General features: G+C 41.8%; 4 protein-coding genes across 4 annotated transcripts; 1 reads left to right on the top strand and 3 right to left on the bottom strand.

Moving 5' to 3' along the window:
• The first annotated feature begins 17609 nt into the window (after positions 1–17609).
• On the top strand, positions 17610–48804 carry LOC129108804 (potassium voltage-gated channel subfamily D member 2-like). The gene is made up of 6 exons (XM_054620724.1): positions 17610–18721; positions 43646–43808; positions 44268–44366; positions 45318–45416; positions 46428–46648; positions 48627–48804. Exons 1-6 carry the CDS (start codon positions 17610–17612, stop codon positions 48802–48804), a joined length of 1872 nt encoding a protein of 623 aa, XP_054476699.1.
• Positions 48805–50704: 1900 nt separating this feature from the next.
• Positions 50705–52422, bottom strand: LOC129107975 (octopamine receptor 2-like). The gene is made up of 2 exons (XM_054619591.1): positions 50984–52422; positions 50705–50837 (listed from the first exon to the last, which is right to left on the bottom strand). The coding sequence occupies exons 1-2, from the start codon at positions 52420–52422 to the stop codon at positions 50705–50707; spliced, it is 1572 nt and encodes a 523-aa protein (XP_054475566.1).
• Positions 52423–54911: 2489 nt separating this feature from the next.
• On the bottom strand, positions 54912–58749 carry parietopsin. Its single transcript, XM_054620497.1, has 4 exons — positions 56905–58749; positions 56140–56468; positions 55737–55982; positions 54912–55610 (listed from the first exon to the last, which is right to left on the bottom strand). The coding sequence occupies exons 1-4, from the start codon at positions 57254–57256 to the stop codon at positions 55455–55457; spliced, it is 1083 nt and encodes a 360-aa protein (XP_054476472.1). The 5' UTR covers positions 57257–58749; the 3' UTR covers positions 54912–55454.
• A 39-nt stretch (positions 58750–58788) lies between these two features.
• Positions 58789–66898, bottom strand: nt5dc3 (5'-nucleotidase domain containing 3). Its single transcript, XM_054620220.1, has 14 exons — positions 66548–66898; positions 65159–65343; positions 64795–64869; positions 64612–64667; positions 64301–64391; positions 63356–63493; positions 62466–62526; positions 62176–62278; positions 61118–61219; positions 60895–60976; positions 60717–60803; positions 59357–59497; positions 59199–59263; positions 58789–59092 (listed from the first exon to the last, which is right to left on the bottom strand). Exons 1-14 carry the CDS (start codon positions 66831–66833, stop codon positions 58828–58830), a joined length of 1737 nt encoding a protein of 578 aa, XP_054476195.1. The 5' UTR covers positions 66834–66898; the 3' UTR covers positions 58789–58827.
• Positions 66899–68420: the final 1522 nt, after the last annotated feature.

Raw genomic sequence — 68420 nt, 5'->3', positions numbered from 1 at the left:
CACACATTCTCAGAAATCGGGATTATGTTAAGAGTAAAATTGTGTAAAGGCATGCCCCCAAAAGCTTTTGAAGTTGGTGCTCTTGGGGCAAAAATCTCATTCTCTGGCTTGCCCCCTATCATGCTGACTCCTGCTCTCCACTCTCTTTCCATCTACTCTGATCCAGCCCCTCCCTTCTCTTCCTCCCATCCTTCAATTTAATTTTTCCTCCCTCTCTCTAAATTCCAATCAATCCAAGCCTCTGCAGATCCAGTGGTTTATTTCTCATCTCTCTTCTTCTGTCACCACGAGCCGCGTTCCCCGGACTGCTTCTTCTACCTTTGACCTTTATTTATAAATGCAGCCAGTCTCTTTAAATTAGATAGAAATCCCTGTGGAAAACTTCCTTGGCTGAGCGCAGAGACAAACAAACAACTGAACGAATGTTTGCACAAACATGCGGCTGGATAAATTAATGGACATGTAGAAAGAGTGGAGGGAGGACTCGTTGTAGGAATTCATCCATTCCTTCTCTATCCGAGCCCCAGGGCCCTGGTATGTAATTGCTTCATGCATAGTTGATACACTGCATAATCAACCAAATACATTATATTCTTTCTGTGTTTATGTAGAAGGCTACACTTTCAGGCCATTGATGAAGTTTATATTCAATGGAAGGTGTCTTGGAAAAGCTCATATCTGGTGCTCTGCTCTCCCCTTAAGAATAGACAGATACACAGGGGACCAGTGCAAGGTATGCTGCCCCGTGATTGAATCAGGAACATGTTGTGTTTTATTCATGTAAAACAAAGATGAAATATTCATACCAGAGTGGCGTTGCTATGCTTTCATCTGTGTCTCTTACCTCTCATCTACACAAATCCTGATTAAGAATCAAATGGACTATGACCGCAAATTGGTTTATTTTGCGTAGGAGCGTAAAAACAATACAAATGGATGGAGGGAGGTCCCACTGCGCGCCAGAAGATTGTGTTCATGCAGCATGCAAATGTATGAAGCATGAAGCTAGTTCAACCTCAATCTCAACACAGTCCAGGCATGCTGAACATGCTGCACTATATAGAGGGATGGATTTCTGTTGATGGAAGCCTCAGACGAGAGATGCATGCCAAAGACCACCACTAGATAGCATTTTCACCCTCGTGCCAAAGAGCAAGCACACATACACAAGACCACACACATTTTACAGACATATACACACTCTTAAGCTTGACCAGCCGTTCATACTTACCGGCAACCACACTCCAGCAGCACCACACACAAGAAAACAGCATGATGCAAAATGTTTTGGCTTCACGTTGTGAATGAACAGCAACAGCCTGAGGCAGGGGACATGACAGGGAAGTAAAACCTTTCTCTGTATGAGAAAGGTGTGCCCACACTTCTTTTGTGGAGCAGCAGGAACGTGTCAGGGCCAAAGTCCCCATGTCTCCATCTCTAATTGGAGCGTATCCCTCTGCCCTGTCCCTATCACAGTATGGTGGAAGCAGGATGCTGTGCTAATGGATACCCCCCCTGTGGAGTGCTTGTCCTTGATGTGCTGGGTTCACGGTGGCCCACACTGAGGGTGGACTGCAGATTAGAGGCAAATCAGAAGATTTGTTTGTCCTCTCCAAGCTGGGCGGGACATTCAAGGAGAGAGACCAGCCGTGGCTGTGATGGAGTGGGTGGACCGGCGCGACAGATGTGTGTTAGTGTGACTGATGTGTTCTGGGTGAGCAGGCTGCTCTGGGTCACCGACCCCTGGAGAGCGAACACAAGCCCGTCCGAGTAATGCACGGGCATACTGATGCTGTGTGTTTGCTTCGATCAGTGTCCAAAAGGCAAACAGCTGAGGCAAAGGTAGCTTTTCGGGATAACACCTCTGGTAAAGATTTAGGAGAAGATAGCGATGTTGTAATTACCTGAGCGAAATTGGAACTGTGGATGCTCAATGAGCTATAAACAAGGTTACTCTCGTCCCCTTGGGGTAATTGTTTCAAAAGCCTGCAACAGTCTGGTCCAGTGGTGGCGAAATTGGAAAGGGTGGTATCCTGTAATTTCTCAGATCGCTGAAGCATGTCCTGTGTGTGTGTGTTGAAACTCAGGCTGATTTGAAATGGAAGCATACGTTTTTGTTCCCTCTTACTGTAAGAGTCAAAGTCATCGGTCTCAATCAGCTTTTAACCTCGAGACAGCAAGGCCCTGTGGGTCACTGGGTGCCAAATGCACTTCTTTTTACATTTCAGTGAATATGCCAATTCCTATTACAGAGTATTTCTCCAGTCATGGCCACAGTGCTTCTATTAAAAACGTGTTGTATTAACATTTGCATACAGGTGGTTAAATCTGTGTTCCAGCAGATAGAAATAGCTCCGTTGAACAGAAATACATCCTATTTGATGCTCCTTGCAGATGGGCTGTGTGTTTTATTTGCATAATGTAATTCAGGGCACACTCACAAATTTACCAATTCATCACAGCATCGGGCCAAGCTAAACAATGCTGTGGCCCTTGAGCTTTGAAAGGGCAACGTGTTTCCAAATATTAGAGCAGATTGACTGTTTACAGCATAAACAAAGTGCTGGAGCTAATTGATGAATCTTAATACGAGCCGGCAGCGTTGCATGGTGGGATGTCGTGTCCGTCCTGCTGGCTTGACCGTTGGAAAGCTGCGAACGGACGGGTTATCCCTCTGATCTTGGTAGCTTACTTCACAGCCACGGCCTGAAGCTGTGATCTCCCTCTGATTACACTCCTTCTCTGCATTTTGTCCTTTGTATCTCACTGACTAGCAGTGCTTGCTGTAAAGCATGCATCTGTTGGAGAGCCACTGCTATTGTTATCAAAGTTTGATACAGTCACCCCCTTTTGAATGTACCCTGAGCTGTCTGTAAGATAGAAAGATGAGAGGAATAACAATATATGTGCTGCAGTAAATTGATCCCGGGAATGTCTTTTTTGACTGCTGTATGAGAAAATGTAATGTAATGCATCATTGGCGTCGAGTGTACATGGATTAAAACGCCCACACAGATGGACACACACGCACATACACGGACAGGCGCACAAGTTGTTTCATCAGCATTGCTTAAAGATGCATGCGTTGCAGGTACTCTGTCTTCTAGACGTGCTCTTAGCTAGTGATTAATAATGTGTTGCTTATATTATTTAGATTCTTTAAACAAGATGCCTCTTTATTAACATGCATATTACTTTATCATGTAGGCTCAGGCCACATTAATGACATGTAAACCCATCTCGGCCCCCATGAATTTGATTAAGCATGTTGTCTCCAGTGTGTGTGGGTTTGCTGCAGGCTACTCATGGAGGATATGATGTCCAGGAATATCATTAACATTTTATGTACATAAGACATCCCATATTGCTATCAGAAACATACAGTAGCCTTGGCATTACTCAAGCGTAGAAAGACGAAGGTGGAAGGATGTTAGGTTTGACTTATTGGAAAGATTGGAGGACAAACGTGGTGACAGAAATGATCATGACTCATTATAGCGGGAAATCAATCCACGACCATCTAATGAAGCATCTCTGCTCCTATAGAGGATCCTATAGTTAATGCATCAATACACGTGTCACATGGAGACATTTACTTACGGTTATGAGACAACACTGTGCCTGGAAGAATTATTAAAGTCCCAGTCTGTAATTTTTTTATCCATATAAAAAAGGAATTCAAGATTTTAACCAAATAAGAAAAATAATATATATAAAACTTATGTAGAGACCATGTGATGGGATCATACCGGCTGGACTCCAAATCAGACCAGGGGTGTAAAGTGTTCTTCCTAAACCTTTCTTTCCTAAACCACATCTTTGAACTCAGTCTTCATTTTTGATCTCGACTGCACACCTGCAAAGTTTTGTGACTGCATCTTGCACGGTTGCAATCAAAGCTACAAAACGTGTCCACAGATGGCTGTCTCCCAGACCACATTTTTTCCATGATGACACACAAACTGACTCACAAGGTGAAAACATTACCAGACACATACTGTAGCGGATGATAATTAGTTTCATGGAGCGCTTAGTGTCCTTTGGCTTCTTGCTTTGGTTTTACGACTTTTCTGCTGCCACTTGATAACTGCTCAGCAACAAACAACCAACAGGCAAATTTAGCGACAAGCTGGTGAACATCGTGGAACGTTTAATAGCTAAAGGGCCGGGTATTTTTCTCAGGAGTTAGTGGTGACCAAAACAAAACCACCAAAACATTGGAATTTCAATCAGATGACCACAGAAACAACTTCAAATGCTGCTCTGCTGGAGGAATAAACAGACAACTGTTTGCTTACACATTTGCTATATTGACTTTATAGTTAGTGAAAATATGTGAGTTGTGCGACAACAGATTGTTCTGCTGCCCCCAAGTGACAAAACACACATCAATCAATTCCCCTTCATGAATAAGTATTAATGCCAGAATAGTCAGAATAGAGAGATCAGGTGTTTTCTGTCTCTATTTTGTCTTACAGATGCCAACTACTCCTCTTTATCCCGTCTCTGCAGCCAACTTTATAAGGCATAATGACACGGATCAAGGTGGTAATGTGATGTGGATCTACCTTGAATTTCATTTACGACATCAGAAGCCTCATTGCCATGTGCATACATTGGCTCTGTACCCAATAACCAACATTTAGAGGAGGAGGGGGTTAGGGAGAGCTTACAATTATGCTATTATTCCCAGTGTGTCCTGTTAGGCTAAATACTTCAAATCCAGCAGAAAAGACATGAATTAATCTGGCTCATTTGAATGGGATAATAAACTGTGTGTAATAAGCATTATATATATATATATATATATATATATATATATATATATATATATATATATATATAAGTGAGTGGCAGCTTGTCTAGCGTCCTCTAGATGTGTGTTAGAAAGAAAAAAAGAAAAGGAGCCAGAGAGGGAACATATGTGCTTGTGTGCTGATGTGAATGCCCGTGTGTGCATTTGTTGTCTGTTTATGTGTTTATGGATTTGTTACTCCAAAGGGGGATGCAGGGAGGGGAAAGGGGGGGGGGGGGGGGGTGGATACAATTTTGTCTGTTGTGATCCAGTCCCAGCTGTGTCTCATTAACTGCTGTCATTTTAATCCTCTTAGTCAAATCCCATAATTTTGTCCATCAACAAAAACATAAGCAACAGGGCAACGATTAAGCTACCCAGTTTCAGCCATTCAAAATGGAGGGAGTCTGGAGAGAGTCAACAGTAGTTCAGCTACATCCACCACCCTGGTGTTACATAAAACAATCTGGAGGCCTTGCCTTTAAATTTTCATAGACTGCTTGGTGCAAAGCTACTGCTAATCTGGTTTGGACTCTGCAGAATTCTGGGAGCTGAAAGGATTTGTTGTTTCTAGCTTTATTCTGCTCATCTGCAGATTCGCCAGGGAGGACGAGTAGTTCGGTAACGTTACGTATACCATGCAGTCAAAATTCTAGTTCACCCATGTGAATTTATTGCGAAATGTATGACTGATTCAGTCTCGGCCTCCCCCGTTGCCGACAGTCCTCTCCCCTCCCTGATGAAAGCTATTTTCCTCTCTTTCCCCACACTGACAGCTGGTATGTGCTCCTCACCAGCAACACTTCAGCTCAGACCAGCTCTATGTATAGATTGGCGTCATTGAAAAAGTCTATTTCCATAGCTCTTGCTGCTATGAATATATGTGCAACATTCTGCTGTGCTTTATCTCCAATGCAATTACCTCTTTCTCTCTAAATGAGTTCAATAATGCTGCAATGCGCAACCTCTTCAGGGTACATAAAATCCAACTTCTTTCATTATTAGAAGCTCAACATGATTGTCCAAATGTCAAGCTGTCCCCCGAGAGGCATTGTAATGTACACAGGGCTTTTGGTTGGTTTTAATTGTGACATTTATGAGATGTGGGGGAGCAACATTTGTGCTCCTTTTCTCCTGTGCCAAAGCTGCCCAGGGGAACCTTTTTTTTTTTGATGAGAGTGAATCGTCCATTAATTGAGGGTACAACTGGTAAATCGATCTGTCAGGTACTATTTTCCCAGGCTGCAAATTAGTTTCCCAGGGAAGCTGTTAGACTAGCTAAGAGAAGGTTGCAGTATGTCTGCCCAGTGTATGGTAATACCACAGTGTTGCCATAGCTTCCCATGATGCCTATAAAGTTCAGATCAACACATTGCAATTACCATCTATTCTTCGGTGTACGGCTGCCCGTAGTGACTGTCTCCACCAGGAGAGTTAGGACAAGCTTCACTGCTTTATTCTCCCGTATGTCATCCGGGGCTGGAAAACAAGATTAAATTGGTTCTGCTCAACTATTTGCTGTCAGCTAAAAGTAGATGGTTCAGCCTCAGAGAAAAAAAGGTATCCTGCAAATCTATGACCAAACACTCACTCAAACAGACAATAGAGGCGTGCGTGCACATATGCATAAAGATACACACGCACAAACTCGCACACAAACAAGCCGAGAAAATTCAAAGGCAGATTCGGAGAGAGCTCACGGAGAAAAGCTTCCGAGCGCTCATACACGGACATGAAAACACACAGTCAGTAAACACACGAGACCACGCATTAGCGGCGTGTCAGAAGTCTGTCATTTCTTGTTTAGGAGATGTGAAGGCGTAGGCCAGATTTGTGACCTTTGTTGTGACTGTGAGGTGTGTTTCCCCCTCTTTGGAGAAGATGATTAATTTCTGTTATTTACATTACTGCCCTGAAGGCTCCTCAATGGGCCTCACACATTTGTCATTTCCACTGCACTGTTTTTCAAATGGAAATGAAATAAAATGTACAGCCTCCTGGGTCCGCCTCACCAAGGCTCTTTTAAGCAGAGAAGGCGCAGGAAAAAAATGTATTTGCTCATAATAAAACAGCCGTGTCAACATGGTACTGCAGCAGTCATGCAGTGCAAAGTCTTTTGGCTCTAGTAAACAACAAAATAATCTTGAGGGCTTTTAGATACCATGCTTGCGTCATTCCCACACTGCTCTTGCTTAATTAGAGCTCTGATTGGATGAGCACAGTCCATAAACCAGCCATAACACTGGTTCGATCCAGCTGCGGATCTGCGCTGCTTTTTTAACTCTGGTTTATAGCCTGCAGGAGCCATGACATCCCCAGATGTCTGTCGGTGTATTCCCACACCCATGCAGAAAACACACACACACACACACACACACACACACACACACACACACACACACACACACACACACACACACACACACACACACACACACACACACACACACACACACACACACACACACACACACACATCTCAGTGAAACACCTAGTGAATTTATGTTCACCCTGTTCTCACTTCCTCCTCTTCCTCTCTTCCAACAGTTCAGGGCTTATTTATTTCACCTCCTGGGAGTGTGGCAACGGAGTAAAAGAAAAGTGAGAGGAGGAAACAGGGAGCTAAAAGGAAAGTGAGAAAGACTTGAAGGTGTCCTGAGAGCTCTTCTGCTTTATGGAAAACGCTGCGGCTAATCCTCAGAGTGTCACTGCACTCTCTGCATCCAAAATGAGAACCTTTTTTGTTCGGTAAGTACAGACACTTCCTGAGACGTGACTATCTCTGTCCCTCCTCTTGCCGTTGCTCAGTCTTGGAAAAAAAACCAAAAAACACTAACAATCAACTGCATGAGCTGTATTGTGACCATCATTAGCTTTCACCAACACAATTAGACTTTTTACGCAGAAGCACAAAGTGACTTTTGTCATCATTAGAGCCTGCTGAGGTTTGCTGGAATGGTCTGATTTGAAAACAGCAGCCGCTGATGAGCCATAAATGAGTTATGGTCATTTATGCTAATCACAGCCACAGTACACACTGCACACACCTCGCTCTATGCTGAACAAAAGCTTTATTTTCCCAATGAGAAGGGCTGGCATTTGTTCTCCAGGGTTGTATTACTACAGCTGGCCTACAGCTGAGATCATAACTTAACGTCTCCATAATGGACTTGGCCCTCTGAGCATGCTGACCTGTTAGGCCTGGGACTGCTTGACGGCGGTAATTACACATGTGAGCCATTTAAATGAGCATGATTAGCCAGTAACAAGCTGAAAGGCTGAAAGGAGGTGATTAGACAACAGCGTGCTGATTCATCCGCCAGTGGGAAAAAACAAACCGCTGCAGGTGAATGAATATTTGTGTTGCTTTATGCAGTAATAGTTTCTCTAATGATGTTTATACACATGGTGGTAAGCACAACCATAATGACAATCTTAAATTGTAATAAAATGTGATTTTACTACTATAATTTAGGCAGAAGGCACACCAAGGCACAATGAAATGGAGGTGCTTTTATGTAGCTGTGTGTGCTCGGAAAGTCAAAATCTGTTTAATATCAGCAGTTCAGTTTGGGTTGTTCACCTTGTGTTTATTTCAGTCTCTTGTTTAATTTAACCACAAGCCTGTGTTGTCAGCGTAGCCCCTGAGCTACGCTCAAAGCCCCAGCATTGCCCTCTGGATTTTTTTCCCTTTGCAGATAAATAAACCCCTGGCTTAGCATATCAAAATACTGCTCTTTAATGTGGCAGGTTTATTTATAGAATGAAGGATTTATAATTATTTTAGCATCAAAAGATATGCTGGATTGTGTCATTCTAAAGCTTGTATGTGCGACTCGCCATCATAATATCTGACAAGCAGCTCCAGGCTCTTGACTGTGTAATGTGAGCAAGAGCCCGATTCTGAAAGTGGTTTATTGCGAGATATCAATAACGTTCCCTCACTTTTTCCATTTAGATACTCATGAGTTTAAAAAAACACCTTTGCAATCACCAGCCACTGCAGTTGTTCCTAAGGGGTGCACAAACTTTTAATTACCCGTGAAACATTTAGTTTTACAGCCTTCATCTGATCATTTTAAAGGGAGTTGACTGCATCACAGCAGCAGAACCAAAAGAGAAAAAGAGCCAGAGAAAAACCAGCCAAATGACATTTTGAATTCTTTGGGTGACTGATCTTCACTCGAAAGATGGGACTCTAATGTTCTCTTGCAGGCCAACGAACACGATCAAATGTTGCGTTAAGTAGAACATGACATCAAATTAGAACAAGTGATTAGTGGCCTTAGTATAGGTCAGTAATAAAAGCAGGACACATCTTCAGTAAATGCTCGCAAATGCACATATCTATGCCCAAACATACATTCGATAATGATCCTTCACTCAACTTGAAAAACTTCTTCGGCAGCAGGCCAGTTCCAGCAGCCATCTCCATTAATAACATATTAACCATGTATGTCTGCTTTGAAATTATAATATTTTTGCAGGGGCTCAATTTGAAATCCATCACGGGTGTGGGGTGCTCATTACTAGTATGTAGCCGAGGAATTATCGGAACAAGGCCCTTTGCTGCCTGCCTGTCATTACAACACTGTCACATGTGCTTTGGCTAGGGGGCCTGTTAAAGGGAGCACAGGGACTTATCTGCTCAGCTGTAAAATGATTTTCTGTCTCCTCAAGAGATACCGGCAGTGTGTACGGGGGGGTATCAGTGATCTGAGAGTAATTAAGATATGGGCTCACATCACACAAGGGCTTTGCACGTGGGAGACGAGCAGATAAAATTGAACTTGAAATAGTTGAGTTTAAAGGGGGACTTTGATTAATTACAAAACTCTCAAAGGACGGTCCACCCCCTCTTAAATTGAACTGCCATCCAATAGCAGCTGCTCAGGAGCTGATGACCTCAACCCCTCCCCTTTATCTAATAGGCAGGTTATCTCTTTATTCATTGCGGCTCATCCGCTCATTGCTATATTGCTCGTTCTGCAAGACTGAAATACATCATTATCTTTGTATCAAGCTGTTCCATGTAAAGATTTTCTTTAAAGGGTAGGACAATTGTGTGCTCAATGGAATATCAATTGAGTTTTGACACATGTGGCACCGGTCTTCTCCCTTTCAATGCGCACTCTATGCTGATTACAGGGTTTCGTCTCTTACATATTACTCTGAGACTAGCTTCTGATGTAATTCTTCAAGATCAATACATTTAAAGGAATATTTTGACACTTTGGGAGATCCTTGAGAGAGTTAGATGAGAAGATTCATACAACTCTCATATCTGGTCATTAAATATTAAACTAAAGCAATCAACTGGTTAGCTTAGCTTAGCACAAAGACTTGAAATGGGGGGAAACAGCTAGCATGGCTCTGTGTGACGCTAACAAAATCACTCACCTCTAAAATTCACAAAATAACATATTATACCTGACAAAAAACAATTTCTTGGCTATGAGCAGTTGCCAGGCAACCGGCCGCGGCTACAGGAAGTTATTGCTCCCAGCCAAGGAATACTCGGCTACATCATCTTTGTTTTACACTGTCTTTGTTTATGATTCAACAAACAGAAATAGTGTGTTAATTAATACGTTTTTGGGATGCATATTTTAGACTGAAGACAGGCTAGCCGTTTCACTCTGTGTCCAGACTTCATGCTAAGCTAAGCTAAATGGCTGCTGGCTATAGCCTTATATTAAATGGACAGAAATGAGAGTGGTATCGATCTTCTCATATAATTCACTGCCAGAAAGCATACTTGGCAAAATGTCAAACTATTCCTTTAACTATCAGCTCACTATGTGAAGCCGCATTCACTTGGTCAAATTCGGGATTGCTTGGGCTCAGTTCCCCATTGAGAGTAATTGTTCGTTTATAGTCTGGGGAATTACAAAACAAAAGCAGTGGGAAGTCAATGTGAAAATAATGAAATATGCTAAGAGAAGCAGCTCTCACTGGGCTGCCTCATGGATTGATCACCATGTGCATTCCCTGTCACCACATCGATGTCCATATCCATTTCCTCTGACTCTGTGGTTTGTGTGCTTTCTAGTAAAGGAGAAGTGATGTTAAAAAAGCAGCTGCAAGAAGCTGTAGATTAAAGTGCTGATGCTTATCGCAGTTTACTGATATGATACATTTAAAGAAAGCCCTCCTTCATTTAGTCTTCCTCCAAGCTGCGATGCTCGTGATTGATAAAACTTTCAAAGGGAGTAAATTGATTTGCCTCCTCCCAGCAAGATTAATAGGCCACACTTATATTCACCTGCACAGTTTTCAGTTTGCTTTCCAGCCCTTGTCTCCCCGGGCCTCTGGACTACATCACAAGATATCTGGTGCAATGACAAAACTCAGTCCACTGGTTTGTTTCACTGAATGCTGTTAACAGAAGACTGACGATTCCTTCATTTGGGACTAAGGAACACAAGCAAAAGAAAGGAGGAGACATTAGACGGAGAGAAGAGGAGAAACACATTTTGCAGTCCAGATGAAGGGGGGAGGTGCAAGTGCTGTTTGCTGTGCCTTCATGATGATATTTCACCCTGAACAAACAAGCTGAGCCTCACAGAGAGAGGAAAGCATCGATCTACCGGGCTACAATCATAATACATCCACTTTTCCCCAAGTTTACTTTCTGGCATTCTATCAGGACTTTATAAATTATTTTGGGTGACAAATCGATCTGTTGCTTTGCCCCTCGCTCTGCTGAGTGAAGGGAAACTTGATTGTGAGCGGTGTGTGTGAGTGTGCTTATGTAAATGTGTGTGTGTGTGTGTGTGTGTGTGTGTGTGTGTGTGTGTGTGTGTGTGTGTGTGTGTGTGTGTGTGTGTGTGTGTGTGTGTGTGTGTGTGATCCGCTCGCATGAGTGTCGCATGAGTGTTTGTGTGTCGTCTGCTTTGGAGGCATCATCTGCCATCTGGCCTCAAAGTACAGGGGCCACATGGTGGGAAAGCAAATGTCACCGGCCAGGCCAACCAATGCCAAGTCCCGACAAATGACGTCAGGAGAAATCCACACTGACACTGCTCGAACAAACAACCCTGCCATCAAGTCCGATATCCTCCTGACCCTTTGCCTCACTGTCGGTTGCCTGTAATGATGGTGATGGTGATCTACTGTGGGAATTAAAGCTTACCCAAGCGTAGCAGTCAGTGACTGCCACTCTGAAAAAGAGCTGAAGGTCTTAAAACAAGTTTCTAGAAAACACTGACGGCCTGAACTGTGTATTCATGTGATGTCGCCCCACTCAGAAAACCTAGAACGACAGCCAAAAGCAGATCCTAAGCAATAGATTGAATATCTACATCTGAGCCAACTGTAATAAAAGAAAAGGCTAGTGACATTTAAGTATCAATCAGCTGAAATGGCAATGGAATTCAGAGCCAGTCCAATAAAACATTATCTCACATCTACCAAACAAAAATCTACCAAACAAGATTTCAATGCTGAAACAGATTAGATCCTATTTTCATATCTTGGATACAATCCCGTGTGTTCCAACACTCAAATCTGTTTGCACAAATGATGGGCAACGAACTCTGAATGTGCTGGAGCTGAACTTTTCAGCTAATTTATGTATTTCCTTAGCCATCACTTCAGGGCACAGAAGCAGCAGCAACATAAAGGTTTCAACACTTTATAAAGAGGCTTCCTTTCACTTTGGGGCTGCGGCTGCACTGACAGTGTGAACCTGTTAAAGGGTTTAGAAGGATCACATAGCATCTGCTCAACACCTCTGCAGTGGGGATTGTGTGCAACAGATGAGGCGGGTAAACAGTACTATGTCCTTGGAAAAAAGAATTACTATTTCAATGAGGGTTTTGCCAGTCGGGCGCCATTCTGTCTTTGATTTTTAATTAAACGCCATGAGATAACGCACATCTGTATTTTTCTGCTTTCCTGCAAGGCTGGAAAAAAAGAAATTCTACAAGGTTGAACTGACAAGGCAAGGTTAGGAAAGAGTATGGTATGGTTTAGTTTCATGGCCGCATTTTACGTTTTCCAGCCGATGTGCAGTGGCAGTTAAGGCACTCGCGGCTGATCGTGCAGTGATGTACTGTACTCGAGGAGTTCTCAAAGCCCCAGACACATGCTGCAGTGTATGTGCTTTAGCTATAGGCACAAGCACTCATAGTGACAGACACCCCCCTTTCTGTTCTAATCCCTTCTACACCTCTTCACCAGATGACAAGAGCTACTTTCCCTATAGACACAGTGAGAAAGAGCTTGGTGAAAAACAATTAAAAAGGCGCTAGTGGGTGGAAAACTTGTCCCCTATCTCATTGTTTCCCATCCAGGATGTATTGTATGGAAATGATAGAATGATTTAATGAGTAACACCACATTTAAACACGACTTTTGTGTTTTTTGCCAGCCTGTAATGGTGCTAGTAGCATTCGTATGCTTTAACATACTTGGTTACACATAATGAATATACTTTTACTGCTAAATCAAAAACAAAAACACAGGTAGCATTACAAGTGCTGTTAACCACATATACCCATATGTTCCATTTGCATCTTTTTGACAAGCAGCAGTTGTTAAATTACAAATTATCCCAGCAATCCTGACAGGGATAAAAACTAGTCATACTGTCCTCAAGCACAAACATCATCCTCCCACTTCTGGCGACACCCTTCCCTGCAGTACATAACACACATGCACACACACACGAGCACACATATAAATAGCTTCACACATGAATGCACTCTTGTGTGCACACACGCGTGGACACAGAGATGCAGGCACACAAAAGACACCAGCTGCCATATGCAATAAAGAACCGAGAGGACCTAGTCTATTTTACACATCCGCAGGGGGTCAATAACTCATTAGAGCCGAGGAAAGGTAGAGGCAGCTGAGGGAGATGACGCGGTGGGAGGTGGGAGGTGGGCTGCGTGGCTGTGGGCCGTTCACCTGAGGATATGAGCATGTCATTGTGCCCGGAGGTCACAAGGACGATTCATGACTTCATTAGCAGCATGTCATAAAACATGCCAGGGTGTTCCCAGGCCTGAAATAGAGTACTATTTGTAATTTGCCTGTTTTATTCATCTCTAACCTTTTTCTGCCTTTCCGGGATTTTTACTGCTCATCCCCTTGGCTTTTTTATTTATTACCCTTTTATGGCTTGTCATGAACTTTGCATCTCGTTGAAATGCTCCATAAAAAGGAAGTTTATTACGGGGTTAAACTAGACCTCTGTCCCACTACCAGCACACTGCAGAGCACTGGCCTATGTGATTGTCTTTCAAGGCGTTGTAGGCATTCAAGGCAAATGTGTATACTTGAGAAGAGTCATACTGCCCACTTGTTATTTCTGGCCTACACTCACAAGATTGTAAGTAGTTTCAAATATTTTGAGTTTCTTTATTGATGACCCTTATCAAATGGTGGCTGCCCCCTCACTTCTTCCTTAACAAGGCCTGGCACGTCTCCAGTGAAGGGGACTGATCTGTTTAATCATCTCAATCACTGAGACTGGACCCGACTAAACACAGAATACATAAAACATGGAGCAGTGTGGGCTGCACCAGTGTACTACAATGGACAGACTGTTACTATCAAAGGATCAAATGCAAAAAAATAAAATAAAATATGACTGTGTATGTGTGTGAGCCTACATGGAAGTCTGAGGGCTTATCAGATAGTCTGTGTGTTTGTTTTGGGTGAATGCCTTTGAGTTACGACACTGAGCACACTTAAGGACCTGTTTACGAAATGTATCCTGTTACACAACCTAATCCCAAAAGGCTTCAGCGTCACTTCAGTCGTACAAGTTCAAAATCTGGCTGGACAGTAAAAGAGTCTGATTATGTATTATTATCACTGGAAGCCACTGAAAATCAGGTCTGCATGTTGGTTGAGATAAATGCTTTTATCGTATGTATCAACATCAGCAGTTTCCATCTTTGAACTGATATCTGCAAAACAGCACAAAAAATGCGGGATGAGTTGTTCAACCTTGTTGAGGACACACACTAATTACTTGATCCAAAGAGTAAATCCATAAACACACAGACGAAGTAATTAAATCATCTGCACAGCTCTGTGTCAACACCAATCATCTGAAATGACCTTGCAACTTCCTGGAAAGGAGCGTGTCCATGAAGTATGTCTGCACCTTGGATGGTGTCACTCTGACCATCACACCACACCACAGACCCCCAGCATACAACATGACTAGTCCTTCATAATGATAATAAAAACAGGATATAACTGTGTTTTCACTTGTAGAAAGATGTAATGATAATTTAGAGACTTTACAAACCAAATGCAAATGGAAACACACCATGTTTTGTAGAAATTCTGAACGTTTTAGACAAATTGCTTGGCTTTGCTTAAATTACAGGATATGCCAATGCTAAATAACCACTTTGAGTACCTTTTTAAATTAAAACACTGGCTATCTGTGCTCTGACAAGCTTGCAGTATCCAGCTCAGCTGGGATGCCTGTGTTTGGTGCCATTTGGCAACCGCTGGAATATTTAAATGCCCTGATGAATACACAGCCCCTGGGCCTGACTGCTCAAACTAAACTGAACACTGAGTGTGCTCTGACATGCTCAGCATACACTAATGGGACTTCTGACAGTCCTGTGCATTCATCCTACAAAAAAATGACTATTGTGCCAGAGGGGACCGTGGCTGGGTGTGAAAGTAGTGCGCTGGCTGGAGATCTGGAGATCTGGCGAACAGAAGGCCACAGGTCCGACTAGTGCGTCCCTCAGCGGCCATTTATACTGTCAAACTGTCCTTGAGCCAAACACTGGGCCACTTCATTCTCCCTTGTTGCAAATTACAGTACTTTGAATAAATGCAACAGCTGTGGTATCTTTTTTAAGAGAATGAATCTACACCTCATTTACAGGTCAGGAGTCTGGGTCAAAGAGGCCATTTATTTTCCAGAAGCTCTGCAGCTGTGTGTACTTAACCGTCACTCTGATGCCCCGTGTGCTTAGCTGAAGCTGGAGAAGATCTACAGCTTAGTGACTACAGTGTTAAACAAAACCACCAAACTGAAACCTGCACGCTCAGGGGGCGCGAGAAAGTGACGGCTGCCACGGTGCTGAAAGCTGTGGAGCTGTCCGCGGTGCTGAAACACGAAGAAACGGTTCAAAACGGGACAGAAATCTGTTGCGCGCGCAGTGGGAACGTGCTCTGTATGTTCTAATACGTAGATCTGAAGCCAAATACGGACCCCCCCAACAACACATGCTCCACAGTGGACGCAGCTGTCTCGATCCCCCCCCCCCACACACACACACCCCGGAGATCTCACTGTTGTGTTATGGAACACGAGAGACATTTCATTGATTATGGTTATTTTGGAAAATGTCAGTAGAGCAGTGTAGCCCAATGATGTTGACCTTTAAAGCTGTGTTACTCCGTAGAGTAGCATCACAGAACGATGCAATTCAAGAAAAAAATATTGATCACGATTTGTTGCAGATCTAAGATTTATTTTCTGAAATAAAAAAATAAAAACTAAAAGCAATAAGCCCAGATATTGGAATCAATATGGCATGACATCCTGTGAGAGTTTTGGTAGTAAAACAAACAACCGTATCGCTCTTAACTCTCCAAACTGAGTGGTATCAGACTTGTTTTTCTTCTTTGCAATAGGGATTTTTCTAAAGAAAAAAAAAAAAAAAGGAGGAGGACTCTAAAGGACTTTGCGCATCAATGTGGCCAGAAAATCCCCCACGAGCTCCACAAGAACACAAGCCACCTTAGTAAATATATTTCACCTTTTCTATCAGAGAATGTAACTGGCTACATTTGGACTAACTCCAATTGTGAGGGTTTGCGGTATGCAGCGAAGGGGGGGAAACACACAAACACAAGCATTAACTTGGTTAGGTTTTTGGAGATGCCGCCTACTTGGACCACCATTACGCATTGATGTGTGTCCCCCCCTCCCCCTCCCCTCCCCTCCTCTCCCTCCCCTCCCCTCCCCTCCACAGTGAAGCAGCAGAGGAATTTCTGGGTGCAGATAGGACCACTCCTCTCTCTGCATACGATTGTCTCTCCTCTCTCCACAGTAGGGGGCTCGCTGGTGAGGAGGGGGAGGGTGGTCTTGCAGTCGACGAGAGACGAACAGGAGTTTATTGAGGAGTATAGCTGCAACGCGAGGGGGAAAAAAAAACGCATGCATCGGAGCTCCTCTGCCTTGCGGTTGGGAAAGAGGAAAGAGAAGAGGAAAAAAAGAGAGAAAAGCATCGCGCTTGGACGACTGACCACTCTGTGCCGAGGAACTGCTGCTCGCATTGTTTAACTTGTTGATGCACCGTTATTCTCCTGCTTTCCCCCCTCTATTGTCTGGCTGCGGTGACAGATAGATGGGAGGCGGAATCGCAAGATAGCTGCTTTTTTTTTTTTTAAAAACATTTTTATTTATCAAAACTCACCGTGGATGCATTTTAAAGCGCAGCCTTCCCCCTAAAGGTGGGTGGATTTATTTTACTTTCATTCCTGCTCACTGATTGGTGATTTTTTTTTTTTTTCGGAATCCAAATTCACATTCTGCCGCAAAGTAGGCTTCAATAACTGAACAGTTGGATTTTAAGGAGAGGGGGGGGAAGAGGAAAAAGAGGCTTGAGAGTGATACTCAACAGTGCTTATGCGCAGTGCCAAGTACAAGTAAATGGGGTTGTGTGTTTTCTTATCACATTCTGTTGAGCCCAGCAGGCGCCTCAGAAGCCTAACCACCAGTGTCTCTGTCTGCTGTTCTTCCTGCAGATGCAATTCATCTCTGAACCGTATAGCACTGTGATAACCGGAGCAGGGTTGTGTTAAAACACTACAGGCCAGCATGGCAGCAGGTGTAGCGGCGTGGCTCCCGTTCGCCCGAGCGGCGGCCATCGGATGGATGCCCGTGGCGAGCACCCCGATGCCCATCCCTCCGCAAGACAAGAAGAAAGGCAAGGACGGACTCATCATCCTCAACGTGAGCGGCACCAAGTTCCAGACCTGGAGGAACACTTTGGAGAGGTACCCGGACACTTTGCTGGGGAGCACGGAGAGGGACTTCTTTTTCCACGAGGAGACAAACGAGTACTTTTTCGACCGTGACCCTGACATCTTCAGGCACATCCTCAATTTCTACCGCACGGGGAAGCTGCACTACCCGCGCCAAGAGTGCATATCGGCGTACGACGAGGAGCTCGCTTTCTTCGGTATCATCCCGGAGATCATCGGGGACTGCTGTTACGAGGAGTACAAGGACCGGAGGAGGGAGAACGCGGAGAGGCTCCAAGACGACGAGGAGATGGACCAGAGCAATGACGTCACGCCGGTAAACCTGACGTCCCGGGAGTTCCTGTGGCGGGCTTTTGAAAACCCTCACACCAGCACCATGGCTCTGGTCTTCTACTATGTCACGGGCTTCTTCATTGCCATATCAGTGATGGCCAACGTGGTGGAGACGGTGCCGTGCGGGACCATGCCCAACAGGGCGAAGGAGATGTCCTGTGGAGACCGTTACGCACTGGCCTTCTTCTGTTTGGACACTGCGTGCGTAATGATATTCACGGTCGAGTATCTCCTCCGTTTGGTGGCAGCACCCAGCCGCTACAAGTTCATGAAAAGTGTGATGAGCGTCATCGACGTGGTCGCCATCATGCCTTACTACATCGGCCTGGTCATGACCGACAATGACCAGGTGAGCGGCGCGTTCGTGACGCTGAGAGTCTTCCGCGTCTTTCGGATTTTCAAGTTCTCCCGACACTCCGCGGGGCTGCGCATCCTGGGCTACACCTTGAAGAGCTGCGCCTCCGAGCTGGGCTTCCTACTGTTCTCCCTCACCATGGCCATCATTATCTTTGCTACGGTCATGTTTTATGCAGAAAAAGGCTCCACAGCCAGCAAGTTCACCAGTATCCCCGCAGCGTTTTGGTACACCATTGTCACCATGACAACACTGGGGTAGGTTGCTGCATATAAGTCCATAAAAAAAAAAAAAATCCCTTCATCAGTTGCAATGAAACATCAACCAACCTCTTATCCTGCCCACTGTATCCATGAAACAATGACATATGGTAAAAAAAACAACAAAGAAACCCCAAAAAATCATGTACTATAGTTCTATTACTCATGAACTTTCATTTGTATTCGAGAGGATGAGTTATATTAACATACAGAGCATTTCTAGCACACATTTTGGCCATTGTTTGAAGTAATTGTCGTGTGGCCACAGGTGGTCATTTAGTAGGCATATTAACGGCCTCCAGCTCTGCTCAGCCAATATGAGTGCATGAACGGTCTGCTTTCTAAAGGCTTCTGTGCGCCATTCACTGCCTATCAATGAGCCCGCACCTCACAAAAAGCCCTTATCCGAAGGTTAGGCCTCGTCCCTGCCTCTATTCAATGGCTTTTATTGGCGGCGCTCTTTTTTGAAAGGTTACCGCAGTGAGCACAAACACTGTGGCTTATAAACAGACAGTGGAGGTGTCGTTTTGTTTAATTCCACGTTGCAGGAGAGCTCTTTAATGATCACATACAAAAGAGGCTCCAACTGGCCAAGGTCCCGCATTACGCATTTATAGTGCAGTGATTGAATTAAAGGCAAAGTAGTTTACAAAATGCATAGATTACACACACACACTCACACACACACACACACACACACACACACACACACACACACACACACACACACACACACACACACACACACACACACACACTCACACCCTCCCCCTCCCTGCACCGCCCCATCACTGCCTCTCATTCTCTCTCTCTCTCATTCTCTCTCTCAGCTTCTCTCACTTCCTTTAACGAGGTACAGTAAACGTTTGAATGCTAATTTCATGCTCATGAACAACGTCAGCTGTACTATGTGCTGATGTGGCATAAAATAATTAAAAGCGGTTAAAACGATTACTACAAATTAATTTGTATTGATGTGCGCACTCAACCGCGCAGATGCTGTCGTGGGTTATTGTTATTATTATTATTATTATTATTATTTCCATTACTCATTCGAGCTCAGCTGCTGCGGCGGTACGCTCTCCAAGGTGCTGAAAAGTTGTTGTCAATGAGTCGACTGGCCGCCATTTGTTTTATTATCTGTTCGAATGACAGAGAGTGAATGTGGCGTTGGAGTGCCCGAAGCGCGATTATTAAGTTATGCATTGGGAAATAATAATCGGACCGTTTCTAATTGGTGTGTAAAAATATCCTGGTTTCTTCTTTACTCGCTGCTTCATGGACGAGGGTGAACAGACACTCAGCCAATGTTAGTCCTCAGGCGCTGCTTTCCACTGATGACACAGAAATGAGGTCCTGTTGAAATAATGTTGTCTTTTAATTTCAAAGTCATAACATCGCAGATCAAACATTGCAAAACAAATTGCCACCGGCTGTGTGTACTTGTGTGTGTGTATACGGCTATGTGTGCTTAAGAGTGTGCTTGAGATGTGTCAGGCGTGATTCTGTGAATACAAAGTTTAGATGTGCAGTTTTCTGATTACATTTTTGGTTTTAATCGGATACAGAAATGTTCACGCACCACGACAGCAAACTGCAATGTATGCTTGACTTTTTATGTGTTTGATACGGATCCTTCTTGATCCTCATATCTGCATTGATGCAGGCACTCGGCACCTGGTTACCCTTCAGCTCTGCAGGCAACATATCTTATTACCGCTATTGTTGTGATTATTTGTATTTATTGTCACTACGCCAACCTCTCTCTATCTTCCCTCATGCAGCGGGTGACACTGAATTAGTGGATTTCTTGTCTTCTTAATGGCATACAAAGCTTCCCACTGCACTCACTCAATACCAGTCGAACTACCACTCACCCTCGAAATGACCAATGAGTGCATAATTAGCTATATGCACGATCCGGTGATTGAAGCTGCCAGCTGAAACGCAATGCTGCATTCGCCATGCGTTCCATTCAGACTCAAAGCGCAGGTGAGAGATGAGTTGTGTAAGAGGGTTCATTATTTATCTTTGGGGAGCAACAAATATGTTGCTGCATTCAGCTCGAAATCCCCTTTGTGTTGCTTAAGATGGATTTGAAAAAGATGTTCTGCTGTGTGAGGAACAAAAATGAAATGTCCTTGGTAATGGGGACGTTTCTGTCACTCCTTTGTGAACCATGACAGCCTGGCTGACAGATTTGCAACCTCAACTGAAGCCTTGCAGTGGTGCAAAATGCTGCATAGTGGACCACCGGTGGAGAGGCTGAATACCCATCACTGAAAGACAAAGTCGGCTCCTTCTCATGATCCATCATTGTCTTGAGGTGTGCTTTTAAAAAATAAAATAAAACACTTACAGCCGTACAGTAGAGCTGAATTGTGCTTGTTATTGTCTGCTGAACACACTGACGTGTGGATACTATCTGTTGTTGTCCTCTTCTCTAGTAACCTTCAAATTATTATCTGATCAGGGGAAATGAGGTATCTCAGGATGCAGAAAAATTGAGCCACGCCTAACAAATAGTTATTTAAGTCAGATACAAATGGGGTAGTCTTTTCATTCGGTTGCAAATAAGCTCTTTAAAGACTGGCGGGGGCTCTACTGACTGTAACCTCCATTTGAGGCATTTGATTTCATGCTGATAGTCAAAGATGCTCTATGCCTGCATGGTATCATGATGCCTTTCCACTACATATATTTTCAATTTCCCTGACTCTCACCCTGTGGAAGTAAAGACAGTGGCATGCGTTCTCTCCCCCGCTGATGGCCCATTGATTGTGCTTAAGCAGACGTGCAGACATTGGGAGAGCAGGGGCTCCTGTTCAGAGGCACTTGGCAGGCAGCCTGAATGAAAAGGAAGGGTGCCTGGAGACTAGCAGAGAATCAATAGCACTGTGCAGCTGCGTGTCACGCCTCTGTGTGTCTACTGCTCTGTGCCACCAAACACAGGACAAGACCCACTTATCCCTCCTTATTTATTGAGCCTAATCTCTGTGGCTGCTTTCGGAAACCTAACAAAGAGGAATCTGCCTCTGTCAGAAAGCTCCTGCCAAGATCTTCAAGAATTGGGCGACTGTGTGTTTGAGATATGAGATTCTCATCTGCCGTGTTGTGTTTTGCGATATCTTTGGACACTGCAGTGCAAGGGTTATTTAGTGACTTGATTTAATATTGTCCATTTAAGGCAGCGATAAATTCCAATATAGAGATAGCATTCCACTTTATTAGTCTAGAATCAGACGTTGCAGTGTTTTCTTGCTCTTGCTTTCTCTAGATGATCCACACAGTCAGGGTGAATTAGCTGCAGAGGGACTTTTTGGTGCTTCAGATCTTTTAAGTGATTTAAGGTGTAATGGAGTGCACTGCTGAGAGCAGCTGTGAAAACGGTGGAAGTCAAGCGCAACCCACAAGGGAAGAGGAGTGGGGAGGACAGGGTTTAGTGTGGCATAGAAACACACTCGTTCCTCTGGACACAAACAGACATTACCTTTGATAGACGTAATGCATCCGACACAAGCATTTTCTTTTTCAAACACACACACACACACACATTTTCTTTACGAATCCTCATATCAATATATTTCTTTCAGCCACTGCCGCTGAATAATGAGGAATGATCGTGCTTTACTGATTTGGTGTCACATTTACTATGTGCATTGTCCTACGGTGCAACGAACACGGCTGCACGTTCTAGTCACTCAACAGATGCAGAATTTATCACCATGTCGTTAGTCTGTTCTACAGCTCCACCCACCAAATACGACTGGAAAGGCTTGACAAGTGAGTCCTATAAACCTCTCGGGATAGGATTTATAAGACAGAGGAGACAAGGTTAACAGACATGAGGGTCACTGTTGGGCCCATAAACCACAAGAAATATAGCCATTATCATGCTTGCCAGTTTTGACACCTCAACCCCATTGCAATCAAAGCCTACAATGTGAAGCATTAACTTCAGCTTTGATACGGTGCAAAGCGAAGGTTTTTGAAGTCCAAACCCCTTTACTACATGTCAAATGTAATTGAAATTTACAGGAACAATCTGGAGGGCCTTTTACTGTATCTGTACCAATGAGATAACAAATGCATTCTTGATGATAAAGCAGTCGTGTGGTTGGATAAGTTACCATGCCCCTTGCAGCCAATGCAGAGGATTTTCACTCTTTTTTTTTTTCTTTTCTCCGCCTGAGCACGACAGTCAGCGAGAACATTTGGTGTGTTTGATTATGTGCTGCAATGGGTGTCATTTTTGTGTTCAGTAGAATACATTACACCAGTTGGCATTTTGTATGTTATGCACATTATGTAAATCAACAATCCATTATGAGTGATCCAGTGAATTTCTGTGTAAAGCAGAAGTGGCTGATGTGAGATGTGTAGGCTGCCATTAGCCTGTAGCCTCATAGTGCCTCTCCAGGTGCTTTATTGGGGAGGAGGGGGTGATGCTAATATGAGGCTGGTATAATGGTCCTGAAGTGACAGGTGACTTAATGAGGGGGACCTGGCACTGAAATGTGTTCTGTGCAAGATCCTTTCTGCCCATGCAAATGACTGTGAAACGGAGGAGTGAGAGCGAGGGGCGGGAACAGGAAGCCAGGAAGATTAAGATCATCGTGAAAGACAGAATCTGTGAAAAAAACAATACAGATGGTCTTTTTTCTGCTAAATTGAAAATACGCAAGCCCCTGCATTTTATTCATTCTCTTTGTTTTCATCACACTGAAACAGTTTCACACTGGGAGCTAGAGATTTAAAAGGGTTTTATAGAGGTAGGAGTTGAATGATTGATTAGCATTTTATAGGGATTCATATATTACAGATTTATTACATCATATTTATGTACTCTAATAGGTAGAAACTTCAAAGACTCTCCTTCCCACCTTAAATTACATTTTAATAACCGTGTATGCGGTATATTTTTTATGAATAATATGATGTCAAAAAGAAAATGTGTTTGTGGTCAGTCAACCCTGAACTGAAAAACTGATTCTGGCCAGTTGGTAGGTTGATGTGAGGCTACTGTGTATGTGAACTGATTCTAAAAGCAGGCATGCGTCACTGCGGATGGTCAGATTGATAAATAATCCATATGGCAAGGACAAAATGGCTATCCCCCCATTTGATTTGATTTCTTTGACAACCCGTCTTCGAGGCAGCACCAATAACACTCATTCCATGCGGGGGGTTGGGGGTTGTTTCATTAATTCACTTTGAATGTGCTGCATTAAGCAGGGAAATAGACTAGCATGTTCTGCACTTGGGCCTGGGTAACGTAGTGTGAGGACATAAAATATGGCATCAGTGTTTTTTCCCACTGCTCAGCATTTTCATCTACTTCTTTGTATTGCAAGCAACGTCAAAGATTAATGGAATTTTCCAGAACGAGATTAAAGTTGCTCCGAATGAATGCAGCATCACTGCATTAGGAAATAAGCAGATATGTGAGAAAACACATCACCTCGATTTCATTGTTGTTAGAAACTATTTGCTCCGTCTGGCTCCACTTCCATCCAATCTAACAGCCAAGAAACTCTTACCTAACTTGAATGAAACGGGGAAAATATTGCATATTATGTGACTGTGTCCTATCTTGAAAGTTGATATGTTGTAAAAGATATCGGATGCAAAGCGTACTACACGAGATCGGGGGATCAAATGGTGTGAAAATGATAAACCCAACACACAGCTTTCTTCTCTTCTGGTGCTGCATGGCTTATTTACATACTCAGCATTTACATACAGATGAAAATGGCTGGTCTACTCATGGAGATTGGTATGCAGACACACAAAAAGCCTCCTCATCACTTTGTTGAGATGTACAACGGTATTCTAAACAGTTTACACTGTGCTTAGCATTAGATCCATACAATTATCATGTCAGGATCACAATAAACGTATTGTCAGGCTAAATGTAGAGCTCATTATTCTAAACATGTCTCCACATTCATTACTAGGCTATCGTAGAGAAGAGATGTGTTTTTTTTTTGTTTCAAAATGAAATTTTGAACTGAGCCATGATGGTTTTTAAATAGCTGACTATTCAGAATGAAACGGATCATCTGGCCGAGAGAAAAAAGGGGTGAGCATTACCACAAAATTTGGTTTCAATCCAAGTAATACTAGTACCAGAATCACATCCATCTTTTATTATTAAAGGCAGTAATGGCATGTAATGTAGAGGAGGATCACACATCATGATTTTAGGGGAACGTGATCATCTTATCATTATTAATAGGCTACTTCTGAATGTATTATTCATCAGTTTTTTAATGGTACATAACAAAATGCTTGTGAAGTCTATGACCTAACGAGTGTTCGCCATGTGCATGTGCGCAACAACAGCAGGGAAGCAAAGAGTCCCTGCATTACTGTAATAGGAGTGTTCATTCCATTTTCTTTTGGTATCAATCTTATAGACGCAAGTATCAATACCCAAAACAAGAGTTAGTGGCCGTTGTCTCAATCCATTAGGTATCGATTCACCAGCCACTACAGCACAATTCAACCCTGGAAGACACAAGCAAATGAAAATATCTTCATCATTAGACAACAAACACACGACAACACACAAAACAGACAAATGTAAGAAACACAACAACGTGGTGTGGAAATAACTATAAATTGACAAACACACTAATGGGCTAACAATGGGGTTTTTTTTATTATTGGAGAAATATGCTATACACTTCCCCTCTCACTAGTATTTTTGTTCATCAGTATTGAGCGTCCCCATGGTAACGTTCATTGTGTTGCGTACCACTGTTTGTTTTTCTTTTCTTGTCCTTTATGTGTCAGGTTGGTGAATGAGTTTCCTGACTTGATTGTGTTCATTTGTTTGCAGCATCTTTTTTTCTCTTAATGCCACAAAGGTGTTGACAATATTGTGAAAATCTTTTATTTCATATTTCAAATCATAAAACTAATTTATTTTTCAATAGTTATTGGTAACTGAAGGCACAGACAAATAATGTTGTCCTGCCGATAAAGGAGTCTTATTCAGAAAGTATTTTTATGTTATTGTGGAGGTTATTCTATTTTCCATTGTGTCAATTAATTTCCTTTCATTTTAGTAGGACCTGACATTCAATACACCATTTTCACATACTGCAGAAACTCTTTTTATAAGTTAGAGTCCAGCCACTCAAAGTTTCCTTGGAGAGACATACTGTAGTCACTACCACTCACTTGTTTAAATTTTCATGATCGGGGTTCTCGCTGTAAGGCCAGAAAACTAATTATCAACTCAACGTGGTGTTGAAACAATGGAGAAATGAATTGGCATGAATAATTCCCACATGGTGGCATTAGCATTTTGAAAAAAGAAAATCACTGTAATAAATTGTAGAGTTAAACATATGCAAGTCACTGGCCTTGCATTTGTTACTTCTGTGTCACACTGGAGCTAATCGCCATTAAAAGAACAGACTGCAGTTTGTTTTACACAGAGAGCTGTAACATTTTTAATATCCGCTATGCCTGTCTGAACATTACACTTCTCCCTGCGTTGGCATGTAATGAGTGCTGGTTGTGGGAGAAACAGTTGTTCATTTTATTTTTAGATGCCACTGTCACTATGGTAAACATATAACTTAAATTCATTATGCTGCATTTCCCAGACTAAATCCAGTCTTTGTCCCCTTTGTGACTTCAAAAATCACTCTTTGCAGAACAGATGTAGGAACAAAAAACGTATAAGGGCCGTGATGATAGTCCCGACCGTCACTATGAGGAGTTTAGGAGGGGTGAATAGCACTTTACACCGATTTTTTTCTCTCTCAGGTGCATGGGGCAGCATAGCAAACACAATATCTTGAAACGGTGCCAGCTTTTATAATGCCAGCCTGTGAGTATCCCTCCCCCTGACATTTGTCTCTTTATCAAAAACCCCCCTCAGCCAACAAGCCAACATCTGTGATCAGCAGAGATTCAGAGATTATAGCTAACAGCAATCACCAGTCTGCTGTGTGAACGAAACAGAATTTAAAGAGTGATGTAACTTCTGCCGGTCCAACACCGCTCTGAAGAGTGATAGGATATCACTAGATAAGGTTTTAAAATGAAAGTTATGCTCTTTTTAAAGCCTCTCAGCAAAACATGAACTGGGGCGAGAGATATGAGAGAAATCCATTAACTATGACAGTTACCTTAGTTTTAGAGTACCTACACTTAGATGTGGTGTAGCATACATTTATTTGACGGTGGCTCACTTTCATCGTGTAATAGTGTGTAATGTTAACACCAGTCACAGTCTTGTATCCTGGGAGGGCGTTGAAATCAATGTGGACTTTCTTGTACAAAAGACAAACAGAAGGCTTGTCATCAGTTTCAGAGACAGCGGTGAAACTTTGATGCAAACACATTAATTGAAACTTGGATTGCTGCCCATTCATAATAAGTGAACGTGCGCCGCTTCACAGCAGAGTCGTGAATATTGATTCAGCCTGTTTGTCGGCTTAAAGCTCCGTTTCACTGCTGATGAATCGTCTCATTTTTGTCAGAGCTGAGGCATCTTGTGCCAGTTTACAGCGCCAGGATACCACAATAAAAGCTCCCCATGATCAATACTGATCCCACTTGAATGAAATCCGCAGATTGCTGTAAAGGCAGAATACACATCTCTGTAAAGCACAAAAGGGCAGCCTAAAATCGAGCTGCCTAAAATCGAGCTGCCCATACACTACTTGCCACCGTTAACCCAGTTATGTTGTTGAGTCTTTGCCACGGGTTCTATAGATTATTAGTTTCTGTATGTAGTATGAATGATACGAGGCTATGTCCCATTTCAGATAAGGTATAAAGAGCTTCCTCCTGTCTGCCTGGCAGGGAGGTCCTGCTGAGATGAAGGATGTCAGCCTGTCACCCTGACGCATGGCAGCTGTTTCCTGCCTGCCCCGGCTTCTATAAATAGCTAAATATATCACCTAATGTAGGTCATTTGGTCAAACAGAAAACTAAACAGGGCATGTGCTCCAGGGCTATATTTTTCTCTTTCACCTCAAAATAATTTCTCATGTACAAGTGTACCAGTGACTATTTTCCTTTTCTTTAACTGTCTTCCATCAGTTGCAGATGGATTGATGACACATAAAGTGGCGATCATAGAGTGCTGTTATTTTATGACAAGTTCAGGCTTTCAGACACCTCCAGCTGATTGTGAGTGGATTAGATCTTAGAAAGAGAAGTATATCCTTTTTTTTTCTGCTATCTATCATTTTTGCAACTACCAGTTGCTATTGTAGTAAAAGAGCTGCTATTTAGGTTACCGTCTTTTGATAATTTACACAATAAAGCCTGTATAAAATAAAGTTTTTCAATACAATAGCTATGTATGACTACCAGATTGTGAAAAGTGCATTGCTTTTAAGCTGTTTTTATTAAGGTGTTTTTTGTTATGGAGATTGCAAAAAAAATGCAGTCACACAGAACAATATGATAAAATTGAATAACCACAAAATATGGTCTTAAAGAATTTCCACTGTGTTAAATCAACACTTTACTGCCACAGTCTCAACAGAGATTGAGCATTAAATCTTCACAAAGGGAAATGGTGATGATGCTTTTATTGTGCCCAGCACCTGTAAATTCAGAGCAGTCACATGGCAGGTTGAAGGCATCACATATCAGTGTCTGTCTTTTGTCTGTATTTCAGCATAATTTACTACCCCGCAGTGATAAACCACAGTATTTTTTCGAGGTTTCTGCATAAATAGATTTCTCTAGCCACACTAGCAGCGTGGTTCTGCCGACTGGCTAATCCACCACTTTGGTGCAGACTGATATACCTAAACAACTACTGAATTAATTTCTATTCATTTTGGAGAGGAAATTAATGATACCCAGAGAATAGGTAACATGAATGGGTATCATGAAAATGGCCTACTGACTTTGGTGATCTTTGGTGACTTTTCCTCTTGCGCCACCATGAGGTTGCCATTGTAAGATTTAAGTGAAAATGTCTCCCCAACTGTTGGATGGCTTGTCTTTAAAGTTGGTGCAGATATTCATGATACCATTAGAATAAATTGTTATTACTTTCGTCAGGAAGAAACACTTCAAAACCAGGTACCCTACCTGGTTTTGGCTGGAGAGGCGTGACCACGCCCACTTATGAAATAGGAAGTGTATATCAATTTCAACACCATTGGCGGTGCTCTTAATGCAGCATATTTGCTACAAAGTTTTACTGATAACAGTTTGTGGTGTTTGGCTAACAGCTTAACTCGGGCAGACAGCTTGGTGAGTTTAAATTTGTTTGTTTTTTGGCAATTTGGTTTTTTTTCAATCACATAATACCGCAGTGGTTGTGGGAGGCACACCTGGAAGAGATACTGGCCCGTTTCCACAAAGCAGGTTTAGTGAAAACTCTCGGCTAGTTAACCTCGAGATGATTGAGAACTGTTTTCAGTTCCAGTGGGGCAGGTAACTCAAACAGTTACCATGGTAACTGACTCTGTGAACCTAACCTGCCCGCTGGCAGGTTTTCTTTAACAAACCCTGCATTTCTCTCTGTCTCCTCCCTCTGACCGAGCCAGACACGCTGTTTAATTTCCTCATTGATTCGGTCTGTATCAAAGCGCCTGTCGAAGTGCATTAATTAGCAGAATCGAAGTCCTGGTTGTGTAACGGTTTGTCATTCAGGGAAATCTAAAGTTACTGCTCTTATGAGTTGTCATTTCTTTGAACAGCGGGTTTTTTTGCCCTCACATTCAAGTATTACATGGCGTCAAGCCACCCTCAGCTCAATAAAATTTATTTTATATAAATATATAACATTATGACTCTGTGCACGCAGTTGATGTCAGTTGTCGCTGATGGAACATAATTCCTATAATATTGGAGATTATATGTTAATATTTCGGAGAGAGCAGGACGTGGTGCAGCTGCAAAAATAGTTTGAAAGTGAGTTGTTAAATAGGCTGAGTATGGTCTGACTGAGTTTTAACAATATTTCAAGTCAAATAGATGTCTACGTTTTGAAATCTACTGCATTTTTACCTTTTAAAGATCTATTGATCTATGTTATTTTTACATTTTTAACTATATGTTTCAGCTTCAGTTGCTGTCTCATGTGTGTCCCTGTCAGATTAAAGCAGAACAAATATATTTAAAATTTAATGAAGGCTTGAGCCTAATTCCCAGTCAGATTCATCCGCTCACTAAATGCATGTCTCATAAATGATTAATTAATGGACAACACAGAATAAAACAGTATTGTATTAACTTATTGATACAATTCCCTGCTCTGACTCTTTTTTTAAAGATAAATGTGCACAGTCTATATATATATAAATCCACTGATGCTATTACTTTTGTATACTTGTTGCCATGGTGAATCGTGGTATCGGAGTGCCATTGATGATGGCTTTTTTCATTCATCACGCACAAGCTTAACTCGCTGAGTGAATAAACTCAGAGTTGATTGAACAAAATCAGATCAGCTGTTTCTTCAACCAGAAACAGCGTTTCCAATCTCAGGGTTAGTCAACTCAGAGTTTAGGGTTCGGATTAGATTTGTTAATTCTCCTTTCTGAAACAGTGCCATGCCCTCTACTGAGGGCACCTTTCTGATGATCCATTTATTTTTCATGTAGTGCCATCATCAGGTCAAAATTCCAATTTGTCCAATTCTTTGGTATATGACCACATACCTGCAGTACTGCTAATGCCATTCACATCATCCTCAGCTATACTTTATATTTAGTGCTAATTAGCAGATGATATGACTACCATAAGTACAGCGGCACATAGCTGCACGTTTTAACTAGTCTTTCAAGGTAACTGTAAGATGAAGTCTAAAAATGGTTAGACCTGCTACTTGCTTCACACTGGATGTCTTACACATTTGATAATGCTATCACAGATAATTTTTAAATCACTGCTAAAAGAGATCATGTGAGTGCTCAGTTTAGGACAGTTTGCTGTCATTGTGTTGTAGCTTCACATTAGGTGTTTTACCATTTTATCACAGAGCAGGAAACTAATTAGGTACATTTACCCAAGTGTTGTTAAGTAATATGAGATAGTTGGACTTTGATGGAGTATTTCATTTTTTACTGCTTTATACTTCAGCCCACTAGATTACGAATTTACTTAGAAAACATGTCATCAAAAAATACAATATGAGGCACTAGTCTCTATTAAACTACCCAGCTGTTATGAAATTGTTAGAATTAGGCTCCAATTAACCACCATTGTCAAAATGCTGCTTACACATGAATGCATCGATAAGATACAAATTTGAAAGGGGGCATTCTGAGTTTTAATACTCTAATACTTTAAAATACTTTTGGCTTAAGCAAAGCTTTAAAGGAACTTTACATTTTGACAGAATATTTATATAAAGCAGTATTTCTTCCACCCCTGGCCAGTTCCTCCCAAACTGTTTATGAAAATGTAAAAAATGCAAAACAAAATCTTTGTGTATTCAGTTCAGGTATCTTTTTAAAGCCTTCATGCATGTAGTGAATCCACACTCTGGAGGGTAAGTTAGGCTACTAACTAACAAGGTCAGACCAGGTAAGCATAATGAAGCATTGAAATGACAAATCCTAATCTTATCCTGTCAATGCCTTCTGATACAAAAAAAAAACATTACAGTGGTTGGTTTTTATTGACTTAAAAATGGCAACAATTTAAAAGCTTTATTCAGAATTGGGTGGACAATAGTAACTGTAGATTGATATTTTCGCCTAGTTGTTATTGAAGTGTGTGTTCTGCTTCCACCTAAAGGATTTCCTGCCTGCGTGTCTCTCTGCAGGCATCCTACTCAGGAGTATCTCAAATGCTTAAGGATTGCATTTCCATGCAGGGATTTTCGCTTCTTTTTTCAAGGTATTAATGCAAAACCGTAAACAGTTGATTATTATTTGTATTTTTCCCCTTAGCCAATTGTCTGTAATCCCTGTGGAGGAGCTTTAGAGTTAGATTTCTGGCATGCATGGCTTTATCTTTACATAACGGCCACAGACAAAACGGAGTGTGTCTCATTTTGACTAAGCCACACATTTGGGCCAAAAGGCAAAGACAAGCAAGTGAGGACAGAGAAGAAAGAAGCTCAGAGAGTTAGCATTAATAAAGCCCGACACTGGAGTCAATCAAGTCCAGCTTTGTCTCATTATCCTGCACAGGCAGACAGGCTTTTCACGTGCATGGAAACCAAAACTATGTGCATTTCTGATAGAAATTCTGTTAGCATGTGTGGTGGTGATGTTTGATCCTCGGGTCCTTACTGTCCTCTGGAACTCACAAGCGAATCATGCCTGATGATCCTGGGAGGCAGATCCAGCGTCAGCCTCTCTAATGTGACATTCAATTACCTCAAAAGGTGAAGTGGTCCTCATTCGGATCCACATAACAATTTTGCAAGGACTTTGCTACCGGTTTACACCTCAGGACTCTTCTCCACATTTTTGTGTACACATGTTGGTGACAGAAAAACAAGCTGGGTCTCCACCGTTCAAACTCCTATGGATGCCATTTCTATGAAATGGCATCCATCAAAGTTAATGGGCTGTAATCATCACCACAAATACACTGTCATACATCCCACTGCTCGCTCCTGAGTATTCAACTCCCAGTCAATGGGATGTAAAGAGTAGCAAGCGCATGGAATACAATTTACCATATCATTAACGACTCCAAGTAGGAATTGGAAGAGAATCAAAAAAAAAATGTTGCCGGTTTTTCAGAATTAAAAAAATTCCTCTTTGGGGACTGCAGAGGAGATTCATCAGACGTGCATGTGACATCCAGTCGATATTACTGACACTGTATTTCGGGAACTTATCAACATTGCCATCTCGTGGATAAATTCTTATTAAACTATGTCACTCACTGCCGATAGATCTGCTGTGCGGTAGATTGACTTTCCAAGCAGCCAATCTTGCCAGCTTCAAATCAGGGTTCAGCATATACCGTATATATCTACTTATCTCCACCATGTATACCACTGGACATCTGATTATACAGTACATCACAACACACAGAAACACACACACGTACACAAATTACTCTTTCACTGTCTGGTATGGCAGCGCTCCAAGAAGACTGTCCCCGTAGTGTTTGTGTGTTTGATAGAATGTTTTAGCTGTAGCATCCCCAGAAGACAGTTTGTAGACCTCAGCAGATGGAGAAGTCCAATTAGAATCCGGGCAAATGAATGGGAGAGATGGGAGACAAACGTTCCAACTCTTTCTCTCTCCCCCAGGACAGACTGCTAATCTTAGAGTACAGGTACAAAACCAACATCGCTTCTGTTTTTGGAGAGGAAACATTTAAAAAAAAAAAAGGAATCGGAATGAAAGCTGGAAGCAGGCGAGGAAAAACGCGCCTGTGATTTGATTTCTTAACGCTAGACAGTCAATTTCATACAGCTTGCTCTCACTCCACATCTACAGTATGTAAAAATATCTCCTTCTGTTGTCTGATTCTTCAAGGGCAGACGTCCCACAAAGCAATTGCCTTGCCATCAGCCAAGACCAAAAAAAGGAGAAGAAATGAAAAAGTGCTTAAATATAGCAACCCCATGGGATAGTAGGAGGTAGGGCGTGCTGAAGTGTGATTAAAATGAATAACCTTCATTCAGTCCCGATTGTTAACGGCACATTCGAATGTGCAGTCTCTGTTGGAGCCGAAGCTGTGCCTCTACAATGCCCGTCTTCGAAGTGCTAACATCATTATTCATCAGGAGGCCTGTCCTCTGCGGTGACGAAGATGCTGAAGTTAAGAATAATGGGGAGTTGTGTCATTAAGTACACATGCTTTTTCCAGCTGGCCCAGGGTCAGTTTAATTCAGGCTTCAGCAACCCCCCTGCTGTGGAAGCAGACACAGCTATAAAACTCCTTGATGACTGATAGATTGTGCGGATGCAAGGCCAATTTTCATTCGCAAAATGACCTTTCGGTTTCTGTTGTTGTTGTTCCACCCATGGCCCTGAGTTATTATTTTTCTTGTCATTTTTTGATTTGACAGGAGAAGTCTCGTGGAGTGAAATGGGAAAAAGTAATGATGTCCCCAATGCGCATGAAGAAGCGTGGTGCAGTTTGGGGAGATGGTGGATATGGCGGCAGCTAGCAGCTCCGCTCTGCCCCAGGGGCCAGTCAGCAGCTGTTAGAAGAGATGTAGCTCTTCCCAATACTTCCCCACAGGTTCTCGCTGGTTCCTGGTACTCGCTGTTATCTGGGCTTGCTGCTGTCGCCAGTCTGGCTGCCGTCCACACTCTCTGAGAGACCGCTCAGTACATTTTTTACGCTTCACCACTCTTTCTGTCTCATCCCCACCACTGCTATTCCCCTCAGCTTCAGTGTGAGATTTTGAAATGTTCCTTTGAACTTGAAGCCGTTCTTTTTTTATTTTTTTTATTTTTTTTAAACGGCTGGAATTTGTACCTTGATGTTTGTTTCAAAGACACTCTGAGGAATTTTAAATGCATTTTTTTCCCCCACTGGTATGACAAGTAATCTGAGGCTATTTAGGCATTGAGCTTGTATTTACTTGCAGTATCCCATATAAAGCATCACCATCCAGCATGAGAGTGTCGTTTTGCATGTACAGGAAGCAAGCGTGAAGATTAGAGCTTGCAGCTGTTTGGTGTAAAAAGCTGATATAGACAATTTAAAGTTGCAACACAAACAGAATCTAAAAAGTTTTCTGGCGTTGAGCACAAAGAAAATCAATCATTTACCCCCAAAATGTATTATTCTTAAACTTTCTCCTTTCTTCCAAATTCTAGAAATAAATTTGTTCTGCTGAGCCTTACTTTTTTAATCTTTAATAGTAATATTGATCTGCCCAGAGACTGCAGAATGATAGTCAATCAATCAATTCCTTCTTGACTTGGATAGAATAGTGGTTTGAATAGCAATCCCAATATAAAGTCAACTGACTACCTCGTTTTTCTTCATCAGTGGATGATGTTTACTCATTTGTCTGAGAGATGGATCCGTTGACCTGAGAGCTCAGTTTTGATTTCAAAGTATTCACAGGTTCTGTTTTCTCAAATTAGAGGAATTGCTGCTTTTCTTTGTTTTCCATAATTGGCAATTAAATAATCTTTCGGTTTTGAACTGTTGGTCAAGACATCAGACTTCAGGTCTGATGGGCATTTTCAATTATAATTTTTTTTTATACATTAACATGTAAAAGTGTAGACAGTTAACAGATTAAATGGGCACTTCAGCCATTTATTATTGCATTTTCTTAAAGTCTGTGCATGTGAGAGACAATATTTTAAAAGAGTTGTTAAAAGGAAACACAGAGGCTTTTTTCCATAGTATGATGAATTCCATATTCCAAAATTTCAACTCAAAAGCGTCTTTCACTAAACCCTCCCTGTGTGGTAAATGCCTTTTCTTCAAACTCTACACTTTCTAGTTTGTGGCTGAGGCCTTATGATTTAAATTTGAAGACTCTAAGCACAGATGACTCTGACACCACTATGATAGCGTTATGGGTTATTTTCATTATTCATCTGTTTTTACAAGCTGAATACATCGTCACTATGGGAAAACTAATCTTCATATGTAAAGTTGGTGGAGAGCCCAATAGATGAATCGATACCAAAAATAATCAGTATATCCAGCTTGCACATGTTATTTTTTTTTACGGTAGGTGTCATATTACCAGGAGCACAATTTCACTGAGCTCCAAATCTGTTGACTCTGTTCTGCCGTTTAAAGTGCAGATTTTTAGATACTGTAACTCATGAATGCACACGCTGCAAACTCAGAGTTAAGGGGCCATTTGGTGGAGGGAGCTGATATCCAGTGGCTGCTCTGTGTGGAATCGCACATCAAAGTTAATCTTGCACCGTCTGCTCTGGTGCCGTGGAGCACTAATCTGCTGTCAGTGTAATGAGGCTCCTGGACCAGTTCCTCTTTCCAACACGGAGGCACTAATCCACAAGACCTTTAACGTTTTTTTCTCTCCTCCATCACCTGACCACACAACAAAGGTCGCAGGGGTCACTTTGAAGTCTCATCTGATCAATACTAGATGACCATTTGCATAGGTTCGTATGTACAGTATGCACCAGTAAGAGGCTTGTTTGGCCCATTGTGTCTTTGTGAGGAAGAATTTTGCCTTTGCAGAATATAATAAAACAACAGCTTATACTATGGTCTTACTAATGCAATTACTACTGAATTTCTTTTTTAATTGGTCATCACTAAATTATTGCGTTTTTCACCTTTTAACCCCCCACCTCAGGCCTTTAACAGAGGTGAGTTATCTTGCCACCTGCTTGATCAAAGCTTTCTGTGTTCAAGAAAATGCCACCACTCTCTCCTGCATGCCGATTAACCTAGATGAATACTGAATGAGTTCATTAGCATAATCGCTTGAGTGTCTGATTATTTCATTTTATTATCACGTTCTCTCATAATCCATAGCTCGGGCGCCCTTTCGTGCTTCCAACCCCTCTTTCATGTTCCTTTGCCCTCCCCGTTCAGCCACGAAGCAGTGTAATTGCATTATCAAAGTATTATTCTGACGTTGTGGGAATATATATTTTAGCCTCTGGCTTTCTAAAGTATCGTTAGGAAGGTGGGCAATACATCTAAACATGGAACCAGAAAATTGGACTTTGATCAATGTTTGAGTTGGTTTACCTAGTTTCATCATGTCCTGACTGATGGAAGACTTGCACCATGCAGACCTCCCCTGATACATATTACTCTCACATTTGCTGTTTGCGGGACAGCCTGCTATTTTTATGGGTCCGTGTGGACACTTAACCCTCGTAAAACTTCTATTAATACAGAACAGCCATTCATCTTGTAATTAAAAGAAATCGCCGTAAGGAATTGGTTGTAATCATGACCACGAGGAGCTGAAGTAGAGGTGACTTGGCACAAAAAAGCAATGGAATAGGGCTGCTTTTTTGCATAGGACAGCAGTTGTTTCCCGAGTGTCAGCAGGTGTAGACTGGAGAAGAGCAGAAGAAAAGGAAAATGTCAAGCAGGGCTGTGCTATAGCGCTGCATGATAATAGAAAAGGAGGAGGAAAAAAGAAAGAGAATGAAGCGTTTCATCTCCATCTCATAGTTAGAGGCAGGCAGGTCCAGGCAGAGGAAGGGTGAGTCAAAGTCAGGAATGGAAGAGCGGTAGAGAGAAAAGCTTTTTATCATCCCTGACTCTTAAGAAGATCTCCCAAATGAGAGAGGGCGTGCATGCTAATGTCAAAGCCGCGATGATAACTAGCCGCCTGGTTTCTCGGGGTGAGGGTTAAGCTGGGATTTGGAGGGCTGAGGGAATACATGTTTGATATGTGAGCGAGAGAGAGATGAGGTGCCTTTGCCAGAGCTATACGTGGGGGATTATTCTATATGGTTTATCTGTGTCTGCGCGCCTAGGGGAAAAAAAAGGAATTTCACCGGCCTTTATTGGTTCTGCGTAGTTCCTGAGTCTCCACGGTGAACCTTCGAATGGAAGATCAAAGCCACGTTGACACTGCTGCATCACAAAGTCTTCATTTACAATGCATTAACGCCCACTGGCATGCAACCATGCGTTCTATGGCTGGTTCTTTGAACTTCACATGCTAATTTACAGCTATAACCATCGCCTTTCACAAATCTGCAGAGACTGGATCTCAGCTGGATTGTGGAAAGCATGAAAAACAATCTCTTGCACACTTCGATCATACTGCGTTTCAACATCCAGTCGGAGCATTGTTGTGTGTCCATCTTTTGCCCGCAGAGTTGACGATGTTCACCTATCTCAAAGTTGTCCTTCCCTGTAGCTATTGTTCGCAGTTACTCATACTTGAGTGCTCTGTTTTTTTTCCTGCCACACGTATTACACCAGGCAGTGCGGTCTTCTGGCTGCCTCCTATCTCTGTTTTCCCATCTCGCCATTATGTTGTGTAGTTCTGCCAGCCTCTCCTTCATTCCCTTATCACCTGCAGTGAAAATCCAGCAGGCTAATCCCAGCGCCTGTGGGATTCCCCCCTTTTATAATGATGTATATCTGAAGGGATAGCATCAGAGCAGAGTCCTATCGGCCCACACACTCTTAATCCCATCAGTCTTTGGTGTCCAAACCCAGGAGAGGCAGCGTTTCGGATGTGGTGCTCCCGGGCTGCAGCCAGAGATGCCGTGCTGAACATCAGGAATGATACGTGGTGTTTAGGGATCATGTTGGAGATCGTGTTCCGTTATTGTGCTTCTGATTCTTGAAACCTTGAGGTGTATCTCCCCCAAGGATTGCATTGCAGTGGTACATAATGTAGCTGTGCTGCTGCATTGAAAAAATTCCTGCAGGGTGATAGCCACCAGTGATGCTTCCAGTCTCTCTGGCATGACAAAGACTTTATTTTCCAGTCTGTTCATTGTGGAGACGGATAAATACAGAATGTGCTTAATATTTTAACATGCTGACCAAAACACAAAACACATTTACATTTTCTCCATCAATAATAAAGATTTATGGTACACAAGGGAGAATTTTCCTTTATTCAACTAGCTTCACTTACCTTTGTTTATGTGTAAATGCAGTAGTCTCTGTTTGCTGCATTTCTCTTTCTTACTCTGTGGTCAGATTCACGATGCCTATCGGCACAGAGAAGAATGATCATATAGCCCTTCCAGTCTTGTTTTTACGCACTCAATTTTTTATGAGAGCTCTTAATATGACATAACCACCCTCAAGACCTCTCCTGCAGTACTCCATAAATCTTGCGGTCTTCACAAATACACCCCAGAAAATGTATATCTCCCTGTCACTCATGTTAGTATGCCTCTGTGACATGCAGGCAGCATAATCCATTTCTTGAGATTCCGGATTCATAGTTGTGTGAGCAAGATGGAGTTCGGGAGGAAAATTACATTTTTTTTGGTACATCTATTATTTAACTGTCAGTAAGGATGAATATTATGCTCCTTCAGCCTTGTGGAGAAGGAACAGAGAACCGTATTGTCATGGAGCATTGCTCCATTTGCTCCTTGTCACGACTTGTAAAAAATGGAGCATATCTCGGTTGGTCAGTGTAAGGCTTCATCACTTCTGTGTCAGGTCCTCAGATAACATTTAATGTTGTGCCCACTCTGACAGTCTCTGCTCTAGCTTTACTTTTCACATCACGCCCGCAGGACATGTCACCACTCTAAGGATATCCGATACTTCCCGACCTTGCCACTCTCTCAGTGTCCCTTCGCTGTTTTAATGCCTCTCTCTGTCATTATCAACTTTTGATTGTTACAGTCAGTGACAGTATCGAAGTTTCAGGATAATTGACAGGTTTTGGTCTCACAGGTTTGGAGGGCTTGTCTGTGCTGTAGAAACCATCGAACTGTGAAACTGGGCGAGTGAATTACCCCAGGAAGCACCGATAGGGAGGGATGGGATGGTCGGTGAAGGTCAAACAGATCCTGCATTCACCGAATTATCAGAGACGTGCTGATGACACTCGATGCAGAGAGCATGTTTGGAATTTACCAATCTGGTCTTTTTGATATGATAACAAAAATGCAAATCCTGTGTAAGACTCAAAGTGGTTAACCTTGACGTTTTTTTCCACAATAAAGTGCTTTTTTCTTCTTAGAGCATCTCAAAGAGCATTTCATAGTAAGTTCACAGTGACTCAACACCCACAGCAGATGCCTCGGGGCGATTGCTTGCAGATAATAGGAAGCAAACGCAGAGTGAGATGTGAATTTAAAACCAATCTCATGGAAGAAGGTGGGATTGAAATTAATTTGAGTTTCAGATTATCAGATTGCGGGCCACTCAGCAATTATTGGCATGAAACAACGGATACAGATCATGCATGAGATAGGACAGTGTGCTTTATTCAGCTTGATTCTTATCAGCTGACAGATCGAAATGCTTAATATATTAATTAAATTAGTTTCATTCCTTTGCTTCTCATTGAAATATCAAAGTGAAGTAGATCAAAGTGCGGTTGGATGAGATTCAATGGCTTTACCATGACAGATTTAATAGAACAGTGCCACACAGTTCAGCAGCTCCGGTATCTTTATCACAGGGTTTCTTCATTTGAACACTTTGACCTTCATTGCTCACATCAGTGGAATCAAGTGCTGTGAGGCAAGTCTTTCTCTTTGCTTTTATTATTGCCCTTTGCCACAGTCACTTCTGCAGGAGGCGAGTTAGTTTCACCGTAAAAACCCAGGAAGAGGAAGCTATAAGTACCATGACAAAGGTGCCAGTGGATGATTGGATTTTAACGCTGGTGACAAAGCCCCCTCAGCCGAAAGATCTGCCGCAATCCTTCTTGGATCCCGATTGTCAGCACTGCTAAGCTGTTGGCGGTGAACTCAACACGGCGTGTGGTTTGGTGGGGACCTTCATGGTTACATCAGAAACTTAAGCCTGTGCTCAATCAAGAGTTTTTTTTTAATGTTTTGTTTTAAGTGTTGCCTTTCTCCTGCCAACCCCAAACTCTTTGATAGGTCGGTTTATTTTTTGCGCACCAGACGCAGTGGAGCAAACGATCAGAACGGGTCAGAGTTTTACAACTTAGACCCTTAGAGATTTCATTTCATTTTGTTTGATTTTAGAATTAAAAAAAAAAAAAAAAAAAACCTCTCTCCTCAGAAGAGAAATAAACAAATGACGTGTCTGTAAAGTCATCCAGATATCTTGTTCTATTTATTTATTTATTTTCTCTCGCTTCCCACTTACCAGATGGCAGTCAGATTTCAGACACAGGGTTCTGGAAGACAATCAAGGAACAAGATTGCTTTTTTAGGAAGGGGGATTGGTTTAACTAGATGTCAAATTAAAGGCCTGTTCACTCACACGCACACACACACACACACACACACACACACACACACACACACGCACGCACACACACACACACACAATCCGAGTACATAATCTCGTGGCTGTGTGTGTGTGTGTGTGTGTGTTTCCGTGTCCATGTGTTTGAGTGTCGCCGCTTGCTGTGCGGCAGTGAGGACATTTACAGAAATCGGTCTCAGAGCACCCTCTGATGGAACACCGCACCACTTTTAGGGTCAACCGCACAAACTCTGCCACACAGGTTGATACAGGGACTCATGAATGTTTGATTGGTCTATTATCCGAGCCGTGTGGGGACATTCATCCCCCGTTTCTGGAATTCAAATATTCTTTTTAGTTGGACATTTCTCCCACACCGTCTGAGGTCGAAACCCCCAGTTTCTCTTTCTCTCTCTCCCTCTCTCAGTGCGCTGGGCTTCATCTGCAATGCTGTCATCTCACCGTAGGACAATTCTACAGAATGCGCTGTTTTTTAAGAACGGTGCGAATGTGAGCGCAGTATGGTTTCAGGTGGGTGAAACTGGGGAATTGATACTCAGTCATTCCGACACTCCTCTTCCTCCTCTGCAGGGTGGATAAGGATCTGGCCATCCATCTTCATGTCTCACCCATGTCTGCTTGTGGTAGCAAACGCGGGTACCTGGTAGTCAGAGACAACAAGAACAAAGCAGGAACATTACTTTAATCTCTCGTTGCTGCTAATTCCTGCCTCTGCCATCATCCAGGAGGCAGAGCTTTGTGTATCTCAGCTTCCCCCTTATGAACAATCCATCACTGTTAGTGTTTCTCTCCAGAGTGCGCTTGCTCCTTTTTTTTTTTTTTTTTTTTTTCACCTGCCCCACTACTATGCTTTGCTTTCAAGAGAAAGCAGCTTAATAAATTGCATCCCAAAGATTGGACTTATTTTCAAATCCAGCAGCGTGTTGAGGCTCCTCCCGTTGGAATAAAACACACTCGAGCAGACACATTTACGTGAGAGAAAGCTTTCCTGCATTTTTTATGTGGATCTCTTAATAGGCTTTTAACAGTACATCCGGAATCTATAATTGACACCTGCTGTCAGGCTTCGTCTGTGATTACATAGGAAAATGACTTGACCTGTAATGAACTGCAAAACTAATGACATCTGTGTGAGATTATTCAACTTGAAAGCAAACTGTTGTACATGAAGTCCCATCGAGCGTGATATTAAAATGTCCACTTTTACATCTTTCCGCCCAAGCTCTGTAAAAGCCCAGGCTGTTGGGTCCAACGTGATGGAAACCCGGGGCTAATGACTCAAGCAGACGGCCGTGGGCATTAGACAACTTCATTTATGAAATAGTCAACCTCCCGTGTAGCGATACATTCACATTACCGTGCCTCACTTGAGAGACGCGCGACTGTCACAGCCACTGAGCAATGCTGATGTCCTTTCCTACCTGCATTCATCTTCCTCTCAGGAGGTAATGGTCTTCTCAGGTCATTTGCGCATTAGGGTCTCGATCATTCATCTTAGCCACCAGCAATCCTTCCGCAGCACATAGAGTGTTGTTTAGAAGACAAGGAAAACATACATGCTCTGAATCATTCATTTGCTCTCTTTGACTGAAGCCCCAGTGCTGCCTAAAGGGTCTGCAGAGGGCTATTCATGAACATGCAGGTAATGTTCAAATGATTTATGGGTGTAATTTGCATGTTTGTACCTTGGAGAAATCAGGGTTTGTTACCTTATTATTTCATGATTTTGAATGATAATTACCTCTTTATTTGGCAACATGATGTCCAAATGGGGTTAAGCATGTTAGTCTTGGTAGCTAGCAGGTGGTTTAGGTGTTTAGTACATCCAAACTGAACCGACTTTTCACTATTTTCACAAACACATCAGTAGCTTTTAGCAATGGAGCTCCCCTTACTGGTTACTGGATGTATGTATGTGGTTTCCTCATCAAAAGATTATTCAAAGACCACAATGCAACAGAAACAATCATGATACAATAGCTTTGTCTCACACAGTTGGCTGGTGAGCCATTAACCTTACCCAAACAGTTTCTGTATAGTCTAGTTTTGTACAGACTGCAGGTAACAGTTTGAACCAGCTGCACACTGACTATGAGGCCACTACTGAACAGAATCAGTGCTGAACACTGAAGTGCATTTGAAGGGTTATGCAAATGCTCATCTTAGAAAAAAAGGGAGAGATCTATATAGTTAGGCACCAAAAATCGTTGAAATGAATCGAACAAAACAATTGAAATCAGCGGAGGGATTTGTAATTTCCATCTCTAGTAAAGGGCAGCAGACGTGTCGGCCAATGTAAAGAAAGTGAGATTATGAAGACAGTTTTATTTTAGCTTTACCTTGAGCCCAGACAGGTCTGACTGCCTGATAGAAGACAGGCACATTAATCTCTTTAATGGGGATGATTCAGTCCCATATGACGTATGTACAACCATTAATCTGTTCCTGCTGAATGTAGCCTGCTCAACATTTCTATAATATTGTAAAAAATGGCATGCTTGTGCTTAGATCAGTGTCGTTCACGATTTCCAAAGTGCTGCTTTTTCGCTTTATCTCGCACCCATATTGTTTTAATGTGGTTTTAGTGTGTATATGTGTTCAGCATTCAAGGTATTTGATGTGGGATGAAGGACAAAACACGCATGTGGCTATCGAGGTCCACACACTTAAACCGTTTCTGCAGGGTTCGGCTTCACACTGTTCCCTTCGCCTTTTGCTTTCACTTGATGTGATACTACTCCCTGTATCTTTCTCAAGCTGTTTTCAGCTAACAGAGGTCACAGGGGATATGTAGCGCATTTGGTCATGATGTGAAGGCATTAGCCGGTACCAGCAGGTGTGTAATTATATATGAAACCTGGTTTTTAAAAGAGGAACATTACGATGGCATGTAGAAAGTAGGCCACGAAGAAGAGACTTCACAAAAGTCCTATTTATTCCTCACTTCAAATGTGTGACTTCGTTTTTGAAGTTGTGAAATAATCCAAGGTCACTCTGACTATTTCAGGACTATTAAAAATAACATTAAACACACAACAATTTAACATGATGAAACAAGCCTCCAGGGCGGATTCTTTCAAAGGAATATCTTTTTTCATCTTGTTTTATTTTTCTACCCAGTGCTCACTGTTATCTGTTTTTTCTGTGTTTCAGGTATGGTGACATGGTGCCAAAAACAATTGTGGGGAAGGTGTTTGGGTCCATATGCTCTCTGAGTGGGGTGCTGGTCATCGCCTTGCCTGTTCCTGTCATAGTGTCAAACTTCAGCCGTATCTACCACCAAAGCCAGCGGGCAGAGAAACGACGAGCCCAGAGGGTACAGACTCTCCCCCTCCCTCTGCCTCCCTCTTTTCCTTTTTTTTCTCCCCTCTATCTCTCTTTATTTTGCTGCTATCTGCCTCTTTCCTCTGTCCCTGTCTTATCCACACGTAACAGAATGACAGGGCAAACACTATCTTCCAGAATATTAATCTTTTATTGTGTTTCTGTGTATGTGTGTATTGGAGGGGCTCAACTTCCTTGAGTATATTTCAGAGGGAGAAGGAAATAAGCGGGGCAATGACAATGACTGAACAAATGATCTTCAGAATATTGTGTCAGCAGCTTTTCAATAGCAATATGTGCATTTTTGTTTGCTAAGGCAGAATTTCCTAATCATAGGGGTTAAGCATGGCCTCTCCCTACTAGATACTGTGGCTGCCAGAGGGAGACAGAGTCAATTAGTGTGACAGACAAACCGTCAGAGGCTAAAACAGAGGTCTGTTTGTTCAAACAGAAATCTCGGCTTGCTAGAATCCGTGCTGCGAAGATTCGAGGCACTAATGTCTATATGCGCTACAAACAAAATGGGCTCCTGATCGACTCACTGGAGGAGGTAACGAGACCAAGCAGAGGCTCCGGGTTGACTGACTGGGCCTCGCTGACGCTTGCATGCCGCTCTGCTCGGGGGCCATGCCACCACACACGGGAGGGGGGGGTGGGCTCCTCATGCTGTAACACAGGGGCCGCTGTCATTTCAGTGCTTCAGTGTGATCGCCCTCTCTCTTACATCACACCTCTCAGCTGCAGCATTGACATGCTTCCTCAACACTCTCTCTCTCTCAATCTCTCTCTATCCCTCTGTCTCTCTATCCATACAGCAGGAGGGCCAGGCAGGCACACTTGCCTTCTGGTGGAGCACAGCCATTACCGTCACACTGACTCATGACCAAGCTCTGCATGTCTGTCCAACAGGGTTTGGAGGGGAAGGAGGAAACCAAAGGCTTACTGCTATGGAGGCTGTCTGCTCGGCCTGCATCTCCTCTAAACTCTGTTTTTTTATTTTTATATCTGCCGTGCGTTCTGTGTGTTATTTCTAGAGCATCCAGGTTGTAGTGCTAACTAACACAGCATACCTTCCATCCCAGAGCCGTGCAGAGCTCCATCAAAGTGTGCAGTGTTGTCGTGGTCCAGAATCTGTGGTGTGTTTGGTGCAATCTGTTCGATCTGTGTCTAGGTGTGCCACTGCTGTTGCACTGAAATGAGCTCTAATTTGACGTTTCTGGTTCTTGTCACCAAATCAGCTAAAGAATGGAAAAAACAAGACAATTTTATCAGTGAAACATGTTGTAGTCCGCCACTGTCTCTACGCATCTATAAAACATCCACACCTCACTAGGATCTCAGTAGATTGGCTGCCGTGCTACAGATCAGCATTTCAACCCTCAATGCTTTGCGTATTCTCCACTACATCACCGATCTAGCTGTTGCCTGAGACTCTGTGTCCGTGCACAATCTGAAGCTGCTCATCTACACTGTTGTTTCTTTTTACTCTGTGTGTTCGAAGGCCTCCAAGGAGGCAGGACAAGCCCTGGTGGCCAAGGCCCCCAGCCCTCCTTTTGAGAGCCAACATAATCACCTGCTGCACTGCCTGGAGAAGACCACGGTAAGATACCTTTTCTTTCTAAAACCTAAAAGCTAAGTCCACTGGAAAACACACAAACTCTTTGTCATCTTTTATTCTTACTATCTCAGTAACAGAGTTTGGATAGCTTACTATAAAAACATTTCTTGTATGTGAAATTGCATCACTTCGGTCTCTGTATCATCAGTAGTGCCAGCCTATTACAGTGTGTTGCAAATAGAAACAGAGTTTTGTCATCCATGCTCTAACATGTACAATTCTTTTTTATATGCAGCACCAGTTAAAAATAGATGTTAATGGGGCTGGGATATGTTGCGTCCCCTCGCTAGCAACATGCTAAAGATAACATGACTGAACCAGCCAGTAACATCATCCTCTCCAAACAAACATGCATACTTCATTTTACACTATCTATAATTCAGAGATGAGAGTTTTTACACATGCATGCAACTCTAAATCCTGTACAGAGACATGGACAGGCAGTCCATCAGTGTCCCTCCACATAGGTGATCCTCCCCCCCAGTGAAATGCTTGATGGTTTTCCGGTAAAAAGTTCCATATAGGCTCCATGCCATTCACATGGCAGCGCATATATATTTACATTAGGGCCTCTCAGGATGTGCATTACAGATTGCAGGACGCAGGAGTGACAGAGGGAAGGTATAAGAACAGGAGGCGTGATTCAATGCATGGCGTCTGTCCCGTGTGGTGTCACCCTGCCACCTGCTGGCTGAGCCTCAAACCCTAGTGGAGCCTGACCTTCAAGTCATGCTCATTTGTCACAGGGATAACAGTTGTGAATGTTGTCACAGATGGTACTTAATATGGACATCTGGGCCAATGTATTTCTATTCCCTTAATGATTCATTTTCCAATTATTAAACAATTTTGCCGTGGATTCTGTTCAGTCTGTTTAGTCTTTACTGTGAAACATCTTCACTCATTATTTCGCAGAGCCAATCATCGATGTAATAGAGTAATTCATGAGCAACATTGAATCCATCCCCCCCCCCCCCCTCTCTTCCTCTGCAGAATCACGAGTTTGTGGACGAGCAGACGTTTCAGGCCAACTGCATGGAGATCTCTGTGATGAACAAGTCGGGTTCCCGTGGGTCCTCGGTGTCCTCGTCTCCACACGGCCTCGGCTCGTGTTGCTCCCGACGCCAACGGAAGAAGAGCAGCTTCAGTCTGCCAAGCACAAACAACCAGGAGCTCAGCACCATACAGATAAGAGAGAGGCCAGTGGTCAACAGGTAGTGTCTACATCTCCGTCTCTCCCGACTCACTCACACCAAATACACACATATACATGCAGACAGCCGATCCTGTATCATATGACAAGAAAAAACTGTATTGATTCAACACTTGGAAAGTGAGTGAAGGATTCAGTTTCACAGATATAAAGATAATTATCACTTATATGGAAGTAAAAAACATATTGTTGCTGTCCAGTGAGTCTTGATCAGCATGTGATTGATTAGCTCTTTTTTCTACCAGCTTAGAAACACTTCTAAACGTAGCGCCTTTGCATCCACAGCTGAATTGGAAATTATTATTCATGCATTTATTTTATTTCCTCTTGGCTACTGCAACTCTCGTTTCACTCACCTTAGCAAAGCTTCCCTAAATTGCCTTCAAGTGGTCCAAAATGCTTCTGCCAAGCTTTTGACCAGTCCTCCTCAAGGACTCATGTGACTCCAATTTGGTTTTCATTGGCTTCCCATTGAATTTAGATTCCAGTTCAAGTTACTTGTGATCATTGTTAGAGCTTTTCATGGTCAGGCGTTAAAGAGCTACTGCAGCCAAACATCAGTAGCAGGTCTCTGATTAGTTGTTCCTCGCATCAGACTCATGACTTAAGGAGACTGTGATTTGGAGGTGATAGCTCCTAAACTGTGGAACTCTCTCCCAAAGAGAATTAACATCTGTGGACACACCTGTTCAGAATTGCTCTTGTTTAGTTTCTTCTATTTCTTTAGCTTGCCATCTGCATTTTATGCCTAGCATTTTGTATTTTGCTATGAAGCACTTTGGGCTGTCTGCTCTTGAAAGGTGCTATATAAATAAATATATTATGATCTCCATATTAAGTTTTTAGAGTTTCAGATAAACTGAGGGCTGTTTGTGGATACAGACAAGTCTCTTATGTATGAGGTTGAATTATATAATAATGCTTGAAGCTTCAGACAAGTTTATTTTGTTCTTATTTAATGAAAAGTTTGCATTTTGGAGATGCATTGTTTTCATTGGACAGCAGCAACAGTTCAAAGCATGCGTGAGTTTTGGATACGTTAGGTTTTCACATTGCATGTGAGAGCGTATCTTCTCGCAAGTTATGATTTTGTTGATTCTTTTTTTTTTACTTACCAATACCTCTGCTGATACAGTGTACATATACAGATAGTTTGGGTTTTATTTGCCCCTCTGACATTTCTGCTTCCAACCCAATACATTGAAAGTTAATGGAATTATGTTTGTGGTGTTTAAAGAACAATAGAAAAATAGCAACATTTCCCTCAAGAAACAGTGTTGCTCTGTATAATCCAAAGACATCACAGTTTTCAGTGGGAACTACTTTCTACCAAGGAAATAGTCCGTTCTCTTTGTGAAAACAGAACAGCCTGGTCTGTGGATTATCCACTGCATCTAGATTATCCACTGCAAGTAGTTCACTGTATCTGGTGCTGCTGTTGAATGTTATTTTTTTTCGATGCTGTTAGAAATTCAGTTCAACTCTATTATTGTGAAGCGCATTCTCCGTGATCTAAAAAACATAGGCAAGTGCTGTAAAACCTGAACTGTATTTCTTGATACCATTAGGTTTAAGAGAGACATGTTATTTAAAAAATATGTTGAACTGACACCCGTTACTCTTTGTGTGAGAGATTTAATACACAGTTGAGAATTATTTATCATGGCTTTGTCTGCCGTTACATGTTATAATATACATTTCTTGTGTGAATCTTTAATTAAACATGCAACAAGACAGTAGGCTATGTACAGCAAATGAGAAATGAAAGATGTTCACATGCATCCAAAAACAAACACTAATAACTGAGATGTGTATACTTAATACCGTTTTATATTCACTCGGCACAAAGAATGTATATATTTCTGGATCATGGATTTTATACTGTATAGTATAAGAATAAAGAACTCTGTGTAGGCTTTGTGTAATACATTCACAAGGTCGTGCCTCTCACCCTCTTTCATCCCCTGTTTCTTTTACAGCCGCTCCAGCCTGAATGCCAAACTCGATGAGACTGTGCCCTTGAAATGTGACAAACCTTACATCACTCCTTCCATGGTCAGCCTCTCTGCACCGTCGGTGACCTCATCGGACGGACACGGCTCCACCACCACCACCGCATACTCTCAGAGCAACATTGTCCGAGTATCTGCCTTGTAGATGTCATGCTTATCTGATCAGCTAACTGGTCTCAAGAAGCACCAGATGCTGAGGAGAGGGACCACCGAGCATCAACCTGCCATAATCTAGAGGGATTATAAGATTAGCAGAAATCTGGGTTTTTTGAAGTAGTGATCTCATCTGATGTCAAACTCTGCATGGTATTAAAATGATGTGGACGGCTGCCTTGGAAGTAAAAAGCAAACCAGCAGATCTTGCACCATTAAGCACAGCAGAGCGAGGAAGCGTTGGGATTGCGTGGTTTATCGTTGTTGCCTAAAAATACTATGAAAAAAAACTTTATTTTTTAATATGTATTGTAGTTGTATTTGTTGTCTTCTGATTCATAAGGAGGTAAGGCAGGTGTTAAAAGGTCATTATTTATGGCCTCTGATGACAAAGCACACATATTCATTAATTGAGTGCCATCTTTGTGAATATTAAATCATCTACTTACACGTTAGAAACATTCACTTCACTCACCAACCGGATGAATAGATTGTTTTGAAACCCCTCAGTTAATTGCTTTCTAATAGTCCCCCTCACTGTTGTAAATTTAGAAAACATACATCCACTGGAACGGATAACTGTTGTGAATATTCATTAACTGACTCATTAACGGGTTGATGTCATCGTTTGATGAGTAGAGTATACTACGCATCCAGACATGTTTGTGAAATGTGCAAGTGAAAGTCAAAAATGACTAAATCTGTGTTAGCTTACATATTTGACATTCAGATATGGATCCTTGTGAAAGCCACTGTCATTGACTAACAATCTATATTGAGAACTATACAGGGTACATATTAGTTAGGTCACAAGGTAGAAGTATAAGTGAATGTTCCCTGCAGCACTTAACTAATACTAACCCTAATGTGGACACACAGTATTGACCTGGAAAAGCATATGAAAGAGTGTTGAACATCAATTCCATTGAGTTGCTCTTAAATTATAATATTCACTAAAATAAGCGAGACTTGGTAGATTTCACTGTGTTTAAGGGCCATTTTGTACATTTTTCATATTGTAAATATCTCAGTTAGATCTTTATCAACTGCATTTGAAGTTGGCTCCTCTTATTTCTAGATTTAGTTGACAGTTGTTGGCTTTCTATTTCTGTCTGTTTACTGGTTGAATTAAGGATTTGCATGCTGTCATTGCAGAATTCTGTTTTATTAAAAGTATGTCTTCTTGTTGGAGGTTTGTCAGTAAAATTGAGATTGATGGAAGGAACACAATGAGGCTGGTATGTATGATGTAAATTCCGCAACACTTTGCTTTTAATGAAATGCAAAATCTTGTCATGTATTGAGTACATATATAAGGAGTAAGGAAAAAGGGACAAATAATCACACATTGTGCATTTGGTGCAGTGGATAGAATAAATACTGTAGCTCTACTGAAACATCCATTAAATGACCCATGTCTTTTGTTTTTTTTTACCAGAGCACAATTGGATGGATTTCATAACGCTTTACCTGATTACTCAAAGAGCATTTCTGATAAGCAGATGGGGATAATAATTAGGTGGTGCTGGAGGACATGTGAGGACCTGACTGTCCCAGTGGTTGGTCCTGCCTGCAGGGTCTCTGGAGACGGGACAGGCAGGCCTCTGTGATTGTTTGACAGAGAACTCCCAGGACAGCGTCCCTCCGCTGTGCTGATTGCTTCAGTCATGACTGTTTCTCGCAGCATGCAGCGCCTCTTCTCTGCAGTGTTAGGTAACTGCTGCAAAGTCATCTTGCATAATATCTAACATAGCGCAGCAGCATATAGAATAACACACAAATAAAAATTCTAACTTTGTCGTCTGGGGTTTAATTTAATTAATATTTAAACAATGACTAGACAAACGTTAACCACTTTAATATTAAGGTAGAGAGTGCATATTGAATTTTGGTTATTTGAACATGGATGTAAACTTGTTTTTAATCCTATAAAACTCTGTCTGAAATTGAGGGTTCACTGCAGCATATATTATAGGGTCACTCAGAGATGTGATGCAGGTGACAGAGACTGACAGAATGTCCAGACTGATCTGAAATCACAGAAAATAAAAAGATAACTTTGTTAACTTTGTGTAGCATCTATCGATCTATAGAAAAGAGCTTTTAAACCGTTCATTTGATTTATAAAATATAAGCAGCACATATCCAGACAAAATGTCAATAAAGGTTGCATCCTTACCTTAGAAGTATTAACCTTTGTGTTCTTGTTGCCGTACATGACAAAATTCATCAGGATGGTTGTGATCAATGGTAACCAGAATAAGAGGAAGGATAAAGTGATGTAGCCAACTCGCTTAGCCATTTGGCTTTCCTTCTTTTTGTGCACTCTTTCTCTACTCGCTTTGGAAGGCATCATGCACACAGCGCCTTCCACGTGCACACTTTGAATTGTAGCTACTTTTTCGGGGACATTATTTGAGATGGGAGGTACTGAAGGCATTTGATCTGCTGTGGCATCAGTCAGTGTTTTCCCTCCATTGCTGTCCTTAGCTTGTTTTACATCAATCACTAAAACAGAAGTGGATTGGTGTTTCTCTAACTGTGCAGATGAGGGAGCACGAGGGCTGGTTTCTTTCATTTCAGAGGTTGCTTTTACAATTTTAACTCTCTCTTTGGACTGCTTTTCTGTTTCGAAATTGCTTGACACCTGCGGTATCGTGGTTGAGCTCTTAACCCTGGCAGCAGCACCTCCATTTGATGGTTTAGCTTCAACTTTTGTGCCACAGGAGTTGGACTGCTGTGTTTTAAAATCATTCTGCACTTCAACCTGCATTGCAGAAGGTTGAGGTTGTTCTGTTTTCAAGTCAGTTATTTCTGATGCAACACTTTTGCTCAGGGTATGGTTTTGCTCAGATTTTCCAGGTCCATTTTCCACAGCTGTGGTGTCTTCTTTTTTCTGCTCATCATTTGTCTTTGAAACACGAAAAGCACCTTTGTCAAATATTTTGCGATTGTGTGATCTCACAATGGCAAATATGCTAGCGTAGAACAAAATGATAATAGTAAAGCAAGCTGCCCAAAGTGGGAACAGCATGTAAAGTCCAAAGGTGTCATAGGAGGATGATGTTTCTCGGGATAATCCTTTGCATTTGACATGCACAGGTGAGTCCTTCAAAAATATCAGACAAAAAAACGACACCAGAATAGCCAAGATCCATGTGAGAGGAATCTGCACCATAATCCGTCTTCGCCTCTGAGAAGTTTGAAAGGGTTGTGCAATGGCCTGGTACCTCTCTGCACTTATGCAGGTCAGAGTCAACAGTTGGATGCAGCAGTTGAAAGAGAAAGAGATCACTTGTGTATCACAGATCAACTCGTCCACATGTCCTCTTTGATACACAGCCACGACGATGGCGAAGAGGATGGGGCAGTCGATGACACACCTCAGAATGTCTATGACTGCGAGATTCACCACCAGCGCATTAATGGCAGTTTGAAGGGATTTTTGGTTGTAAACTGCCAGTATGACAAAAACATTTGCTGCAATCCCAACAGAGGAAGTGATCAACAGAATCAAGCTGTTTGCCACCACAAAGGCGGTGTCGATGTAGTCCTCCCAAGTGGTGGTTTTGTTCCCAGAGTCCCATGCAGGTGTAAGCTCGCCTCTCATCTCAAGGCTCAAATAAAAAGCTCTGGATCTTCATTTTCTATACGCCGCTCGAACATACAGGACGCCCGATTCGCTTGTTGGCAAGTGATTCTGCATCGAGTGAATAATATTAATGGGTGAACCTGTAGCTTGGACAAGTATCCACCCTTTTCATTATCACTCCACTGCAGCAGCAGGTCACCGGGGAGTCCTCACTGTTCACAATCATTAAAGACTGTGCTGTGTATTCACAGCATAGACGACTGGAAAAAGGGATGGCTGTTAATTGAAAACGTATTTACGTCACTATTGTCTCAATCCTGATTAAAACTTTAAAAAGCTAATTCGAAGCTGAAAGCAGAAATGCATTAATGATGATTATATGGTCCTGTGATTCATAGGATATGCATACAGTATATGTGTGAGGTGAACAGCTGTCCATTTCATTTATTCTCACCAAGGTTACAAGCTTTGCATTAAGCATGCCAGATGGATGACTCGGGAGTTCTTGAATTGGCTCAGGAAATAAAGGGAGCCATGCTGCTGGATTATAGCATGCCATTGTGTAATCCTGTTTGGAGATCAAGTGTGAAATGCTCTTTGCTTCAAATGTGCAAGCTTATGGACTATGCCAAATCTGGGATTAGATCAATACAATACATTTTCCTCCTGACCATCCCACATATTAGACCAATCAAATGACGGTCAAAATCATGTAGTTAAAAAGTGAAAGTTCTGGGAAGTAAACTGTGGTGAATCATAAAACCGTGCGTCAAATTCCTTGGCGCCGAAAGAGTAAACAAATAATGTAAATACTCCAGAAGACTTGCTCAAAATAGAAATGACAAGACAAATTTAACGCGCTTTAATTAGGAACAGATTCCCATTTAGAATATTTAAATCAAGCTGCCAAAACAAGTCGGAGGGAACAGGACAAAATAAGCGAAACCAAAAAATAACCCAGACTATTTTTAACCAACAAACTACTCAAAACCAGCCTGAAAGATTTACAAAAAACTATTCAGAAACATAATATTGAGGCAGCCCCCACCATAATATAAATCACTTTTTAACATTTTATTATGTTGCAGTTAATTCACTCTTCAATCTACACAAAAAAAACTGAATTTAGTAATCATCTATGAAACTTAAAATTTAGCTCAGGTGTCTCCAATTTCTCTCGATTCCCTTTGGGATGTTTTTACACCTTGATTGGAGTCCACCTGTGGTTGATTCAACTGATTGGACATGATGTCTTTATAAGCACTCACAGCTGAAATTGCTTTTTAGAACAAACACCGAGCCAATAGGTCGAAGGAAATGCTCTGCAGAACTCAGAGCTTTAGGATTATGTTGAGGCATAGCTCTGAGGAAGGCTACAAAAAAAAAATTCTGCTGCAATGAACCTTCTCATGAGCACATCTAATATTCAACCAGGACTCAGCTGGCTGCCTGACCAAACTGAGAAATCTTGGGAGAAGGGCCTTGTTAAGAAAGGTAACCAAGAAGCCAGTGGTCCTACTGGCTGAGCTCCAGTTGCAGGACAGATATCACTGCAACACTCCACTGATATTGACTTTATGGCAGAGTGTCCAGATGGAAGCCTCTCCTCAGTGAAAGACACACGAAAGTCTGCTTAGAGTTTATTAAACTAAAGCACCTAAAGGACTCTCTGACTGATAAACACAATGCTGGTTGTTTGGAATTCATTTAAGGATCATATCTGGAGGAAATCATTTACATGACATATATTTGTCAGTTTTTTGGGGGAAAAATAAGGATTGTCAGATTCACTGCCCTTATTGCAAAGGTTTATTGTGAAACGCTACGCTAACTAGTAAAAAAAGAACGAATCAATGAAATAAACACGATTAATACCCCTATTCCCACTCTAGTTACTCACTCAAAAGTTAAAACCCTCTTTAATGGTTTCCTTTTCTTTATTCAATGATTCATGTGAATCTTCATTTCTGGTGACCCAGTCTTGGCTCTGAATCAGGCTCAGAGGTTGTGTCATCATTTCATCCCTTCCTGAACTGTATAATCTCTCTAAACTGCAGCCAGCTCACTTAACAAGTGCACCCACATATCATGTTTTTGATTTTGTGGGTATTGCAGAACTGGTTTATATTCATAATGTTCTTATATATCAGGCCAACTATACAATCTGAAAAAGAGCAGATTGTGTTGCTTTTGCAGAGTCCCTGCAACTGATAAATAATTGTACTGTTAACTGTTAGTAATTGAGTTAATCCCGTGTTCACACAGGTGCTCATTAGTGAAATCCTGCCTGTTTACACTGCAGCAATCTAATAGTATATGTTTTGTGCTGCTTTTAAGAGTTGTGAGAGATCAACTCGACTATGATGGAGCTGGCCATTGTTGACATTGATTTCATTTATTTACAAAATAACATATGGGAAGAAGTGACGTGCAGTATGATAATATCTCTCACAAATGAAAACAGGTCAAGTGCATTTTATTTATGAACCAAAAAATCAGGGGTCAAAGGTTTCACTTCCTCACTCTCTCTCTCTCTCTCTGCAGCCAGGCTGTAATTGACTTCCCTAGTCATGTTAAAAATTCAAGATCTTCTTTTTTTGGCTGTTTACCCACATGCATACAGTACACACCAGCAAACATCAGTATGAAATAGGAAAACAATTTACTGGTCTAAACAAATCACAGGAAAAAAGAGAAGAGAAAAAAATGGGACAATAAGTACAGGAACACCTTGCAATGTAATACAATTTAATAAAATACCAAAACCATTTAATTTCACATGAAACAACTCATGTCTTTTATCACCTAACAAGTGAACAAAATAAGCAGTATTCGGGTGGATTGGATGGGATCGCATTAACGTGTTTCATAAGCTTTTCCATTTGTTTAGTCCACCTGCTTTAAAATCAGCTATCAGTTACTGAGCTGGTTCTGTTCCCACTGGGCTGTGGTGAAGACCTCTTTGAGATACATGGGTCTGTAGGTGTGCAGGTCTGCATCCTTAATGAGGCACCGATAAACACTGACAGTGTGTTTTCTGCTGGAGAAGGTCACAGAGGCAACACCTTGCTGTGCAAGTTGACATTCCTGCTTAAGGAAGTCAGCCGGCTCCTCCTGTTCAAGGAGCGCATGCCGATGCTGACAGTGTTGGGCATGTGGGAAATGTAGCGGCCGCACGACAGCATCTCCAGAGCGGCATCACGGAACTGTTGGAGATTTTAAAAAAAGAAACATTCAGGAAATATATTAGCATCAAGTTTAAGTGCAATTCCCCCCAAAATTTACCCTTTGCATCTCAATTTTAGAAGCAGATATGCACTTTAGCTGCTTACCTGCTTGTTGGAAAGGAAGTAGATGATGGGGTTATAGACGGGGCTGGTCTTGGCAAAGTACATGGGCATCGTGGCGACCAGTGGAGGGATGTAGAGTGCCGGATCCACGACAACCACCACCGACAAAGCCGTGTAGGGCAGCCAGCAGACAAAAAAAGCAATGATCATGGAGAGGACCATACTGATGGCGTGATCATTCTCCTTCTGGCTGGAACGCCCACCCTGGAGCTCCACACTCCTGTTCAGCTACAAGTAGTAAGGACATTTCACACCCATTAACAGCTACGTAATGCTTGTTTTAGTCGGTAGGTGGTAAATTGCAAACAGATGAGGAATTTTAAAATCTAGCTCTAATGGTGTAAAAGTGTTGAATGAATACACAAAAAAGTCATCAGGAGCAAACCTTATTCATGGATGTGAGCACTTTGGAATAGCAGTAGATGATGACTGCCACAGGTAAAATGAAGCAGAGCAGCGTGTAGAGGATGAGGTAGCTGTAGTTGCTCCACGATCTCTCTTCCCAGGCCAGAGAGCAGGAGGTCTGGACTCCCTCGGGTCCGTAGGAGCTCCAGCCGAATAACGGAGCCACCGCCCAAAACAAGCAGAAGATCCAGACAATAAGCAGCCCGATGATGCTTCTCCGCATGCTCAACTTTAGGCTGTTTCTCGGTCTACACACCACGTTGTAGCGCTCGTAGGCAAGCAGGGTCAAAGTGCAGAGTGACACCAGACCTGGGAAAGAGAAATAAGTTAACATTAAAAAACATGTCAAGTTGCACTTAGTTTTTAACTACATCTCATTGTCCTTCTCAGGGCTTGAACATCAATATTTTCATAACAAGTGAGCAAACTCCATTCCCTAAATAACAGTTGGTGTCCAAAGTCAAGAATGAACTTCAGTCAGACGAACAGATATGGAAATAAACATGACATTTGAAAGTTCTGATTCCAGTAGAGGGAGATTTTCAAAAAGCATCAAACAGAGGCCAAAAACATGAATATATTTGTAAAAAGCTACAACACATTCTGAGATTAGAAGAGAAACAAAAAGATCAATATTTTAGCCTTAAAGTTGTGTTTATTGTGTATTACAATGACAAGGAGAAAACAAAAATTGCCCTCAAAAAAGTATTTACAACACAAACTGCTCTCCCACAACTCCACTTACCAAAATAATTGACAGCAAATCCCTGAAAGACGCAGGCCGCGTGGCCGATAAAGAAGGAGCCTTGGTAGTTGGTGATGGTGACGATCAGGGAGCCGCAGAGGCCGATCATGAGGTCAGACACCGCGAGGCTGAGGATGAACACGTTCATGGGCTGCAGGAGCGACGGGTTCCTCAGCAACACGGTGATGACGAGCACGTTGTTAAAGACTGTCAACACTGTGTTGATGAACATGAGGAAGGAGAGAATGCTGTAGCCCACCCGAGGGAAGATGGTGGGCGTGATGGTCACCATCTCGGCGTGGATGGACGGAGTGGGAGAGCCGGAGCTCAACGGCGTGCTGTTGCTGTCCATGGTGCCCACATGAAGTGCTGCTTTGGGGGGGATCGACTGTGAGGCCAGAAACCCGCGGACTCAGCTCAGCTCGGACCACAACGTCACCGATCTTATAATTTCTTATCCCTCTAAAAGCACCCGGCTTTGCTTATTTTTTAAGAAGTCAGATCGTGCACCTGTCTGATGGAGAAAGCCTCCAAATGCAATATGGGAAATTGGTCCGTAACACGATTTGAATGGATTAGTCCCAATAAACCCGCTGCAATAATGGTAATTAGAAAGTAGAGGGATATTAAGGAGCGATGAATAAGCCCTGAAATTTAATTTTCAAATTATGGAATACTTCTTCCTTTAGTTGTTTATACAGCAAATAGAAAAGGAAAAGAGAGCATAGTACAAATGGATTACGCATTAAATAAACACATACCTGCTAATCTAATTACATAACAGTATCCAGCCATATTAATTTGCTTTAAATTCATGACTCGGATCATTAAGCCATTTCAATTTAATTAAACAGAGAAATGTAAATACACTTCATGATTTAAATTACATAAACCATGAGGTTTTTGTTTGTGGCCACAGACATTTAAGAGTTCCAGAATAATTATCAAATACATTCTTCTCAAGTCTTCATTCCAGCACATGAGAAAACATTTCACGCATTTTCTGCAGAAGTGTGAAACCTAATGAAACTCAACGCTGCCTTAACAGATCAAATAGCAACACTTGTGCTAAATATAGAAACAATGCTCTATTATTTGCTGACAAATGTGAACATTTCTCATGCGCTAAAATAAGACATACAGGCTGTGATGCGTCTGTGTTTCAGACAATTAAATACAAAGACTTCAGACCATAAATGTGCAGCATGTATCACAATGTGCAGTTCAAAATGAGATGAACCAAGATGCAACATTTGAAAAGCTTGATTACCACAGATTTACATTAGACTATTACAAAAATATACACATTGCAGTGATGTGACAAAGTAGATTAAGGCAACAGAGTTTGTAACGTAAATGTCACATCTGAATATTCCCATTCCACTGACAGTCTTTTATAGTTTTACAGATTCAAAGGATAGAAAAAAAGCAAAGGTAATCTTCAATTCGTACTCGAGACACATGATAGACATGATGTGTGACTGCCCCCTGTTGTTTAGACTCTGTAAATACAGCATATTTGCATAATTCCTCACTATACCTCTCACACACAAACATACACATATACACATACACGCAAACCTAAAACAATCAGTGCATTCAATGTTTTAAATTATGTGTGACAAAAATGTAAAACACAAACTGCCCTTGTCTTCAATAAAAACATCCCGTGTCATTTTGCTTAAATAGTACTAATCCATTGGTCCTCTTAAAGGCTGAATTATTTAAGAGGAAGTTCGTAACTAACTAGTTTAAAGCTTAATAAACATCAACAGTCTCCTTGATTGTTACCAGATCTTAAAATGTGGCATGCATCTTCTAAAATTCCATCTCTAAAATTTAAAATATCTTCTCTCTCTCTCTCTCTCTCTCTCTCTCTCTCTCTCTCTCTCTCTCTCCCTCTCTCTCTCTCTCTCTCTCTCTCTAATCGGTGTCTGCGTTCATCTTGCTGACCTGTGAGGAGACACTGATACCACCTGGACTGTGTTCAGGCCAGAAGGGCGCCTCGTGCTGCAGGGGAGTACGGCGAGGGAAAAAGGTGTGCTGGAAGTCGTAGTTGAGCAGGCAGCTGATGGAGGCCATGTAGATGTCGGCAAAGCGTGAGAGTCGGCGTGAGAAGTAGGTGGGGTTGTGGTACGTCCGGAAGAGACTCCCGAACTGAGGGTTGAAGATGTCCTTCATCTGTGACCTGCCATGAAAACACACATTCATACCATCGAGATGAGGTTGGATCAGTTCTACAAGATATCAATAAATGAACTACTCTTTACTGTCAGTGTAATCATCTCCTCTACCTCATGGCTTCTCTCTCTTTGATCCACTCCTCGACGACAGCCTGAGACGCTGCATCCCTGTGTACCTGTTTGGGAGCAGAGCAAAGAAGTTGAGCTCAAGCATTTGAGGATAGAGGCAAAGAGGAAGGGACATGTATGTTTTTATAAAGTCTCCTGACCTGCATCTGCTCGATAAGTCCAGTCAGCGCCTGCAACCAGGCCATCATGTGCATGTACTGCTCCGTGTTCATGATCTTGATCTCCTTCCTCAGCTCAGGAATGATGGCGCCCGTCCTCCAGCCATGTTTCAGCGTCAGATCCTGAAAAACAATAAGGTCAGGAATTGTCAATAATTCAGGAATTCACTTACTTGTGGTAAGTGTCTGAGTTATATTCCACATGCAATATTAAATACACTTAAATGCTATAAAAATAAACTAGAGTTGTAGGCTTGAAGTAAATATCATACAGTACGGCCTGAATCTGAGTGTATTGCTTCTGTTGTACCACAGTGTCCTACTCACATATATGATTACCTGTTGAGACAACTATGACAGAAACCTTGTCTTAAGAAAAAACACAAAGTCAGCAGCACAACTGCAATGCCACACTGGATTTGTGTGACTGTACACTCAAATTGGGCCTAACGTGGCTTACTCAGAAGAATATGAAAATGCTCACAACCCAAAACACAAGAAAGAAAATCAATTGAAAAAACATTAAAACCAGAAATGTAAGTCAGAAGTAAGCTAGATGGATGACACAAAAAGCTGAACTGAAATGAAGTGAGAACATTTTTTATATTAAATATAGCTTCATCAACCCCTCCCCTGTAACTCCTCACTAACTCAGAGATGCTCCTGCTCTGTGTCTGTGCTGATTGTAAGCTGTGGTTGGTGTAAAACACAGATGCCATGTTTCATCTTCCTAAACAAGTGAGATGTTTGACAGCTGGCTGCCTACCACCAGCAAGGCATTGTGCCCAAGATGTTAACTCTGCTGCGTTTCATTATCACCATTTACAGCTGATCAGACACATTAATGTATCCAAGTCATTATAAATCATTGTGACTCTGTGAAATGTTCGTTTGTTTAGCGCAGATGAAGCACAGGTTGCCGGGTTACAGGTGTAAAAAGGTAAATAATGTGCAGGGTTACTCACTAATGTAGATTCGGAAGATGTGATACATCAGGAGAAACTGACACTAAAATACCTGTCAACCAAACCCACTGCAGTGCCACGGTAACTGTCTTATAAAGCATGAAGAATTACTTTTTCAACCAATTTATTTTATTATCTTTGTCAAGCATTCGCTAAGTATCTCATTATGTGCTTCCCTCTAACAGAGCGTTATGATTTAAGCTGTTGCATATAAGAATTAACTCAGTCAGAGTCTAATTTCAGGAGAAATGTACTTATCTTAAATGAAGCATGGTCAAAGCAGGGTTCCTCTCTTTGTTTATAATATCGTAATTTTTCATAATAGCGTTTTGTGTGGTTTTAATGAGCCTTTTGTATTAAATATGGATGCCGCTTACTGCCAAGTCGCTGTAGATGTGATCACCGAAGTAGAGCACTTTGGACCCTCTCCAGCCGGTTAGTCTCAGGAACTCATAAAGGTTTCCCTACAGTGAGCAAACACACACGTTAAAAAAAATCAACCATGTATTTTATTGGGTGTATCCAGGGGACATTATTCTGGAATTATGAGAACACCTGTTTGTAGATCTTCCCTTTTTCCAACTTGTGAATCCTGTCCCACAGCAACGCACCTTTGTCTGTCACTCGCCGGAAAGGTCTAGCGAAAAATGCACAAAGACAGATTTTACCCAATATTGGCAGCTCCCAAACAAACATACACAAATGCACATTATGTGTAAAAGTAGTGAGCAAGGCACAGCATGGTCATAGTATGAGCCGCGGACAAAAACACACTTACTTTCTCCGGTCATTGAAGAAACCAGGTTTGTCCGCCTGAACAATCACAACATCAAACAGGTCTCGCCAGTCCTTCCCCACTATGTAGTTCATTCCTCGGTCCCTGAGGACAAAGACATAAGACATTACCTTGCCTGCAACATCTTGAAGTTCATCATGAGGGTACTGTAACACTGGAGCTGACGGCTAAGCAGTGCACCATCTTGAACATCCGTATGTTAGTGCCAGTTTAAATAAAACTCAATGAAATTGCCTTGTTACTTTCAACATTTAGGTCATTTCACATCTCAAGAACGATGTAAATCACGCTTGTTTTCTGGTCGTCCAATAAATAAATGGTCGATATAACATAAGCACATGATTTTGTATACTCCTTTGGGAATTAAATACTTTTTTCTCATTTAAATAAGAACTTTAGCGCAAAAATAATCCCATTTTCTCATTTTAATACGCGCTTGTTAAAATCAGTTTTTGACAAATTAATGGTGTATTACAATATCTCAATATGATTGAACTGAAAGACGATAAATTATTATATTGAATTATCGCCCCAACCCTATTTCAACCTCGCTGTTGTATTTTTGCAAATAAAGGGAATAGTGGACATTTAACCCTAGTTAGGTAGAGGTGCAGGGGACAAAATCATAAATAGATCTGAGAGGACGTCAAGGTAAAAATACTGCATATGGTAAAAACTTAGGAACTTAAGTGTGTGTGTAAAGCCTCTCCTTTTCCTTTGTGAAGACTGAATGTAAAACACCATTCAATCAAGAACACAGGTTTGATGTTTTTGGGCTCTGAGAAGCCTTCTGAGGTTGAATATGCATAGCTAGTCGTTTTTGTGTAATCAAGCCTGACTTCAACAGCGTCTCATAGTCAAAGGTTTACAATTAATTACAAATACTTGCGGGTTGAAAGCCCTTTGATGTGTGGTTGCTTGACTACAAAAGTTGAGGCAATGTTAAACAATGGCATCAATTAAATATTAGTACAGCGATACAAGGCGGTTTTTAATTAATCACAGCAACAACCGCTTGCGCTCTGTTTGCTCACGCTTACACAAAGTCAAACGGGCTATTGGTAATGAGGAACATCTTTTTTCCGTGCTCTGACAGCTTCTTCAGCACAGCATGGCTTTGCTCCCCATAGCAAATGTATTTCCCTAGAAAATGAGAAAACAAAGAGGTGGTGATATAATCTGCGCATGAAAAAAATTTTTTATTTGTACATCACAGACTCATTATTTCTGAGTTAATTGTTTAAGTCTTGGCACCAACTTAGATGTGGCCATATAATTCATTTAATGTTGGCTCAAGCAATGTAAAAGGCTATAAATCAAAGGATATTACCAATATCCGCCTCCACTGCTCGGTACATGATGCCCTTGACGTGAACATCTCTAATGGCTTCCTGTGAAGAGGAAAAAGTAAAGCCAGGATGTCATGCCTTCAGGGTTAAAATGTTAGCATTCAGCTCCAGGAGCAACACTTTGCTCCGTTTAGAAACGGTTGACTTAGAAGCACAAAGAAAGTGCGTCTCTGAATACAAATTAAATATGAAGAAAGCCGACCCTGGAGTTTAGTTGCTTTGGTGACACAGCGAGAGTTTTCCAACACATCTTCAAAAGTGTAACCTGATCTTTTGAGTCAGTGAATAAGTAAATAGACTCTCCCCTGAGAAGTTGCACATTTAGAGGCAAATTTAGAGGACCTTTATCATAAACTAAGAATGTTTCATGTATGCAAAAGTCTAAAGGAAAAGCAAGAAAAAGAGTTAATGCTGAATAATAAACCAAGCTTGGCAGACAAAAAGATTAAACAGGGTGTCCTTGAAAAAGATGAAAGAGCCATTTGTGGAACTGGGAGCACGTGTGAGGGCTTTTAATGACAGCGATCCGTCAAAAACGCTGCACTGTCACAGAGAATAGACAGGACCAGCATGACAGCTGCCCTCAAAGGGGGGAGGCAGCGCTGGTTTGTCTCCCCTCTCCCTCTGAAGCAGCAGAGCCACCAGAGAACAGACGCAGATGGCTGGAGGCCGGCTTGCCCGACTAAAATTAGACACCGGTTTTTCAGAGCTAAAATTAAGACGTGATTGAATGGCAGGAGTATCACAGCACACTGCAGACATGTGAGCATTAACATTAATGAATATAGATGACTGGATTTAATGTCTGCCACACATTGACCCCTGGGAGATACAATAATCAAAGACACAAAATAATGAAAAGATAGTTCACCTTTACGTCTTTGTAGAGATGCACTGGCTCGTAGTCGATGTTGTGCCTCATGAAGAAGTCGTTGACACAAGACAGGAGAGTCATCTCAGGCAGGGAGAATATGTCCATGAACTGCTTCATGGTGTGGCCATGGGAACTCTGCAGGACATTCATTAACGTCATTATATTCAGTTGTTTTTATTTCTGTGGTGTCTACCTCGTCATTGAGGGAAGGACAGAGGATGTCGCACAGATTGTAAAGCCCTCTGAGGCAAATTTGTAATTTGTGATTCTGGGCTATACAAAATAAACTGAATTGAATTGAATTGAATTGATAAGATAGAGAAGGAACAGCTCCTTCCTATCTCCAGGCCATGGTTAAGCCCTACACCCCTGCCCGACCACTTCGCTCTGCTGCCTCGGGGCGACTGGTTGCCCCGTCGCTCAGAGGTCCCTGCGGCCGATCCACCCGGTCACAGCTTTTTTCTGTCCTGGCCCCTCAGTGGTGGAATGAACTCCCCACTGACGTCAGGACAGCAGAGTCGCTGCCCATCTTTCGGCGCAGGCTGAAAACTCACCTCTTCAAGAAGTACTACCCTGAGCCTTCCTCGTAGCACTTATTGTATTCGTATTAGTTGTTGCACTTACTGTATTCGTATCAGTTCGCTGCACTTATTGCATTCGTATTAGTTTGTTGCACTTATTGTATTCGTATTAGTTTGTAGCACTTATTGTATTCGTATTAGTTTGTTGCAATTATTGTTTTCGTAGTAATTTGCTTCTGCACTATACTTTTGCTCTGGTTTATGCTTTTAGATGCTTGTTTAAGAAAGGAGATGCACTTATGACTTCTGGTGACTAGTAGTTCTCTTGAATACCTATGTTGAATACACTTCTTGTAAGTCGCTTTGGATAAAAGCGTCTGCTAAATGACTGTAATGTAATGTAATGTAATGTAATCATCACCTTCCCATAGAAGTCGCTCATGTTCTCTAGAGGTACGTGACAACCTTCATACATGGCAATTACTTCCTCATCAGGGACTGGATGAAGACCCCTGTAGAAGAAACACAAAATATTAAATACTTAGACAATAATATTTTAATTTAATATCATGCCACAGAGAAGCTGTAAGACAAATGTTGTCCTTATCTGTCTAAATCTGTAGCCCAATGAGAAACAACATGTTATACTCACACACAGTGCTGTGTGTTTTTTTAAGTGTATTATTTATTACCCACTAGCCTGATGTGAGAAGTAACACAGTGCACAGATACCTGTATACAGTCCCCAACTGGATGTAGTGAAAAGCATCTATCTTCATCAGCAGTGCCTGTTTCAAATCATTGAATATTTCCACAAAAATGATAATTTAATGAACACTGAGTGTGCGGTACAATTGATGCAAAATATAAAACAAGTGTCAGTTTTTGAGTAACGATAAGCAAAGAACTTCTCACCTTCTGAACATCATAGTGGAGTCCTCTTACAGCAAAATTAGGAATATACTCATAATTTCTCAGACCCTCTGGATACTAGAAAAAAGAAAATCAGATATTTCAGTGAAAACAAAACAGGTCATTAGGTCATCTCCCCATACATTATGCACATGCATAGGTCCTGTTTTTACATGTGTGTGAAATATTTCATTTTACCCTGATCTTATTTACCTATGACATATACTTAAGGTCAAACATGAAAACAAACGATTATTTAATGTTGTTGTTGCTTTTAAATTAGTTTACAGATCAATTTCTGCAGGAAAATGTGATTTTCTCCGTTATCTGATATAAATATATGTGTGAAGTGCAAATTGAGTCGCACATTGTGGTTGGTGATGAGAATGTCCCGCGCTATGTTGAAGATGAGGGTGTGCAGGTTCCTGGAGTAGAAAGCCAGGGTGTAGTCGTAGTCGAAGCCGTAGACCTCGGTGTCTCTCAGGCTCATCTCATTGTTTGCAAAAATGGTGTCGGGGTTGGTCGAGTTGATGGAAATGGCTGGAATCAAATCTAAGAGGAGAGAAACACATGGGGTTGTTTTTGCAGTTGTCTTCCATTTATGAATATTATGTGTTGCTATGACAGAAAGGCATATCTTAGGACAGATGTACAAGTATCTTGGAGGTGGTGGATAAATCCTTTTGATTTGGTGTCTGAATAGGCCCAGTACACACACATATGGAGTACCTGCATGTTAGATATCTGTCAACTTATGTTTCTCATGTCACCGTACTAATAAATAAAAGTATTCATGGCCTATACTTTTAATGCGTCTGGAGTTTAGCCACTTCCTACTATCCACTATACAGCGGCAATATGTTACCAGATACATGCATAAATTATGCACAATCCGGGAAAGGACACATTATTAGGCTGCATACTAGAGCTAATTTAAAGTAAGGTTTTCTCTCTTCTCTTCAGGGGTTTCTCTCTCTCTAGCAAAAAAAGGCTGAAATATTCTCTCAAACATTTTTCCACTTATGGAAGCCAAAAACAGATTCAATGTTAGAAATAATAACAACAACAACAAAAACTAAGTAAATGGTGAGGTTTTTTTAGGAAACTTGTGAGATTACTAGTTTTAATGGGGGTGGCTGTGGCGTAGTGGAGAGCAAGGTAGTTCTCCAATCAGAGGGTCGGTGGTTCGATACCTGGCTTCGGCAGTCGATGTGTGTACTTAACCCCAAGTTGCTCCAGTGTGGACTGGATGTTGCATGAATGTTAGTTAGAGTCTGATGGTGGCACCTTGCATGGTAGCCTGTCATCAGTGTGTGAATGGGTGAATGATATGTAATATATTACTGATTGTAAGTCGCTTTGGATAAAAGCGTCTGCTAAATGACTGTAATGTAATGTAATGTAATGGACCTTATAGAGTACTAGCACTGTTCAACTACAGCTACTTATTCCTCAGTATCCCCAATATAATAATGGTATTCATGGTGTATTTGTAAAGACTGTAATTGGCCAATTGCCTGCTCGAACAAGCCTTGACAGGAGACAGATATGTGGAGGGAAAAAAATGTGGTCTATTCTGTGCAGAGCCAAGTAGATACTGTAGGTACATCTTGAATTTCATTACATTTGACAGGCTTTTGTTTTGGGGTTTTTTCCACCCAACTTGACAAAGTAGCATAACCTACACAGCCACAATATATCAATCCTGCTGCAGACACTGGGTCATAACAGTAACAGTGTTGTAGTGTGTCCATACCTTCAGTCTGCCTCTTGGTCTCTTTGTAAACAGACCACAGCCTCTCTGTCATCTCCGGACCGTCTGAGGAGCTGCGACAGACAGATGCTGCGTAGTTTGGGGATCCGGATCGCTGTGACAGTAGCCGACCGACTCCATGGGCCACTGCTCCGAAACTCCTCTTCCACACTCGAGATGTGCATGATCGGTGTTGTAAACTATGCAACACATTACAGAAAACCTTCACCTTCTGCAGACAGTCCTTGTGTTTGAGGAGAGACGACAGGGGCAGAGACAGGGTGGCCATGACTCTGGTCTTTAGGGGGGGGGAGCCCGTGTGTAGGTCGCGGTGGACTCCCGGACGAATGCATGCAGTCAAACAGCTCCTCTGTAAATACCGAAAGGCTCCCTGGATGGTTGCTTTAGACGTCACTTCCGGGTTTTGCGACCTGCCCAGCGAAACAGCCAATCAGAGGCCGGTGCGTCTGGAGAGCAGTCGCTTCATGCTGTCCACAGAACAGCTGAGATATAACAGGGTACATTTATTAAATATGCATAAAGCAGGACAGGACTGTTTTAATTTAGGCCGGCAGGTGTTTCTGTTTGTCGAGCATTAAAAGACTGCAGATTTTAAATATTACAGGCACCTAAAGGAAGCCAAAAATAGATAAACTGTTAAGAATTACAAATATTTATATATATCATTTTGATTTAAAATCTTATTATTCTGACATAGTATCTCACTGTTGTCTTGAAGAGACTATTTTCATAAGTTTGACTTAGAAGATACAGTACCAGTCAAAAGTTTGGACACACCTTCTCATTCAATGGTTTTTCTTTATTTTTATTTTTATTTTTTCTACATTGTAGATTAATATTGAAGACATCCAAACTATGAAGGAACACATATGGAATTATGTGGTAAACAAACAAATGCTCAACAAACCAGAATATGTTTTATATTTTAGATTCTTCAAAGTAGTTGAATGAGAAGGTGTGTCCAAACTTTTGACTGGTACTGTATGCATTATGACTTAGTATCTCATAACTAAGTCATGATTATAAGATACTAAGTGATAATAAATGAAAGTAATAATAATATTATAATAACGTCATCATTAATCAAAAGGGAGCCTTTTATATATATTATATATATACATATACCGTATATACACACACAAATAATAGATGGATTACATTTCTGACAGAATTTAACATAATCATGGTTAGTCCAAATTTTGAGATGCTTATTCAGGATTTAGGCTTTTTAGGAGACACCTGGCGAGAGGACCAGTTCTAATTATCTTAATATCACATAACATACATTTGACTTTAAAATGTCTAAGTTTGACTGAGTATATCACTCATTGACACAGAAAATCAACATTATGACTTTGTATTTCGAAATATTTAAGGTTTGGTTAAAGTTATTTTGGGGGAGATATTATGCTTCGTTAATTTATCAGTTAAAACCATTTAATAACAACTGACATTGTGTTTAATCAGAGTGCATATAGCCGTAGGTGTAAGCACTGAGAACAAAAGTATTACTAAATATCCCATAAGGATTTAGATGTCCAGTGTATTTTACTGAAATGACTTAATTACTATATTTAATGTTATTTAATATACCCTTCTCTGTCTCCCTCTCTCTCTTTCTCTCTCTCTCTTTCGCTCTCTCACAAACACCCACACACACACACAACACACACACACACACACACACACACACACACACACACACACACACACACACACACACACACACACACACACACACACACACACCACACCCATAACTATAACTCCAACTCCTTTTTGACTTGTGTTGCCTTATCCTATGCTTGCATAACCAAGTACCCACCCACAGGCAGGTTGAGAATAATAATGTGTA

The sequence above is a fragment of the Anoplopoma fimbria genome, chromosome 19 (genome assembly GCF_027596085.1).
Source record: "Anoplopoma fimbria isolate UVic2021 breed Golden Eagle Sablefish chromosome 19, Afim_UVic_2022, whole genome shotgun sequence".
Classification (NCBI taxonomy): domain Eukaryota; kingdom Metazoa; phylum Chordata; class Actinopteri; order Perciformes; family Anoplopomatidae; genus Anoplopoma; species Anoplopoma fimbria.
The sequence above is the reverse complement of the archived record's forward strand: the minus strand, read 5'-3'. Positions and strand labels throughout refer to the sequence as shown.

Excerpts from the sequence above, each read along its gene's own strand:
- nt5dc3 (XM_054620220.1), bottom strand. The coding sequence starts at position 66,833 with ATGGCCACCCTGTCTCTGCCCCTGTCGTCTCTCCTCAAACACAAGGAC. Across the intron at positions 63,494-64,300 it reads TGAGCGACTTCTATGGGAAG|AGTTCCCATGGCCACACCAT; the intron begins GTGATGATTACA and ends AATGTCCTGCAG. Across the intron at positions 59,093-59,198 it reads AAAGAGAGAGAAGCCATGAG|GTCACAGATGAAGGACATCT; the intron begins GTAGAGGAGATG and ends TTTTCATGGCAG.
- LOC129107975 (XM_054619591.1), bottom strand. The coding sequence starts at position 52,422 with ATGAGAGGCGAGCTTACACCTGCATGGGACTCTGGGAACAAAACCACC. Across the intron at positions 50,838-50,983 it reads AATACTTCTAAGGTAAGGAT|TCTGGACATTCTGTCAGTCT; the intron begins GCAACCTTTATT and ends ATTTCAGATCAG.
- LOC129108804 (XM_054620724.1), top strand. The coding sequence starts at position 17,610 with ATGGCAGCAGGTGTAGCGGCGTGGCTCCCGTTCGCCCGAGCGGCGGCC. Across the intron at positions 44,367-45,317 it reads TGATCGACTCACTGGAGGAG|GCCTCCAAGGAGGCAGGACA; the intron begins GTAACGAGACCA and ends GTGTGTTCGAAG. Across the intron at positions 45,417-46,427 it reads ACTGCCTGGAGAAGACCACG|AATCACGAGTTTGTGGACGA; the intron begins GTAAGATACCTT and ends CTTCCTCTGCAG.
- parietopsin (XM_054620497.1), bottom strand. The coding sequence starts at position 57,256 with ATGGACAGCAACAGCACGCCGTTGAGCTCCGGCTCTCCCACTCCGTCC. Across the intron at positions 56,469-56,904 it reads ATTTGCTGTCAATTATTTTG|GTCTGGTGTCACTCTGCACT; the intron begins GTAAGTGGAGTT and ends TCTCTTTCCCAG. Across the intron at positions 55,611-55,736 it reads ACTTCCTTTCCAACAAGCAG|TTCCGTGATGCCGCTCTGGA; the intron begins GTAAGCAGCTAA and ends AATCTCCAACAG.